The 72,089-nt window shown below is 42.3% G+C and overlaps 1 protein-coding gene and 1 non-coding gene across 3 annotated transcripts; both read right to left on the bottom strand.

Moving 5' to 3' along the window:
• Positions 1–13,402: 13,402 nt before the first annotated feature.
• CYP19A1 (cytochrome P450 family 19 subfamily A member 1) lies at positions 13,403–67,784 on the bottom strand. 2 transcript variants are annotated; one of them, NM_174305.1, is given in 10 exon segments: positions 13,417–17,149; positions 18,316–18,557; positions 20,980–21,142; positions 21,799–21,913; positions 24,692–24,806; positions 27,266–27,442; positions 30,616–30,770; positions 43,966–44,116; positions 47,305–47,487; positions 67,641–67,784. In NM_174305.1, coding segments are annotated over 9 exon segments (1,512 nt in total). In that variant the 5' UTR covers positions 47,450–47,487; positions 67,641–67,784; the 3' UTR covers positions 13,417–16,900.
• Positions 35,881–35,952, bottom strand: TRNAR-ACG (transfer RNA arginine (anticodon ACG)). The gene has a single exon. It is a non-coding gene; the product is annotated as a tRNA-Arg (tRNA).
• Positions 67,785–72,089: the final 4,305 nt, after the last annotated feature.

Here is a 72,089-nt window from a genome sequence, read left to right as displayed (position 1 = left end):
AAAAACTGTTATCGTCTAAGGAGCTACCTGATTGGTGTCAGAAGGAGAAAAATTGATCTTTATGGCTAAGCAGGTATTTCTGCCTTTGAGGGGTGGTTTGGTTAATGTAAATACAGATGCACAGTGCACACTAGACAGGAGAAAAAGGGCCAAAGAGAAAAAGCGCCAAAGAGAAAAAGCTATATGTTTAAATTTTTCTGGTGTTTCCTTAAAAATTGAATTTTTATTTTTATCAGCATCACTCAGTTTACTGTTGAGGTTTTAAAGTGAACTCAGAAAGCAGTTACCAGTGAAACTATCTCCTTTATTCCAAGGAAATTACTTATACAAATCTTGCTTTAATATACCAACTACATGTCCTTACAGGAGAGCCTTAGTCATGTTTCATTCCTTGGAAAATTCTCAATTCTTTTCCTTTCCTTTGCTTGTGAAAAATCTCTTCAACCTCTGATCAGTCATCTCCCCTGACATTTGAGGTAAAAGAGGTCTGTTTCCTAGTGAGTTTGGTTTGAGAAGGGGCTACATGGGGAAAGCAGAACTGCTTCTGTGTTCCCTCTGAAATAAGTCTATAGACATTTGAAAGTCTAGCTGACATCATAAGAAGCAGTGGGGTGTCTGTCCACTGAGACACCCCCAGAAGGTCATTGCCATGGTAAACTGACCATCATCCAAGTTTTAGGCTCTGCTTTATAGGCTTGCAGTATGTCTCCCTCACTGTCTCAGCACCAATAAATCCACCCAGGCTAATGGAGTTTGTGGAGACAGGCTCCAAGCCTGAAAGTCAATGTGCTGATGAAAATAAGAAATTGTAACCGCCAGATGGACTGCACATTCAGGACTCTCTGTCTGCAGGTACACAGAAAGGCAGATGAGAATCAGAGTATCTATTGCTGAGCGTAAGAATGGGGAGAGAGGATTTAATTATAGGATATGGGTTCATTTAATGGCACCAGATCTCAGCAACCCTCTGTCCCCATGAGGGAAGCATCCTTCCAGGTGGAACAGAGCTGGTAAGGCCTTAACGAGGCTCCTTCTCTACAGAGCTTGGGTGAACCTCTCCAGGCTTTCCGTGGCTGACCAACTTCCTTCAGATTGGTACAGTCTTTCTGAAACTATTTTAATACCATCTGGTTTGTTTACATTGGAACCAAGTCACCTAGGGTATCTGTTGTGGATCAGGTTCTCTGGAAAGCAGACTCACAGGCAGAGATGTATGTGCACTGGGGGTACTCTTGGGATGAACACCTATGGTGGTATGAAGACAGCAGGGTGGGGAGAGGGAGTTGAAGTGCTGTGCAGATGTGACAGAGGTCAGCCAATCCCACGGGAGGCCCTGGAGCTGCAATGATCCCTTCAAGTTGTTCTGTATAAAGGTGGGAGGCCCAGGCTTTGTTCCCTGCATCCATCGCTGGATGTGGGTTATCTGTGGGAAGGGGTCATGACTTTGAATGAGGCTGTTCTCTTCAACTGAGAGCAATCCTAGAGGAAAACTCATCTGAGCCATCAGATGGCAGCACTCCTGCAGCTGGTCATCGGTGCCTCAGTCTAGTACACACACCACCTCAGTCCACACTGGGACTTGTGAATATGAGCCTTGATCCCAGGGCCGGATTCTCAGTGACTGCTGAGCCCCATACAAGCCCAGCCATATCAGTGCAGTGGCATGTGAAATGAGTCAGAAGTGGCTGCATGGGATTTCATTCATTTGAAACCTTATTATTAGTTGTTATTGCCTCAGGCACCCTCTGGAATGATAAATCTACCCAGTGGAGGGAACACATGGCCATCACGACCATTCTGAGGTGGTCAGAATCTGGGTCATTACCCAATAACTGTGCACCTCCTCTCCCACCATGGAGAGGGACTGCAGTTACAGACCCTCCGTTTGTTCTGTGTTTCCAGTTGCAGCTCCCTTTGCCTGGGATGCTCTCTGCCTAGCCTTCCCCCACGTCCAGCTGATAACCTTCTCATCTTTCAGGGTCCAGTGTGAATGTCACCTTCTCTTGGAAAACAACGCTCCCTGCCCCCCTCCCCCACCAGTCCAGCTCTATTCCAGTGCCTAGCAGAACTTCTTATGCCCTCTCTGGGCCCCTAGAGCACCTGTTATCCCTGCCTCAGGCAGCTCCATACTTGTGGTTCTGTTGGTCTTTCTCCTTTTGAACTCCTTAAGGCCAGGGACTGGATTTCACCCCATCTGTATCTCTGAGCACAGAGCAAGACAGATTCAGTGGATGAGCTGCCTGGATGAAGGAGGGAACTTGAAAGCTTTGACTCAAGAATGAGAGAGCAGTCAGGCTGAAGAGAAGTTATGGTGGATTGAATTAGAAAGAGTTCGTGTCAAGAGGCCCAGCAGGGAAGCTCCTCATCCTTCTCGACTTGCACAGTTTCACCTGAAATCCTCTGTGAATAAGCCCTCTCCCCGGTCCGCAGGTGGTGCTGCCTCATGTCTCTACCGCCTGCCCAGTGTGTGGCTGAATATACCAGCAGTCAGTGCATGGTCAAAATGTGTTGAATAAATGAGAGAATCCAGAATTCAAGGATAAAGGCCAGGACTGGGATGTTGCAGTAGGAAGGAAGTGTTAATTTAAAAATAGTTTGAATGTAGAAACGATAGCCTTAGATGACAGGCTGTAGCATCTGGAGAACAGGGAGGGTTCGTGCCAGAGGAGAAGGCAGTTTTGAAGGTGGAAGAGTCAAGTAAGTCAGGTTTGAACATTGAGTTATGGTCAGCTCACATGGTCCATCCACTGAATATGAATACTTAAGTCAACAAAGCAGGACTCTGGGTAAGAGGAAATGTGAAAATTATATTGTATAGCAGAAGAGAAGCATGGTACATAGGTCTCAGAGCTCCTGTTCTATTTGTGATGCTTCACTTTAAATACTTTGAGCAGTTTTTCAAGATTTTTCCATTCAGAAATGACAACTATGGATTTTCTGTCTAGACTTCTCTATCCTCTCAGTGGCTGTCAAATGGAACCTTCCTTTGCTATTTCCCATTCAGAAATGTTTCCTAAGTCGCAAGAGAGACTCACTTGCCTCTCGGCAGTTGTTCTTGAGTCCCTCAGTCAGTCTTTGTGACCCTGTGGACTGCAGTACACCAGGCTTCCCTGTTCTTCACCATCTTCTGGAATTTGCTCAGACTCACGTCCACTGAGTCGGCGATGCCATCCAACCACCTCATGCTCTGTCGTCCCCTTTTCCTCCTGCCCTCAATCTTCCCCAGCATCAGGGTCTTTTCCAATGAGTTAGCTCTTCGCATCAGGTGGCCAAAGTATTGGAGCTTCAGCATCAGTCCTTCCAATGAATATTCAGGGTTGATTTCCTTTAGGAGTGATCCTGACCTCCTTGCTGTCCAAAGGATTCCCTGCAGAACACTTGCTTTTTGATAAACTACAGAATTAACCTTATGGTATTTCAGCTCCATAAAAGCAAATTTCTCTTTGTAAAATACCACTCAAATCTTCATTATATACAACAGTTGAAAATTTACCAAAGATGTATTTAAGGATTGTAAAACCATTCAGAATAAACCTACAAACAAATGTAATGACCATTTTTCTCTAACCAGGCATTATCCACTATCCTGCCTGACTTTCCTGAGGAACTCATTCGTATAGGAGTCCTACTGCTACTGCTACTGCTAAGTCGCTTCAGTCGTGTCTGACTCTGTGTGATCCCATAGACAGCAGCCCACCAGGCTCCCCTGTCCCTGGGATTCTCCAGGCAAGAATACTGGAGTGGGTTGCCATTTCCTTCTCCAATGCATGAAGGTGAAAAGTGAAAGTGAAGTCGCTCAGTCCTGTCTGACTCTGAGCGACCCCATGGACTTCAGCCTACCGGGCTCCTCCATCCATGGGATTTTCCAGGCAAGAGTACTGGAGTGGGGTACCATCTGAGTTTTTCCCATCTATCTCAGCTTCTTTTCTAGGATTTTATGAAGTTTATCTCTGCCTCTTCTAAGGCTTGAAATAAACTACTTTTTCTCCTTTTTTTCCTATTTAGGTTTCTATACACAGTAGGGACAAAGCCTTGCAATAGCGGTTACTTGATGAACCAGCTGGAGACAGACAGAGAAAGTTGTTGAAGCTGGCTGAGCAGAAGCATTGACTTTGTAGAGGTCAAGGAAGCCATACAACTGTGCTGATTTTATATTTCTTGAAAAATTAAGAGTTATCATATCTCCCTCCCCGTGAGGTCGTTTGAAGAACGGATAAGAAGAGGACAAAATACTGGTCTTTTGCCTTTGTGTGGAGCCCTAGATTCATTTCCTACTTAGTGTGTTGGTGATTGATGTTGAAAGAAATAACATGCTCTTCCATTAGTGATATAAACTTATGGAATGTATAAACTCTTGAAGTACTTATAAACACTTAACTATATAGAAGCTGCAATTGCTTCTCACTTACAACAGTGAGAAGCAGATAAAATATTCCCCAAATAAATGTTATCGTGAAAGTAATATATTTCTGGATTAAGTTAGGGAGACTTTACATCTTTTCACACAGATGTATCAGTATCAAAGTCTTTTCAAATCCATAGAAGTTCAAACATATCAGACCTTTCCACTGCTCAAGACTTTTTTGGTATCCTCTTTGGTGTGGCTTAACATAGCATTCTAAACATGTTTTTGATGTGTATCTGTTTATATGATTAAACTCACATTTTTATGCATATAACCTGAATCTAAGTTCACATGAAAAAGAAGCATATTCTTAGAAAAATTATAATGAAAAGATACTGGTCAGACCAAATATTAAAATATTATAAATCTATGATAATTAAAACATGACTATATCACTAATATAGACTAAAAAGCAAGGCAAATATATGCTGGAATTTATTACATTATAAAAGTTGTATCAGGTAGGGAAAAGGTAAATTATTCATTTAATGATGTTCAGACAACTATTAAATACATTATTATATGAAAAGAAAAGTTGGATCTCTAACTCACTTTTAACAGCAAATTCCAGATAGACCCCAAAAAATTCATAAAGAATAAAATTATAAATGTAATATGTGAAAATATGAGTGATTTGACTAATAATAGCAGAATGTGAAATAATCTTTTAACAAACCACATACACACAAATTAGTACTCTTGACTGGAAAATCCCATGGACGGAGGAGCCTGGTAGGCTGCAGTCCATGGGGTCGCTAAGAGTCGGACGCGACTGAGCGGCTTCACTTTCACTTTTCACTTTCATGCATTGGAGAAGGAAATGGCAACCCACTCCAGTGTTCTTGCCTGGAGAATCCCAGGGACAGGGGAGCCTGGTGGGCTGCTGTCTATGGGGTCACACAGAGTCGGACACGACTGAAGTGACTTAGCAGCAACTACATAGAAATAACAAAAACAAGTGTGCATGAGAAAGAATTTTCAAGCAAAATTAAAAGAGAAAGGGCAAACACAAAGCTGAGAAAAATACTTGCTACCTGTGTAACTGATAAAGAGCTATTTTATACAATAATTACTTCTGCATATATAAAAGTGAGTGAAAGTCACTCAGTCATGACTGACTCTTTGCAACCCCATGGACTGTATAGTCCATGGAATTCTCCAGGCCAGAATACTGGAGTGGGTAGCCTTTCCCTTCTCCAGGGGATCTTCCCAACCCAGGGATCAAACCCAGGTCTCCTGCATTGCAGGCGGATTCTTTATTAGCTGAGCCACAACAGAAGCCCAAGAATACTAGCGTGGGTAACCTATCCCTTCTCCAGCGGATCTTCCTGATCCAGCTATCAAAGTGGGGTCTCCTGCATTGCAGGTGGATTCTTTACCAACTGAGCTATCAGGGAAGCCCATATATAAAAAGCATCCTGCAAGTAAATGTGAAATGGAAAAATGATATGAACAGTTATCAAAAAGGAAATGTAAATGGTTCAAACATGAAAAGATGCTCAACTTCGGTGTATAAGAATAGAAGTGTAATTAAATGTATAATGAGATATCATTTTTGGTAGCCTATTGGATTAACAAAGATTGTCAAACTAGAAAAACAAGAGGCTTTATCAATGATGAAGTTTTGTGAGCAAGAGGGATTCTATGTCTCTGAGATTTAACCTGTAATCTGTTTGGATTTTGAACTTCTTGAAGAAATGTAGTTGTCTGTGAAGTAAACTGGCATTTAAAAATAGAGTTTGCAACAATAGTACATGAATTGCTGTAGGCAAAAATCATCAGTAGATGCTAAAAGTAGTGAAAAAGTTATGATTGAGATACAGAGTTTTTATTCAGCCTCATACTGTCTCTCTATAAGCTACTTAGTAATAACAAAGTGAGAAGAAGTGACTGTACAGTAGTTAACCCAAGCAGCCACCATCCTGTAAGGAAGCCCAACTGGCCACGTGTATGGGATCTGAGGCTCCCGGGGCAGATGTATGTGATGTATGTGAGTAAAGGAGCCTTCAGAAGATTCTAGCCTTTGGGCTTCAAGCTTTCCAGCTACCTCCAACAACATCATGGAGCAGAGGCAAGCCACTCTTGATGTACCATGTCTAAATTCCTAAACCCCAGAATCCATGAGCATAATAAATGACTGATTAATGGTGGTGAGTTTGGGGATAATTTGCACAATAAAGGACAGAGATGGTATGGACCTACAGAAGTAGAAGAGATTAGGAAGAGGTGGCAAAAATACACAGAACAGCTGTTTAAAAAAAAAGTCTTTATGAGCCAGATTACCACAATAATGTGGTTGCTCACCTGGAGCCAGACATCCTGGAGTGTGAAGTCAAGTGGGCCATATGGAAGCATCACCATGAACAAAGTTAATGAAGGTGATGGAATCCAGCTAACCTATTTAAAATCCTAAAAGATAATGCTGTTAAAGTGCTGTGCTCAATATGCTAGCAAATTCAGAAAACTCATCAGTGGCCACAGGACTGGAAAGGGTCAGTTTTTCATTCCATTCTCAAAGAAAGACATTGCCAAAGTATGTTCAAACTACCGTACAATTGCACTCATTTCACATGGTAACAAGATTATGCTCAAAATCCTTCAAGCTAGGCTTGCACAGTACATGAACTGAGAACTTCCAGATGTACAAAGTGGATTTAGGAAAGTCAGAGGAACCAAACATCAACTTCTGTTTTACTGATTTCACTAAAGTCTTTGACTTTAGTGGATCATAGCAAACTGTGAAAAATTCTTAAAGATATAGAAATAACAGACCAATGTCAAGTCTGTATTTTGTCACCCTGCTTATTTAACTTATATGCAGAGTACATAATGAGAAATGCCAGGCTGAATCACATCCTGATTCCAGGATGAATCACAAACTGGAATCAAGGTTGCCAGGACAAATATCAACAACCTCAGATACGCAGATAATACCACCCTAGTGGCAGAAAGTGAAGAGGAACTAAAGAGCCTCTTCAGGAAGGTGAAAGAGGAGAGTGAAAAAGCTGGCTTAAAACTCAACATTCAGAAAACTAAGATCATGGCATCTGGGTCCCATCATGGCAAATAGATGGGGGAAAAATGGAAACCGTGAGAGACTTTATTTTCTTGGGCTCCAAAATCACTGTGGATGGTGACCACAGCCATGAAATTAAAAAATGCTTGCTCCTTGGAAGAAAAGCTATGACAAACCTAGACAGCATTTAAAAATCAGAGGCATAACTTTGCAACAATGGTCAAAGCTATGATTTTTTCAGTAGTCATGTATGGATGTGAGAGTTGGACCATAAAGAAGGCTGAGCACTGAAGTATTGGTGGTTTTGAACTGTGGTGTTGGAGAAGACTCTTGAGAGTCCCTTGGACTGTAAGGAGATTCAACGAGTCAATCCTAAAGGAAATCAATCCTGAATATTCATTGGAAGGACTGATACTGATGCCGAAGCTCCAATACTTTGGCCACCTGATGCAAAAAGCCAAATCATTGGAAAAGACCCTGATGCTGGGAAAGATTGAGGGCAGGAAGAGAAGGGGACAACAGAAGATGAGATGGTTGGGTGGCATCACTGACTCAATGGACACGAGTTTGAGCAAACTCCAGGAATAGTGAAGATCAGGGAAGCCTGGTGTGCTGCAGTCCATGGGGTTGCAAACAGTCGGATATGACTTAACTGATTGAACAACAACAATGAGTAGTAAACGCATTCACCTATGTTTGTGGAAGGTGGTAAGCTTGCCTGAGGGAAAGTGTTGATGGTCAGGGAAAGCGTTAATTTCCCATGGGAAGGGAGGTACTAGTGAGCCAGTCCAGCTCATGGATGACTTGGTTTGGTTGACAGTGTATTTCGGAACGTTGAACCTGTGTTTGGTGCCTACAGGTGAGACATGCTCCTTTTTTCCCACAGGCTCTACTTACAGATCATAAGTGCCTTGCTCCTCTAGACATTTGGAGTAGGGAACCCTTGTAACCTAGACACCACTGTACAGGTAGGAACAGCCTCATCTTTAGGTAAAGAAAATGCTGTTGTTTTGGGGGTATCTGGAAGGCCGAACCTCCTTTCCTTCCACAAGTCCTGCTTGCTGATGCTTATAATTTTCTTAAGCAATTCTTTGGGAAAATAGCTATGTTTGAAGGGAGGAAAAGATTTTGGATTTATGTATGTTTTATAACTGAGGTAGATAAATTCAGCAGATCAAGAAAAACTGGAGGGGGCAGGTGTTGATAAGAGAACCTGAGACACGGAGCATGTATGCTGAAGTTTGTATGGGGAGGTTTGAGAAACTCTACGAAGCAAGCATCTCAACTGGTAAAGAATCTGCCTGCAGTGCAGAAGACCCCATTTCAATTCCTGGGTCAGGAAGTTCCCCTGGAGAAGAGATAGGCTACTCACTCCAGTATTCTTGGGCTTCCCTGGTGGCTCAGACAGTGAAGAATCTGCCTGCAATGCAGGAGACCTGGGTTCGATCCCTGGTTTGGGAAGATCCCCTGTGGAAAGGCAAGGCAATCCATTCCAATATTCTTGCCTGGATAATCCCCATGGACAGAGGAGCCTGGTGGCGTCCTGTCTATGGCATCACAAAAAGTCAGACACAACTGAGTACCTAAGCACAGTGAACAGTTAGCAAAGCTAGTAGCAAGAATTTAATGGCTGAAAGGGCAGAATTAATCTGTAAAATGGGGGAGATATCTGCTTTGTAGTATTATTGGAAGAATTAAATGAAATAATTTTGTAAAGGGCTGAACACAATAAGAAAGTACCTACAGTTATGATTGCTTTCTTGGTGTGAAAGAATGAACACTTCACAATAAATTGAAATAAGAAAGGCTGAAGAACGAAGTGTTCTCAGCTCCTAATCTATCCAAGCTGAACTAGGCTAGAAGAGGAAACCCCCATGCCTATGTCTGGCTGGATTAAATATCTGGATATTTGGAAATAACCAGATAAGGAACTATTTCATTCATATCTGACATCTTTGCCAAAAGAAGAGTTTGTCTGATATCCATCTCCATCATAATGGGTTTCTTCAGTTCAGTCACTCAGTCGTGTCCAACTCTTTGTGAGTTGAATCATGAATCACATGAATCACAGCACGCCAGGCCTCCCTGTCCATCACCAACTCCCAGAGTTCACTCAGACTCACGTCCATCTAGTCAGTGATGTCATCCAGCCATCTCATTCTCTGTCGTCCCCTTCTCCTCCTACCCCCAATCCCTCCCAACAGGGTCTTTTCCAATGAGTCAACTCTTTGCATGAGGTGGCCAAAGTATTGGAGTTTCAGCCTCAGCATCAGTCCTTCCGATGAAAACCCAGGACTGGTCTCCTTTAGGATGGACTGGTTGGATCTCCTTGCAGTCCAAGGGACTCTCAAGAGTCTTCTCCACCACAGTACAAAAGCACCAATTCTTCGGTGCTCAGCTTTCTTCACAGTCCAACTCTCACATCCATACATGACCACAGGAAAAACCATAGCCTTGACTAGATGGACCTTTGTTGACAAAGTAATATCTCAGCTTTTAAATATGCTATCTAGGTTGGTCATAACTTTCCTTCCAAGGAGTAAGCGTCTTTTAATTTCATGGCTGCAGTCACCATCTGCAGTGATTTTGTAGCCCCAAAAAATAAAGTCTGACACTGTTTCCCCATCTATTTCCCATGAAGTGATGGGACCAGATGCCATGATCTTCGTTTTCTGAATGTTGAGCTTTAAGCCAACTTTTTCACTCTCCTCTTTCACTTTCATCAAGAGGCTTTTTAGTTCCTCTTCACTTTCTGTCATAAGGGTGCTGTCATCTGCATATCTGAGGTTATTGATATTTCTCCTGGCAATCTTGATTCCAGCTTGTGCTTCTTCCAGCCCAGCATTTCTCATGATGTACTCTGCATATAAGTTAAATAAGCAGGGTGACAATATACAGCCTTGACGTACTCCTTTTCCTATTTGGCACCAGTCTGTTGTTCCATGTCCAGTTCTAACTGTTGCTTCCTGACCTGCATATAGGGTTCTCAAGAGGCAAGTGAGGTGGTCTGGTATTCCCATCTCTCAGAATTTTCCACAGTTTATTGTGATCCACATAGTCAAAGGCTTTGGCATAGTCAATAAAGCAGAAATAGATGTTTTTCTGGAACTCTCTTGCTTTTTCGATGATCCAGTGGATGTTGGCAATTTGATCTCTGGTTCCTCTGCCTTTTCTAAAACCAGCTTGAAATGTGGAAGTTCATGGTTCATGTATTGCTGAAGCCTGGCTTGGAGAATTTTGAGCATTACTTTACTAGCGTGTGTCATGAGTGCAATTGTACAGTGGTTTGAGCATTCTTTGGCATTGCCTTTCTTTGGGATTCAAATGAAAGCTGACCTTTTCCAGTCCTGTGGCCACTGCTGAGCTTTCCAAATTTGCTGGCATATTGAGTGCAGCACTTTCACAGCATCATCTTCAGGAGTTGAAATAGCTCCACTGGAATTCCATCACCTCCACTAGCTTTGTTCGTAGTGATGCTTTCTAAGGCCCACTTGACTTCACATGGGTTTCTTTTTTTCTTTTTTTTTTTTTAATTTACCAGAAATTCACATGGGTTTCTTAGCACTTCTCAATTTGGCCAAAATTGAGAGGATTTTATGGCCATCATGAGGTCTGGTTTGCCCTCAAGTTGGTTTTAGAAAAGGCAGAGGAACTGGAGATCAAATTGCCAACATCCACTGGATCATCGAAAAAGCAAGAGAGTTCCAGAAAAACATCTATTTCTGCTTTATTGACTATGCCAAAGCCTTTAACTATGTGGATCACAATAAACTGTGGAAAATTCTGAAAGAGATGGGAATACCAGACCACCTCACCTGCCTCTTGAGAAATCTGTATGCAGGTCAGGATGCAACGGTTAGAACTGGACATGGAACAACAGACTGGTGCCAAATAGGAAAAGGAGTACGTCAAGACTATATTGTCACCCTGCTTATTTAACTTATATGCAGAGTACATCGTGAGAAACGCTGGACTGGAAGAAACACAAGCTGGAATCAAGATTGCCAGGAGAAATATTAATAACCTCAGATATGCAGATGACACCACCCTTATGGCAGAAAGTGAAGAGGAACTAAAAAGCCTCTTGATGAAAGTGAAAGAGGAGAGTGAAAAAGTTGGCTTAAAGCTCAACATTCAGAAAATGAAGATCATGGCATCTGGTCCTATCACTTCATGGGAAATAGATGGGGAAACAGTGGAAACAGTGTCAGATTTTATTTTTTGGGGCTACAAAATCACTGCAGATGGTGACTGCAGCCATGAAATTAAAAGACGCTTACTCCTTGGAAGGAAAGTTATGACCAACCTAGATAGCATATTCAAAAGCAGAGACATTACTTTGCCAACAAAGGTCCGTCTAGTCAAGGCTATGGTTTTTCCTGTGGTCATGTATGGATGTGAGAGTTGGACTGTGAAGAAGGCTGAGTGCCAAAGAATTGATGCTTTTGAACTGTGGTGTTGGAGAAGACTCTTGAGAATCCCTTGGATTGCAAGGAGATCCAACCAGTCCATTCTGAAGGAGATCAGCCCTGGAATTTCTTTGGAAGGGATGATGCCAAAGCTGAAACTCCAGTACTTTGGCCACCTCATGCGAAGAGTTGACTCATTGGAAAAGACTCTGATGCTGGGAGGGATTGGGGGCAGGAGGAGAAGGGGATGACAGAGGATGAGATGGCTGGATGACATCACTGCCTCGATGGACGTGAGTCTGAGTGAACTCTGGGAGTTGGTGATGGACAGGGAGGCCTGGTGTGCTGCGATTCATGGGGTCGCAAAGAGTCGGACACGACTGAGCGACTGAACTGAACTGAATAGTAAATTACTACTTTTTTCCTCCACTCTTTTTTTTCTTGCAGTACCACATGAATTGAGATTATGCAAAACTAAGAATGTTCCTGATGGTTAGGTAATAGCTTAATGGAATCTGATAATTTCCAGTTGAGGCAGCTGGTGCAATCCACATGTTAATACCATCCACTTATACTAAGTGAAGTTTTACAGCACTTTCCCATGAAACACCTATCTTGAGCATGAGCCTCCAAGCACTCATGGGAAGTGGGTAAGGCAGGTAAAATCATCCAAATTTTATGGATGATGAAACCAAGATATTTCCTGACTTATTTTCTTTGGGTAATGAGATGAACATGAGGTGAAGTGAGACTTGAAAAGGGTTTACCCAACATCACATGGGTGAGAGCCCAGAACCTGGGACTAGACTCCTCAGCCTTCCAGCAGTGAGTCCTGCTGCAGAGAGGCAGCATAATGGAGGGGCTGAGGGTTTGGAATGAGAAATGGGCCAAGAATCTAACTCCTTTACTGGCTGAGTCCTTATGGGCAAGTCTCCTTTGTCTTATCATCTATACAGTGTGGGCCTTCCCAGGCAATCATACTAATGTGAGAGTTGTCAGGAAATTTAATGTGAGATCATGAATGCAGAAGCATCTGGCACATCTTCTGCCCCTCCAGAGCATGAAAAGAGGTTTCAGAGTGTCATCATCAGCCTAGTTACTGAGCATCACCATTATCAGGCGCAAGGCTTGCTGAGAGGTTGCCCTATACCAGACACTGTGCCGAGAGCGGCACCTAAATTATCCCTTGTAATTGCCACATCAACCTTCTGAGGAATTTATTATTCCTATTGGATTGATGAGAAAACTGAGATATGAGAAAGTAAATAAACATTTGACCCAAGTATACATTTGTAAAAAGGCTGGGCCCAGAGTCAAGACTTTACTGCCTCCTTATTTGTAGATCTGTAGGTGAAAGAAACATTAAAAACACCTGGACTGCAGGCTTAGCTTCCAGGTCTTGCGACTTACAATATTTATTACAAGAAATGTTTTATCAGTAAGTTAAAATGCTAAAGTCTGTGAAAAATTTGCTTTAGGCTGTAAGTACAGTGCATTTAAGATTATTCTTATAGTAATCATTCATAAGAACTTTAACTTTAATTAACTTTAACATAAAAACTCTCATAAGAATTTTAACTTGTTCTGTAGTCGGTAATATTTCTTTTTATTTTTTTATTCAAGAATAATTGCTTTACAGAATTTTGTTGTTTTCTGTCAAACATCAACATGAATCATTGTCAAAATCAACATAGGTATACATATATCCCCTCCCTTTTGAACCTCCCTCCCATTTCCCTCCCCATCCCACCCCTCTAGGTTGATACAGAGCCCCTGTTTGGGTTTCCTGTAATGCTTTCTTGGTGGAACATAAAAGAGGCATGTATGCCTGATGGGCTGGGTTTGAGGACCAGATTACCTTATCTATATGCATTCCTTTTGTCTTGTTGACCTGGTGGAAATGGCATGGCAGTGACTCCCTAGACATAGGTCAAAACCGGCTAAAAACTTCAGTAAGAGAATGAGTAACATCTTGAGTTGAGCCACGGAGAGTTTGTCTTTGCCCTTAGCGCTTGACTTTGTTTTTGAGCTAAGTTCAACTGAAAGTACCACAAATTCCATTCAACTCCATACTTTGACAAAGTTTAGCCAGTTTTTTGCAAATACAGATGAGAAATTCAGTTCCAGAGACCAACTACTACAGGAGATTGAGGAGGGCCCAGCTAGCACTCTTTCCAGTGGGCCAGTGCCCCACACTTCTGTGGAATATTAGCACCATGAATGGTGAGGGGTGCTGCTTAGAAATAAAAAGTGACAGCTTCCAACTGGCATTTCCCATTATGTGGAGTCTTTCTAAATGAGATGATTTTCCATTTGGGGGAGGGAAGAGTAAGAGGTCGATGAAGGCAGAGGCAGGTGTCTGGAACTTCCAAAGATGGGAGACTACAGTTTTCCTCACAGGTTGAAAATGATAGAGCCCTCATGTGTATGCATTTCCTTAATAATTTATACATTCCAGTTCTTTGAGAGGTGGTGAAGACAGAATACATAGCACATTCAGAGTCACAATTAAGTACTTAACAATAAGGCAAAATTCTGAAGCGAAAACAGGATTTTCAAATATACATTCATCAACCCAATGTAAAGTCAATGACATTCCATATTCCTTAAGCCAAGTCTGTACATACTTATGAGGTTTGTCAATACCGGGAAAAGAGTGACAAGCTGAACAATTACCCAGGTAACTTGTTTCTGGGAGAGTTTGCTTAGACAACGCTAACCTATATTTTCCCTCTCTCCTTGCCCCCACCCCACCCCAGTTTTCCCCGAGCATATTTTTGTATCTGCATTATCTATATACAACTATATTCACCTTCCATTTCACTTTGTATAGGCAGAGTATGACCTTGGCTGCATATATGCATATTAAATACAGTAGATGTTCAGGAGAATTAGATGGATGAAGTACAGGGATCCAAAGTCTGTTTTGCTCTACTATGTAGCTCCAGCCAGACAAGGAAACCATTAATAATCACCAAGTGAATTAATGAGGATCCGTTCAGTCTAAAATCCTTTTCTTTCAAGCTTTTGAAGTGTTTGGATACTCATCTAGACCTGACTGCTTCCCTTGTGGCTCAGCTGGTAAAGAATTAGCCTGCAATGTGGGAGACCTGAGTTCAATCCCTGGGATCCCTGGGAAGATCCCCTGGAGAAGGAAAAGACTACCCACTCCAGTATTCTGGTCTGGAGAATTCCATGGACTGTATAGTCCATGGGTCACAAAGAGTTGGACATGACCGAGTGACTTTCATTTTCTAGACCTGACAACACAGATACATCCAGATACACAGATATATTTCTGCATATGTTTATGTCATATAGATGATCTAGATAATTTCAATTTCAAATACTTGCTGCTTTATTAATGCCCATCCTTTAATTTTTAGGATTCCTGCTTCTCCTTTACTTGATTTCTGGGTCAATTAGAATATCTCTGGGCCAGAGTGTCAATTCAGTATTGATCTTGAAAATAAATATGGGGAGTGAGAATAAGGGACAGGCATGGATTCCAAAAGAAAGAAAAGAGCTTCCACTCTCAGTAGCTTACATTCTCATTTTATACTCAGCTGTTGCCCTACTGCCAAACAGCAGGATGAGAAGAATATTCAGGTTGACTCAATGGCAAACATTTACATATTTGTAAATGAATTTAGTTTTTGAGTTTTTATGTGGCATTCAGCAGATACACTTGTAAGGCCATATCAATAATACACAAGGAAAATACTATTAATACTTGGAAAATTCACTCATCTGTTTGATTTGGCGCTAATTCCAAGATGTGCATTTTTCTATGGTTACATAGAGTGGTGATTCAGTAAATCAGGTTAACTGTTAAATCTCATAGGTAACTGTTAAATTGGAGCTAGGATAAAATGTGATTGTAGGGGTTCTACCCTGGCTGTGTTCTCTACTGATATGCTTGTTGCTCTTGGCTTAGGGTCATGGAAAGAAAGAAGAGGGAAGAAATGGTGAGAGAGAAGGATAATGGTACAAGGAGCACTCCTTAGAGTTTGAACCCACTGGGTTGTAGATTTAGATATACATTCAGAGTCTTACCCTCCCTGAAAATCACAGAAGCTTCAGTAAGAGTTAATAGGTGCCATTATCTAAATTTATCTCTTGGTTACTGCACTCCTGGAGCTAAGCAACTATGCAGATATGAAAAGAGGAATTTTATTTAATTTAAAATGTATTGTGTGAATTTTTTAGTATGGCAGATGAATGGTAGTAATTATATCTTATTCAGGCTATTAATAAGTTACTTTGTATTCATATACCTGAATCTACACCTGTTGTATCAGAGGTAAGAGAGGAATAAATTGAGAAATTGGGAAAGGATAGTCTTCAATTTAACTTTTTCTGCAGACAAGTCACATGTGGATAAACAAGAGTTACTTGAATGTAGTTTGTAGGAAAAGTCAAATGCTGAATTTGTAAGCATTTCTCCAAGGGTATGGATGTTGTAGTCCCCACCCCACCAAAAAGCAAATGAAAACCGTTTTATTCATAGTAGGAGATATGTTTGATCCAAGGTACGCAGATGTTGGCCTGGCCTTTGTAATCAAATTGAGTGCTTCTGCCCCAGATGTTAAAAAGCTCCCAATTCAGTGTAGGACAGTAAGGAGCTGGGGTGAGTTTTGCTGGTGGCTTGTCTTTTCCAACTGAGAAGGCAATGGCAACCCACTCCAGTACTCTTGCCTGGAAAATCCCATGGACGGAGGAGCCTAGTAGGCTGCAAATCCATGAGGTTGCTAAGAGTCGGACACAACTGAACGACTTTACTTTCACTTTTCACTTTCATGCAAAGCATGTTTTGTGGAATTGGGTCTTTAGGGCTGCAGTTTCCTGTACAAACTCTTGGCCTCTATTTTCTCTTGCAGTCTGGTGTCTGGTTTGGATCTGGTCAGATGAACCGTGTCTCCTGCCTAGCTGACAACCCACAGGAGGTAAGCCTATAAAATGGCACAGGCCATGGTTGTTCATGTGAGGAGGACTACCTGGCAAAGATGGGTGGTTCCCATGTGGAGTTCTGTTGAGCAGTGCTCTGGGGCAGGGACTGACCAAACTTCTTTAGCGCTCGAGGCACTTGTCTGAATTTCTTGGGGTGAAAATCATTTCTAGCCGGTCTCTGGTCTCGTCTGGATGCAAGGATAAGTCATTTTTCTTCTGCATCTTCTCAACGCACCGACCTTGCAAAGTCTGCACGTGGAAGCGTCTCAGAAGGGTGACCAGGACGACCTTCATCATCACCATGGCGATGTACTTTCCCGCACAGGCCCGGGGCCCAAAGCCAAATGGCTGAAAGTACCTGTAAGGAACCTGGGAAAGAGATCAGAGAATTAGCCAGAGTAGTAAAGGCTAGAGTCATGCGTCTCCGTTTGATTCACCCTGAAACCACAGTCAGTCAGAATGCTTGGTTTTAGTGATTTGGCCATACTGCTTCTTCACAGACAGGAATGACTATGACTCAGATAAGACTTTCTCCTTCCAGTTTGATTCACCCTTTGTGATACAGACACAGCCTCAACAATCCCCAGTTATGTTTTCATGTGAAGTACTCAGCTAGCTCTGTGGGAAGGCCACATCTTTACTGCTGTTCTGCCAGTCACTGAGGCAAAGACTGTTGTGCCAGGTCATATAACCTGATGCCAAGGACAATTTAGGCAAAAGTGTGCTTTCCTGTCCTATTAATGCCAAGAATCTAAATATTGTTTTGTCATACAAATATTTAAAGGGACACACCTCTCTGTCTTGTCCCCATTTGGATTCTGGCACCTAATAGATGCTTAGTTATTTTAGACCAATTGGCAACATGGCATGGGTTGCTTACATAGAAGCAAAATGAATTAGAGAACTGGTTTAACTTAGATCATATCTCTTCCCAATATGGCAATGGAAAAGGGGGCACAGAGGGAACTGTATGGATAATTCAGATTTTTTAAAAAATTGCCTGGAATTTGACATAACAGAGGCAGAATCTCCAGTACACCTCAATTAAGAACAAGGTGGGAGTTCTTCTAATTACCAAATCCTGTTTAGAATAGAGACTAGTACTTGTGGGGCCATTTGGAGAACCAAAGGCAGACTGCAAAAAACAAATCATTTCTTCTCATTTGATTTCCATCTAATCATCATTGATGATGCTTCAGCTGAATCTACATGATGACAATATGATAAGTTTAAATGGAAAAGTGGGTTGGTTAAATAAACTTCATCTCATTTTAGGCAAATTAAGGGCCTGAATTGTTCACACTTTGATCTCTCATGTGCCCTCCATGAAAACATTTCCAAGAGCTGGAAAGCCAGCCTCCTTGGCTCGAGGACAGAACTGATGGGCATGTTCTAGCCAGGGGAAATGTGTTCTCTCCTGGTGAGACTGGAGGGGATGAGTGAATAGAATGAAATGTACAAACACAAATACAGAGGGGATTTAACAGTTGATGCTTTCAAGGGTGGCACGCTCAGTTTTAAGGAAGGACTCTTACATTCTTGGCAAAGTTTTCAAGAGTAAACTCATTAGGCTTTGGGAAAAACTCGAGTCTATGCATTCTTCCAAGATTCAGGATAATGTTAGTCCCCTTTTTCACCGGGTAGCCATCGATGACATCATCCTCTAAGGCTTTGCGCATGACCAGGTCCACAACGGGCTGGTACCGCATGCTCTCATTAATAAAGTTTTCCACCACTTTTAGCTTTTGCATATCATCAATCCTTATGTCTCTTTCACCTGTAGAATAAGATTAAAAAGACACAGCTCATGTTAGTTTCAATATATGGTCAGTGTTTAAAATCATACATTTTCCACAGAACAGTTTGCTCTTAGTTGAAAAAATGTATATCTATAATTCTAATGTAAACCAATAACTGGAGTAAAATATCCTGTGCTTGTTCCGTAGAATGTCTTATGAAAATTTTGATTTGAATTTTATTATCTGAACATCTAGGGGTTTCATAGTTAAGTCTAAATTTCTAGAAAATAACAAAAATGAAAAACATTGGATCCGCATCCCCACATGGCCGCAGTTGGCTGAGGCTGAGTGTCTGAGGAGCCCTATAGAAAAACTCTCTGCAGCATGATGTAGATCTACTCAGTCTGCTTCAAACATTTATCTGCCACCTCTGTGGTTCTTGAGTTTGGTTCCCTACTCTAAATTCTAGAAGATGTTAATTTCTTCTTTAGTCAAAGTGAGATGGTGAGTTTAATCATGTTCAAGGAAATGTTCTCTTCTGGTATCCTGTGCAGTCTTCTGTCAGAAAATGTCTTTGATTATCCCTCCTCCCCATCTCATCCAGGACAACCTGGTGTGTTAAGGTGCCAAGAACTCCCTCTCCCCACCACACAAAAGGGGGTCCTGAGATAAGCCCTAGGTGAGCTGGGGATTGGTGGACACCTCTACAGTCTCAGTATGGCCCAACACTGGTCAGACAGGCTCAGATAACTCTAAAGCATTCTCAAATGGAGTATCAGTTCTATAGAATGAAATTCAACCCAGAGTCCCAAGGCAGGTCTGTCTCCTGTATAACTATGCTATCCAGGAGAGGTCTTACTTGGTCAGAGAACTCTACTGACCCAGCCCTTCATGTACTGCTCTTTGTGTTTATCTGGGGTGGGGAGGTGGAGGGCAGATGATAGGGAAGGTAATCCAAGTCATTTCCTAGGAATGACCAGGTGTGTGGGCCTAGAGGGAGCACGTGGACATGTACTAGTGTTTGTCCCGGTTTTATGTTTCAAGAGGACTGTTTTGTCAGGGAGACATCATGGAGCACAAGCCCTTTTCACCTCTCAAGGAAATTGTATTAAAGGCTTATGATCTCAAGAGCAATTTCCTCCTTGTTGTCTACAGTCTGTCATTCTATGGCTCTCCTTCTTGCTCCAGTGAGCCTGCTTGTTGCGTTCTCTTTTCCTCATGATACTGAGAGCCCCAGGACTGCAGAGATGGCTCTGGCTCCTTCACCACGGTGCCCCCACACCTGGCATAGAACCCATAACCTAAAATGGGTGCTCGAGAAAACATTCCAGAACCAAAGCCTGGGGGTTATTGTGGTTCCTCGCTATCTACCTTCCCAGGCAGCTTTCCTCCTACAACAGCACATCTGCAGAAACCTTCTTTCACATATTTAATACTTGTATGAAATTTCACCTTATTGTCAACTATTTCAAGCAGCACTCAATTGTTTTAAAGGTAAATAAGATAAAATTTTTTTTAAAATGTATTGCCTTTCATCAAAGAAATAGGTTGTTTCATAGAGACTCTTTAAAGTCAACAAAGAAAAATCTATCATTACAGATATCTCTTCACATGTGTCTGAAATGTACTCCTAAAGAGATTACTTATGTGAAGCATGTTCCAAATAAAGCATTTCATTTTCTCCCAGAAAGCAATTCTGACTTGAATGTGGCAGTATTTTTAGGGGAAAGTGGGGATATCAGAAGCAATGCGAGAATGATGTGAAGCAGAGGCAGAGCAGGAGGAGATGGAGTTGGGAAGAGCTGAGCAAGGACCTGGGGGCTCCCCTGCAGCGGAGGAGAGGGTAGGGGGAAGAAGGGCCTGGCAGTCCAGGACCGTGGGGGAGGGAAACTGATTACTCCTCTGCCTTTGCTATCACCTTCTCTTCCTCCCTCTGCTCCCAACTGGAAGAAAGGACTGCTGGAAACCCGGAAACGCTGCCTTAAATGATAGCGATTTCCCTAAGTGGACCTTCAAAAGCCTTTGGTACTGACAAGGTAGCAAATCCTTGTGGATGATCTCATGTGTTTTAAACACAGACATATAAAACCACATGTATGTGCTTATGTCACCCTTTAAAAAGACCTTGAAGAATACACAAAATAATAACAGTGATTCCCTCTGGGAATTGGGATGAGGCTGAGGAGAAAAGTGGTTGGGTTCAGGTGACATTATTTTCTGTTTATACATCTCTCCATTATTTGGATTTTTTCAGTGAGTATGTGCTATTTTAAAATTAGGAAAACACAGGAGGAACCATCATTTTAACCTGTCTGGCATAATGAAAATACGACCCAATGACTTGCCTTATTGTTCTCTGAGCAGATTTTAACAAAGTTTTTGACATAAAAATTTTAGGACATAGAAGCTAATATCAAGAAATTGTTTTCTGAGCTTATTGTTTGTTTGATAAATTCTTACCAACAACAGTCTGGATTTCCCTTATTATTGCCTCTTCAACCTGGGGATGCTTTGCAATAAGAAACAGCATGAAGAACACAGAAACAGACATGGTGTCTGGCGCTGCGATCAGCATTTCCAATATGCACTGGTTTACATTCTCTCTTGTAAGTTCACCACGTTTCTGAAGAATAGGAAGGGAGAGAAATATTGGGAAAGTGAGTGAGGTTCAGAACAGAAAGGGAGGTGGCACTCAAGGATCAATCACCTCAACAAAATGAAATCGTAGGAATTACAAGTCTCTGGAATTGACAGTGGACATTTTTATGAATAATCTTCAGCTCAAAGCTGAACAGTTTAGACATTTATCTATGTATTTAATGTCTTTGCACTCCCTGGTTTTCATATTTTGTATTGTACAGACACAGAGATGTTTAAATCTTAAGGATCCGTCTAATCAGATTGTCTAATACTGAGCTATTTAGTTTGGGTATTATATAAACACTAAAGCAAACATTTAAAAGCAGAAACATGCAGCAATTGACAAGGGCGAATTTTTAGACACCTATACACAATCATACATGCTTCCCAGGTGGCTCAGCGGTAAGGAACCTGTCTGTAATGCAGGAGACCTGGGTTCAGTCCCTGGGTCAGGAAGATCCTCTGGAGGAGCAAATGGCAAGCCACTCCAGTATCCTTGCCCGGAGAATGGACAGAGGAACCTGGTGGGCTACAGTCCATAGGGTTACAAAGAGTAGGACATGACTGAACAACTGCGTACGCTCGCATACAGTCATACACATATGTTGTGTGGGAATTATGGTCAGTGGAGATCTGTACCTCAGCAAAAATCAACTCAGTGGCGAAATCTATGCTGTCTTCCAGCTTCTCTGCTGTTGAAATCCTGTGTCTTTTTTCTTCTATGAGAATTTCCATGGCATCTTTCAAGTCCTTGCTGCAAATAAAAGTGAAAATATAATCTACCTGTTGTACTCAGTTAAGACACCAAAAAATGGATTTATTTGCCATTTAAATAAAATGAAATGCTGTAGATGAAGCTATTAGTACTCATGAATAATCAAATTTATGCTTAATTATGTGCAAATATCGTTAAATTATGTATACATTACAATTCATATAAAGGAACCAGAGTTAGCCACATATCTAGCTACTGGTAGCAAAATCAAGGCTATGACCTATAGTTAAGTGTTGAGAATTGTTACCAAAAGGCTAAATCCAATGTATTTTTTTAAGTATTGGCATGATAGAGAAAATACATACTGGCTTTCTCACTTGCATGTGGAATCTTTCTCACTTATATGTGGAATCTTTGTATTTTAATTCTAGTTATTCATTTTGGCTGTGCTAGGTCTTCACTGCTGCCTGGGCTTTTCTCAGTTTGCAGTGAGTGGGGGCTACTTTCTAGTTGCGGTGTGGGCTTCTCATTGTGATGGCTTCTCTTGAGGCAGAGCACAGCCTCTGCGGCATGCAGGCTTCCGTAGCTGCAGCACTTGGACTCAGGAGTCCTGGCTCCCAGGCTCTAGAGCACAGGCTCCATGGTTGTGGCCCGCAGGCTTAGTTGCTCTGGCTCATGTGGAATCATTCTGGACCAGAATCGAACCTGTGCTCCTGCACTGGCAGGCAGATTCTTTACCCCTGAGCCACCAGGAGAGCCTCGTGTGAAATCTTTTTAAAAGTGGGATGGCAAAACCAATACGATATTGTAAAGTAAAATAAATAAATTAATTAATTTAAAAATAATAAAAGTGGGAGTTCATAACCACGTAGAGCAGATGGTTGTCTACCAAGGCATGACGCTGAGGGTGGGGCAAACTGGTGGTGGTGATTATCAAAAGATACAAACTTTGGGTTATAATAAGTCACTGAGATGTCATGAACAGTATGTGTTCATATTACTGTGTTGTATATTTGTGAGTGGCTAAGAGGGATCTTTAAAGTTCTCATCACAAGAAAAATTTTGTAACTGTGTATGGTGAAAGATACTAGACTTATTATGATAATTTTACCGAGTATACAAATATTGAATCATTATGTTGTATAACTGAAACATAATTTTATATGTTATTGATATCTTAACAAAAAACAAATATTGGCATATTGCAAGGGCATATGGGGAAGAAGACTAAAAAATTTCTCTAGATCTTTGCTGCTCTCGGTCATAGGAGATGTTACCTAGTTCGCTATCCATTAGCAAATTTTATATATCGAGAGAATGTTGCTGAGCTAATTTTAAAGAAAACAAAGAGGAACAGTCTCATGTGATAAGTTTCTGTGGGCCTGCTGACAATAGTGAAGATAAAATAATGACCAAATGTAGCTGCAGACCAGTATGACTCTTTAAACCACCACAAAATCTGACCAGAGTGAAGAGATGAATAATTGACCTTATTGATTCAAGTCACACTAAGCTCTGGTTGAGACAAAGAGAAGTATTTAAAGGACCACGTGTCCAAATCATCCACCTGATACTCATCGACCAGTTGCAAACATGTAAGAGCAACATGAAGCTGAGTTCCTCCTTGGAGACTAATATTACTGAATTTCAACATGTGCAAATGGATGAAGTTAGCTCTTCAACCAAGTTTAGGAACTTTAAGAGTTGGAGAATTTAAGACAGTCTGGACATCTGAGTAAGATATGAACAGAGGTATGAAGACAGCTAACATGTTTATTGTCGCCTACGTGTCATGCCCTGTGCTGATTGACCTACATAGAGGATCTCATTAACTCATATCCCACCCTGGAAAGTAGGTTATATTTTATTTTAAAGAACTTCCCAAGACCATTTGGTTACTAAGTGGTAGAGATAGGATACAAATCAGGTCTGTCTACCTCTAAATCCCCTGGGTTTTCCATTGGTGGTTAGAGGTGGCATGTTTAGTGGCTGGCAACTTATACACTGAAGCTTCCCTGGTGGCTCAATGGTAAAGAATCTGCCTGCCAAGCAGGAGACACAGGTTTGATCCCTGGGTCAAGAAGATCCCCTGGAGTAGAAAATGGCAACTCATTCCAGTATTCTTGCCTGGGAAATCCCATGGACAGAGGATCCTGGTGGGCTATAATCCATGGGGTTGCAAAAGAGTTTGACATGACTTAGTGACTAAACAACAACAACACTTGCACCTAAAAACCCAATGATTATCCAGCAGGCCATTGGGCATTTGTCCAGTCTTCTGCTAGACTAGTCTGAGACCAAGGCAAAGCCATTTAATGACAATTTTAGGATCTCCCAAGACATAAGATGTATAATTAAACAAACAAAAAAAGCACACCTTATAAAAGTTCATCATGAAAAAATTCTTTTGTGACTACTGTCAATTCTTACAAGTTGCATTAAATTAAATTGTTTCAATGTAATACAATAAATGATTTCATGTTTCCATTTTTCTAGACATGAAAAGAAAATTTTGACAAATAATAATGATAGGTTCAGCCAACCCTTTTGTCTTCAACTCAAAACACACTGCAGTGTCCTAGTTCTAGATTTGGGGTTCTTAGCTTCCTAGATGAAAAGCATCCCTGGGCCAAAGGCTGCCTTTCCGCTGTGGTCTGGCCACATGTGCCCAAAGCGCTGTAAGAAGTGCTTCACCAGCATCTTAATCAACAGCTCCCTGTGGTTCTGGGGACGAGAAAGCTTGCCAAAGAGGCCAGATATATCTGAGACACACACAAATCAGTCTCATCAATAATTATTCCAAAATGTGTTACTTACACAGACTTTTCATACTTTCTGCACAGCCAAGAAATCTTAAAGAAGATGTCTGGTTTGAGAAGGAGAGCTTGCCATGCATCAAAATACCCCTGGATTTTAACCACGATGGCACTTTCTGCAAAAACATCAGAGCAGATGAGCAAAAATATGAGTCCAAGAAGGGTATGCTGATGAAAGAAGATCCCCTGTAGACTCTCCTAGCATCTTGGACTCTAAGCAGGACAAAGTTCTGTCTTCAGTGGGTGTTACAGCCACGTGAATGTCACCAAAGAAATCAACACTAATTCATTCTACTTTAGCACCTAAATGGCCAAGTTAACCAGAGATTTGCCAGTTTTCATGTTTATGGTAGAGATCCAGCTTAGAATCTCACATGATTCTCTTTGGCTGAGCCTCCAACACCTTCTGTTTTCCTGACCATGGGAAATAAAAAGTAATTAATGCTATTATGGCCTCAATTTGGTACCAAAGGCAAAAAGCCTTGCCATTCTTCTGCTTATATTTCAGTTCAGAGTGTAGAATTTATGTTGTAGTCTTCAATGCCTTATCCTAAGTCTCCTGAACAGTCAGTTCTTAATTGATTTTCTTGAATTACATTGAATACTAGAGAAAAGAAAAAACACTGCTTTTCTCAAATTATACACAAGGGAAGGGAAGAGACATGTATTTTCAACTGCTAAACACCAGGCGCAGGGTAAGGTGCTTTACAAAGAAACTTCATTTCATCCTTAAGAGTCTTGCGAAGGGAGTGAGAATGTCCTCATTGTGCAGATGCAGAAGCTGCAATTCATAGAAATGAAGAAGTTTGCCCAACAGCATACAGCCAGTGTGGCTGGCAGCTCTTAGGCTGCAGCCCAGTCCTATCTGACCTCAGGGCCATGTCCTTTCCTCTTTGGTGCACCGTGTCCCCCAAGCCCATTGAGAGTTTAACAAGGACCCATTGAGCAGGTGGAAATACACATAACTCTGTATGGATTATGCAGGCTCTTAGCAACAAAATCTGCATCCATAAGTTAACAGAGAGTTGTACAATGCACTTTTCCTTACCCCTCCTAAGAGTCAAGGCTGTTTGGGAATCAAGGAGAAGGGACTTCTAAAATAGGTAACTGTCAGTCCTTAGGAGTGTGTGGGACAGGCAAATAGGACTTCTACAGTGCCTGTCTGAAAGGAGTTCAGACAAGAGGCTGTGACTAAGGTCCTCAGAGTGAATGAGACACCCATCCTGATGTCAATCAGACTATAATGTCCTCTTGAAAGAAATAATTAAAGAGTGGAGACAGGAGACAAGGAGAGTGGAGAAAAGGAAGGGAGGACTTATCATTTGTTTGCTTGTCCAAATGTGGTCAATCAGGGAGCAGGTGTGATAGCTCAGTTGGTGTGGGCAAGAGTGAAATCATGCCTTGTTCTTATTCCTGTGATGTTCTTCCCTCAGATCTGTAGGGGGTTCAGGGCTAAACTTCATCTGGGGCTTTGTTCAGATGTCCATTCCACATCAGAGGATCAGAGACCTTCCTGATCACCCCTTCTCTCCACTATAGTTTTGGCTTGTCTCCAATTGCCCCCCTTCACTTTCTAGCCCTTTGCCCTACTTTTTTTTTCAAGGCACTTATTATTGCCTAAAATATTACTAGACAGTAACTTGTTTACTCTTCATATGGCCACTGGGATGTACACTCTTTGAAGGCAAGGACTTTATCTAGTTCATTGCTGTAACCCCAGAACCTAAACCTGCCATAAAATAGGCAATTGATAAATATTAGTTGAATGAATGTATGAATCAGTGAACACTGTTAGAAATCAAATCGGGAGAAATTTCTTTAAGCTGACAACAGCAGAATGGAATGAGTCCACGTGATTAATGTTTGGGGTTTTTTTGTTGGTGGTAGAGTTAAATGGATGTGTTTAATGTTTGTTTCTATAATATAATGAGGAAAGCATCTTCTTGAGTGAGAAATCTTGCCAGGATTGTTATAAATGCTAAATCACAAGCTTTATGTGAAGCAATTTTTTATACTACTTGGCACATTGTAGATACTAAATTTATGGTAGTTATCATCATCATTTTAAGCAGCATCAGCTCAAAGTTTTCATACTTAGTGGCTTTGAGGGAGAGGTGTAAGGGTATATTTATGTGTGTGTGTTTGTATATATACATAGAAAGTTAAATAGATTGAATGTGGCTATGGGTTTGTATGTATGTGTGTATGTATGCATATATATCATATACAAAAGAAGGTTGGTAATGGTTGAATACATAGGTTTGGTGGTAGGATGTATTTATGACCAAATGAAATGATCACATCTATTAAGTTTCAGCTGTGGGTGGAATTATCCTATTTCCTAGAGCAATGAGAAGAGATACAAAAGAAATAGAAGATGGCTCTTGCTATGAATATTTAAGAGTTTATAAATAAAGGATGCAGACATACTAGGAAAACACTTTAGGAATACTTGGAAAGATTTAAATAAGAACAGTGTACAAAAAAGTGTATCTTTCCATGAGTTCATTATCCTTCTCATGCCCTGTTTAGTAAAAGGCTGAATGTCAAGTCATGAGAATGAAAATTTCAGTACCATCCAAGGGGATCCCCAGGAAGAGCATGTTAGAGGTGTCCAGCATGATGCGCCGCATGAGGGTCAACACGTCCACATAGCCCAAGTCATTGCAGACCTCCTCCAGCCTGTCCAGATGCTTGGTGATGGAATCAGCACAGATGGTCACCATGCGCACCAGGCCAGGGCCGGACAAAGCTGAAGGGGACAACATCAGAGTGAGCTACCTCCAACTCCAGGGCACACAGCAATCAGGCAATTTTGGCTTTTTATGTTCGGAGCTTAACTGACCACAGATTTTTATTCAATAACTGGGTGGAAATTTTCATATTCTTCTTTATGCTTTCTCTGTATTCTCTTAATTTTCTACAGCAGGTCATCACATTTATGGTTAAAAATGAAAAAAATAAATATTTTAAAAACAGGCTATTCAAAATTATACTTTTCTTCATATGATAACAAATCATTTGTGAGATTGCAATTGAACTATGTAATACTTGTGGTTATAAATCACAAATCTGTGATTTTCCATGTTTATTATATACCCTTCTAAAGAAGATTTGGATTTGGTAATAGGATATTTTATGTTTCATTGGATGGCAGAATATTGCTACAGAACTATTTAAATTGGATCTTACTGTTTTGATCTAAGGTGCTTACTGTTTAGTATAGGTTGGGCTCCCCTAGTGGTTCAGATGGTAAAGTGTCTGTCAGCAATGCAGGAGACCTGGGTTTGATCCCTGGGTTGGGAAGATCCCCTGGAGAAGGAAATGGCAGCCCACTCCAGTATTCTTGCCTGGAAAATCCCATGGACCGTGGAGCCTGGTAGGCTACCGTCCATGGGGTCGCAGCTAATTTTCTAAATTACCAAATGTTTTTGTTGTTGTTTAGTCGCTAGGTATGTCTGACTCCTTGCAACACCATGGACTATTGCCAACCAGGCTCCTCTGTCCCAGGCAAGAATACTGGAGTGGGTTGCCATTTCCTTCTCCAGGGGATCTTCCTGACTGAGGGGTCGAACCTGCATCTCCTGCTTGGCAGGTGGGTTCTTTACCACTGAGTCAGTTGGGAAGCCCTTACCAAATATAACTCTCTTAATCTTAGTTTCTCTTCAAACTGCAATCATTTATTGTACTCAATCAATGTCATAACAACAAAACAAATCCTTGTTTGAGCAGTCTTTCTCACAGAACTGTGCACTCTTTCAGGGCAATGATAACCTATTAGCTTTGTACTTCAAGTCCATTGTACATGGTAGGTCTCCAAATGTATTTGTCAAATAGAGGAATGAATGAAACCTGGTAGAGTTAACTAGCTCTATTCTCTCCCTTTGCTTTGTCCCTGACTGTCTTAGCAGCTAGTGGGTCATGATGGTAGATGGTCTAACTTGAGAGTTTAACTCTTAAAATTATTTCTCTCCTTGTTTTAAGTTTCTTTGAGTTTTCTTTAGGAGTAATTGCTTTTTTATGTCTTTTGTTATTCAGATTTTCTGTCAAATTCATAGTGCTCAAACAAAGCAAATCAGCTGTGCTGCAGAGCCCCTGAAGACACACTTTACAAATAAGAAAGAGACCTGTAAGTGGTTCTAGACTCTAAGCATTTCCACCCATGTATAAAAAGGAAGCTTGGGTTGGCAGCATAATTTCTAACTTAAGGAAGGAGTTGGAGATATGGAAGGTGGGGATGCTGTTTTCTGGGTGACTGTCACATCCACAAGTGGGACAGCTAATTCCTTCATGAATCAATCCTTTGCGTGAAAGGATTGGCCTTGAATATCAGTTCCAGGCTGATGTCTGATTTTCCTTCAAGTTCAAGAGTTTGAAGCCACATTTCAAATGTATAAACAGAATGTAATATCACTGATAGGGCCATGGGCCAAAGAATGTGGGCAGCCTCTAGAAGCTGGAAAGGGCAAAGAAACATTTTCTCCATAGATCCTCCAGAAAGGAATAGTTTTCCCAGTATCTTGACTGGAGAAGGAAATGGCAACCCACTCCAGTATTCTTGCCTGGAGAATCCTATGGATGGAGGAGCCTGGTAGGCTACAGTCCATGGGGTCATTAAGAGTCAGACATGACTGAGCGACTTCATTTTCACTTTTCACTTTCATGCATTGCAGAAGGAAATGGCAACCCACTCCAGTATTCTTGCCTGGAGAATCCTATGGACGGAGGAGCCTGGTAGGCTACAGTCCATGGGGTCATTAAGAGTCGGATGTGACTGAGCGACTTCATTTTCACTTTTCACTTTCATGCATTGCAGAAGGAAATGGCAACCCACTCCAGTATTCTTGCCTGGAGAATCCTAGGGACAGAGGAGCCTGGTGGGCTGCCATCTATGGGGTCGCACAGAGTCGGATACAACTGAAGCGACTTAGCAGCAGCAGCAGCAGTATCTTGATTATTGCCCTGTGAGACCCACATCAGACTTTTGACCCATAAAACTATAAGACTTCAATTCCAGTGGCAGATGGTAAAGAGGGAAAACACTAGATAAAGATGTTTGGAATCTAGCTTTTGCTATTCCATAATCTGGCTATGTTGCCTTGGGGAAAAGTCACAAGCTCTCTAGAAATGTATTTACTTAAGTAAAAAACTCAGAGCCTGGAAGAAATGACATATATAGCCACTCACAGTTTTAAAATTCTCTGTTATTTGCAAATTGTTTTCTGTTAAAACATGTGGGATGTCAACCAATGGTTCAGCAAACATGTTGGCTATGCTAAATATGGCTGGTGGTGGTTTAGTCACTAAGTCGTGTCCGACTCTTGCGGCCCATGGACTGTAGCCCACCAAGCTCCTCTCCTCTGTCCATAGGATTTTCCAGGCAAGAATACTGGAGTGGGTTGCCATTTCCTCCTCCAGAGGATCTTCCCAACCCAGGGATCGAACCCAGGTCTCCTGCATTGCAGGCAGATTCTTTACCGACTGAGCTATGAGGGAAGCCCGAAATATGGCTGACACACTAAATTCTTAATTGAAGTGACATTAAGTGTATAGAGAGCCAATTCTTTTTTAAATCCATGAGATGGATGTAGAAACAGGAAGAACCAGATCAAAGTGGTTAAATATGTAGGCTCTGGGGTTGTCTTCTGTGCTAACATTTACTAATGATGGAAATTGGGCCAGATAGTTAACCTCTTTATGCCTCAGTTTTCTCATTTGCAAAATGTAGGTGGTATTATTATTTACCACCTGGGGTTGCTGTGGAATTAAGAATTAAGTGTTTAAAATAGTGCCTACTATATAATACATGAGTAATAAATGTTAGCTGTAACCATTTTAAAACTATGAAGCAGAAGAAGTTAAAAATGATTTCAAAACAGACATGTTCATAGACAAAGCAGCAGAATGTACCCGGCACCTGAATACCTTTTGTAAAGAAAGGTCGAACAGCTTTCCAGAGTGCTGGATTATTGTTAAATATGATGCCTTTCTCGTGCATGCCGATGAACTGCAACCCAAGTTTACTGCCAAATCGGGATATGTAGTGACTGTGCTTCATTACATGGAACATACTTGAGGACCTGCAGCAAAAGCAAAACTTGGTATTGAATTTTAAGGGTCAAGAACTCAAAATGGTGAGTTTGACTACCTGTTGGCTCTTGTAGCAAATGCATTTGATCTAGACAAAAATGCATAATTTCTAGTGTTAGATTAAATAAGTATTTGTGTTAGCACAAGAACCTCCTCCTCCAGTTAAAACATTTCTACCTACTAGCTCTCTGTTTGGGCATCACTAAAGATCAACAAACAACACACACAACACACACAGAGTTATTTGTTATTTGCCCTTCTTCTCTAACACCAAGTCTCTAAAATATTACCCATTAATGTGGTCAAAGCTGCAAGGCTGTAAGAAACTGCACCCTCCATATCACCATGTTTCCAAGAGCCTCCAGCCCTGAAGCAGCCAGTGGTGCCCTTCTCTCCCCTCCCCGAGAGGTGAATCTCAGGATTGGGAGATGCTGGAATATTTGAAGTCTCATCACTTTAGTCTGGAAGCAGCAGTTCTGCCTTGTACCACCTATTCCCCAGAGTCTCTAATCAGGCCTGGTCCCTCCAGGGGTATCATTCTGGAACTGAAGGATATACCTGGGTACCTCTGCCTTGAGCTTGACTGACTTGGGTGGACCTGGAAGGCTCTCTGTGGTGGTGACAGCAATTCTTTTGGGGCTCTGCATCCATCATGAATCACCAGGGTCTAGAGGGTCACAGAGTTCTCCCAAGATGTAGGATATGTTGAGCCATTAGATAGCCCTTGATGTGGCATCCCTGGGACTTTGCCAATACCCCAGGCTTCCTTCAACTTCCCAGTTCTTCTTCCACTACTCTGCCCTCTACCCTCGCTCCTGGACCAGTTCTTACAGCCTAGGCTCAGCCTTCGGAACAAGTAGGTAGGAAGGAGGCAGCCCCCCTCCCCACAGATCTCCTCCAGGGCTTGCTTCCTACCTCCAATACCAATAGAATTAGGGCATGACAAGACACTGAGTATTATAGAATTTTTAAAAATTCTAGCTGAACGCATCATGGGGCCTCCACATGTGAAGAGAATATTATCTTAGGACAGCAGTACAGAATTCTTCTGCAGAGAGGCTCACTTTGGTGAGAAGCTCTTTTATGAAGGCTGCTTATAAGTTAGGCTATGGCATTGGAAGTATAAATCAATCATTTAAATAATTTAATAATTGAAAGGATAGGGTTTTCTGTGTAATATCATGTTATCTCCAAAAGTGACAGTTTTACTTCTTTTCCAATTTGAATTTCTTTTATTTCCTTTTCTTCTCTGATTGCTGTGGCTAGGATTTCCAAAACTATAGCAAATGAAAATGGCAAGTGTGGGCATCCTTGTCTTTTTCTTGATCTTAGAGAAAAAGCTTTCAGCTTTTCACCATTGAGTATGTTTGCTGTGGGTTTTTTATACATGGCTTTTATTATGTTGACATAGATTCCCTCTATGCCCACTTTCTGGTGAGTTTTTATTACAAATGGCTGTTAATTTTTATCAAAACCTTTTTCTGCGTCTCTTGAGATGATCACATGGTTTTTACTCTTCAGTGTGTTAATGTGGTATACCACACCAATTGATTTGTGGATATTGCAAAAATACACAAACAATGAAAGATCAGAAAGAGAAATTAAGGAAACACTACCATTTACAATAACATCAATGAAAATATGATACCTAGGAATAAACTTACTTAAGGAGGCAAAAGACCTGTACTCTGAAAACTAAAGACACTGGTGAACTAAATTGAAGACCACACAGATGGAAAGATATACCCATGTACTTGGATTGGAAGATTGAATATTGTTAAAATGATTATACTACCCAAGGCAATCTACAGATTCAGTGTAATCCCTATCAAATTACCAATGACATTTTTCACAGAACTAGAAACTAAAAATTTTTTAATTTGGAAACACAAAATACCTTGAGTAATTAAAGCAATCTAGAGAAATAAAAATGGAGCTGGAGGAAGCAGGCTTCCTGACTTCAGAGTATACTACAAAGCTGCTGCTGCTAAGTCACTTCAGTCATGTCTGACTCTGTGTGACCCCATAGACGGCAGCCCACCAGGCTCCCCCGAACCTGGGATTCTCCAGGCAAGAACACTGGAGTGGGTTGCCATGTCCTTCTCCAATGCATGATAGTGAAAAGTGAAAGGGAAGTCGCTTAGTCGTGTCCGACTCTTAGCGACCCCATGGACTGCAGCCTACCAGGCTCCTCCGTCCATGGGATTTTCCAGGGAAGAGTACTGGAGTGGGGTGCCATCGCCTTCTACGTACTACAAAGCTACAGTAGTCAAAATAGTGTGATACTGGAATAAAAGTCATATGGATCAATGGAACAGGAGAGAAAGCCCAGAAATAAACCCATACACCTATGGTCAATTAGCTTATGACAAAGGAAGCAAGAATATACAGTGGAGAAAAGACAGTCTCTTCAATTAAAGTGGTGCTGTATACCTGATACTAACAAAACATTGTAAATCAACTATACTTCAATAAAAAATTTTAGGAGGACAAGATGGCAGAGGAGTAGGTGCACGTGGAGTACATCTCTCTTCACGGATACATCAGGAATACACCTTCAGACACAGAAATGCAGGCAGAACACCAGCTGAGAGCAGACAAGAGTACCTGACCAGCATAAAATAATGTATGCTGCTAAGTCACTTCAGTCGTGTCCGACTCTGTGAGACCACAAAGACAGCAGCCCACCAGGCTCCCTCATCCCTGGGATTCTCCAGGCAAGAACACTGGAGTGGGTTGCCATTTCCTTCTCCAATGCATGAAAGTGAAAAGTGAAAGTGAAGTCGCTCAGTCGTGTCTGACCCTCAGCGACCCCACGGACTGCAGCCTTCCAGGCTCCTCCGTCCATGGGATTTTCCAGGCAAGAGTAATGGAGTGGGGCGCCATTGGCTTCTAGAACCATGCAAAACTCGCATCCTCAGCTGAACAATAGAGAGGCTGGCCCATCAAACACCTGATGTACTGAACTACAGAGTAGGATCCTACCCAGGGTGCCCCTTTAAGTGCTTGACATGCTGATCTACAGAGTAGGAGCCCAGCCATGTCTATGTGTCTGACGTGCGGAACAACAGAGGAGGACCCCAGGCAAGGGAGCCCTCTAAGTGCCTGAATGGGCAGAACTATGGAGAAAGACTGGCCAAAGAGGCCTTCCAATTGCCAGTTACAAGAGGCTCAAAAAAAGACTCTGATAGGGCAAGAACTCCTGGAGTGGAGGCAGTCTGTGTCCCTGCACATTTGGCGCTGCCAGGGTTCCTGCAAGCCAAGCAGCTGCGCCACCTTCACACTCAACCCTTACTGGGGCAAAGCTGCCACAGGCAACAAAAGTCTTGTGTCTAAGCATGCAGGGTTGCTTCGGTCATGTCCAGCTCTTTGCGACCCTGTGGACTGTGGCCTGCCAGACTTCTCTTTCAGGGGGTTTCTACAGGCAAGAATACTGGAGCGTATTGGCCAATACTGGTTGCCATACCCTTCTAGAACTCTATATTTCCTTCTGTCCTAGCTGCCAACTCTCCTGAGCACCTGGTGCCGCCGGAACCCCTGCAATCCAAACAGCTGCTCCACCTCCACACCTGGCCCTCACAGGGACAGACTCAAGTCCTCCAGTGCAGCCTCCAGAGCAAACCCCAATGAATGACTCACATGCAGAGGTGGATATAAAACCACAGTTGAAACCCAGGGGCAGTGTAGCTAAGGAAGAAGACCCAAAACCTTCCCACCAGCTGTACAAGCTGCAGATTAAATCCACATGATCAACTAGGCAGACTCTGTGTCTGTGAAATATATAAAAGGTCATTGAGAGCTCCCACAAAAGAAAACGCACTAGTTCTGATAGCTGTGGACATTGGAGGAAAGAACACACAGGAATAGGACCAGATTAGAATCTGAGCTGCCCCACAGCAGGTCCAGAGATCAGCACAGTGTTGGAGGGCATCCTAGGGAGGTGAGGCGGACTGTGACTCCCAGCGAGGGAAAGGACTCTGACAGCAGTGACTCAAGAAAAACATTTATTATTCTTATGTTTTGATTTGTTCTGTAGATTCTTTGGATTTTTTTTTAATTTTCTTTTTTTTTTTTCCCCTTCCTACCCCCCTCTGTTGTAGTTGTTGATTTTATTGACACTATGAAATCTAATTACGCTTTTGAGCTTTTTTTTCTCAGTCACATTTTTTATTGTTGTTATAAACCTCTGCCTCTCCATTGGGTTTTTGCAGTTCTATGGAGTTTGCCTTTTTTTTTTCTTCTTCCTTTTTTTCCCTCCTTTTATTAATTTTAATTTTTAAACCTATTATTATTTTTTCTACATTATCCCTTTATTTGCTTTTCCTACTGTTCTTTTCCCCTTGCAGTTAATCTTTAATGTATATAAATCTTCTTTATCTACCTCTATTTAACTTTGCATACCTATTCTTTCTTTCTTTTCTTTCTTTCCTTTCCTCTCAATGTATTTGTTAGTTTTGTTTCCATTGTTTTATTCCCCACTTGGCACTGTGCTTTAGTTTTGTTTTCCAACTTGTGCTTTAGTTAGTTTTGTTCTTAACTGGTAGATATAAGTATTTCCTTTGTTCACCAGATCAATCTACTGTACTTTGTTTTTGTTGGACTGTTTTGATTTTGCTTATGGGTGTGTATGTATATGTGTATATTCCATTATCGTAATTATTATTTGCCTGATTTTGTAACTGTCATTTGTCTGGGGTTCATCTTTGGTTTCTCGTTTTGGGGTATTTATTTTAATTTCACTTAATGCCATAACAAACCACTTGTGGAGTCTTCGTTCCTGACCAGAGATCAAGCCCTAAGCCTTTGGAGTGGGAGCACTGACTTCCAAGACCCTAGACTAAAGAGAACTAACCCTAGGGAGTATCAAATAGTGAGAACTCACACAAAGGACACCGCTGGAATACGAGACCTGGCATCACCCAGCCCCCAGTAGCACCCTGTGCAGTACACCTCATCTACATACATGTACGTACATGAAGTCGCTCAGTTGTGTCCGACTCTTTGCAACCCCATGGACTGTAGCCTACCAGGCTCCTCTGTCCATGGGATTTTCCAGGCAATAGTACTGGAGTGGATTGCCATTTCCTTCTCCAAAGGATCTTCCCAACCCAGGGATCAAACCTGGGTCTCCTGCATCGTAGACAGACGCTTTACCATCTGAGCCACCAGGGAAGTACACCTCATCTAAACAACAAACAAAGCAAAAATACAAACCCAGTCATCAGCAGACAGGATTACCACCTCACTCAGCCTTGCCCATCAGAGGGAAAAAAAAAATCTCAGCATAAATCTCACCCTATACAAAGCTTACACAAATCACTGGACCAACCTTAGGTCTCATGTACCACCTTCCACCTCCCTGTGCTAGCACAGCTGTTCCAAGCTTGTTACCCAGACCCCTCTGTAGGGCAGGACAACAGGCTCTTCAGATTACAGGGTTTATGTCACACAGTATTTTTATGTGGACCACATGGCCAAGTGTAAATACATCTTAGTGACACATAAGCATAGCAGAGTGACTTTCCTCCTTATATGTTTCTGAAACTTCAAAAAATTTCCACTTGAGTATCTTCAAATTGACAGCCTTTTTTTCACAGAGATAATCAGAAAAAAAGAAGCAGAGTTTGGAAATTAAAAAGAGGGACAGAGTGGTGAGCAGAGAAGTAGAGGTTTTTTGCAGTGCAGCTGCTGGAGACATGAAGAAAGTCAGTGCAGGGTGAACCAGTATTAGTCTGTGCTTCAGCAGTATTTACAAGACAGAAGCCAGAATGTGTATAAAAGATGCCCACTTTGTGTGCTCTGGTGAGGAGCTGCCAGAGGCAGAGCTAAAATGATATAACCCTTAAATTCGGGGCTCAAGAGCCAATCTGCTCAAGTCTGCTAGGGAAGTTAAAATAGACCTTCTAGAGCTTTCCCACTATTCCATGTGTCCAAGGCCAGAGTGGAATTCAGAAGAGACACAGATCATGACATCAGAAAGGGATCAAACATTTGAGCAGAGGAATAAAGGAAAATATGCACATTATAACAGGAAAGTAAATATATTTTTAAACAAAAATTTTTTTTTGATGTGGACCATTATTAAAGTCTTTATTGAATTTGTTACAATATTGTATCTGTTTTATGTCATGATTCTTTTGGCTGCAAGGCGTGTGGGATCTTAGCTCCCCTGTCAGGGATGGAACCCACACCACAGGCATTGGAAGGTGAAGTCTTAACCACTGGACTGCCAGTAAAATCCCTAGGATATATTTATAAACATCTTTTTGACATTGCAAAAGAGGGAGCATCTGGAATTTTTCTGGTGTGCAGGGGATAGAAGTTGGAAAGAATCACACAGTGCTCAATTGTGCAAATTCTAGACGCATAACTTATTTCTGATGTTAGCTTTACTTTAGATGTTATTTTCTCCCTTATTTTGGTGCTTAATATTGTACAGATTTTCATGTATTCACTACTACTTTGGCTCATCCTTCCTTCTATACTAAAATTCTGTTTCTCAACTGCAAATTCTCCTACTATGGCTGTTTTCTGAACAGACAACACTCAAAGATTGGGAGTGGCTACTATACCCTATGCATTTATTCTTCCAGTGAGCTAGGGTGGTCCTCTCGCTCCAAGTTGCAATTGGCTCCTGAAAGGATGACTTATCTCTAATGAGGTTGTTCAGTGAATGCCTGTGAGAACACATTGCCATAGAAGACCCTGGGCCAAAGGAGCTCAGCTCCAACTGAGTAGATTAGGTGGTGGGCTAAGTACTAGCCAAACCCACACATCTGTGATGGATTTCAAGATCCCATTTAAACTTTAAAAGAAAGCCCCTGAAATAATGGCAGTGCTATGAAATGAAAACAAAATTATCATATGAATGAATTTACTTGATATATATTTTAGGAACAAAATCTTATTTTCAAACCAAAATACTCTCTAAGTCACATATATTCTTGATTTAATCCCAGATAATATTAATCAAATTATCCTAAGTTTTGGGTAAGTTTTTCTCTTCTTAGCAACTATAAAAGCAAAAAACCAAATATCCAGATGCTTCTATTTGTGTTTCAGGGAATTAGTTTAACCAACTAGCCAAATTTTGTCCTGTGTGGAAATGTCATGGTATAAAAGGACTGAAACTCTTATTAATTAAAAGATTTTAGGCCTCTAGCTTTCTCATCTTCCCCCACCTCATTCTATAATTAAAGCAGAAAGCAAGCAATTTATTTCCTCATTATTCACAAACTAGTATACACATTTTAATTAGGAAACAGGCAGAACAGTATTTTTCTACTCTGACTCCTAGAGCTTTGGCATATTTCATAAAAGATATTGGTCTTTCCATATGTTTTGAGGAACTACCTCATCAATTTAAAAAAAGAGAATAAGAAATCCCAAATCAATCCAACTAAATGCTGGTTAATAAAGAGCTACCATTTAAAGGCAATGTGTTCTTTAAGGGGCACCAATATCTTACTTATCCTGAGACAGAGGCTCTGACTTGGCAAAGAATGCTTCCCAGGTAGTGTTAGTGGTAAATAACCCACCTGTCAATGCAGGAGATACAAGCGATCCCTGGGTTGGGAAGATCCCCTCAGGGAGAGCATGGCAACCCACTCCAGTATCCTTGCTTAGAGAATCCCATGGACCAAGGAACATGGCGGGCTACAGTCCATAGGGTCACAAAGAGTCAGACATGACTGAGCAGCTTAGCACGCACATGCAGGCAAGACAGAGGTGATACACACAGCAAGGAAAGTGTGACTAAAGACAAGCAGTTTAAAACAAAATCACTTATCAAAAGTAGGCTGGTCTTATCTAACCAGAGTAAATCAGGAGAGCGAAGAAGGGAAGGTTGGTGAGGCGCTAAGGACCTCAGCCCAGAGCTCTCCTGACATTTAGGAGGACAGAGGAGACCTCCTTCCCATAATTGTACCGGCTGTAACACTAGGTAAGGGGGATGTTACATGGATTGACTGACTGAGAGAGTGAGGGCCTCTCACCACTGAGAAGAGACCAGAGTCCCCAAGCTCAGAAAGGATACTGGGTAGTTTAAGATGCCTGGTCCCTGGAGTTGTTATTCTTCTCAAAACATGACCGAAGTCAAAAGCTATCTCCAAAGAAGGCAAATGTTTTGTCTCTTCAGAATGAAAAGTAGTCAGGAAGTCAGTTTAGGTGGTAAAAAAGAAATTTAGGTGGTTAAAAAAAAAAAAAAAGACCTCCCTTCTGAGTTTAAAGAACTCACAGACCCATGGTGAGGTTCAAGACTGATGAGTACTAGAAATATGGGGAGATAATCAATGGAACAACTGGTACCAAACATTCAAAAACACTTGCTTCCTGTACACCTGTTCTGTGCCTGTCACTCACACTCCATTAGTCTTACCACGTTTTCCCTGTCCTTTGCCCTCTAATAATCTTATGCAGCTCTAATACTGAGGTCACTGCAAGAGAAAATGAATATAACAGAGACCTGACTGCAACGACCCTAAGCTGATCAGATTTAGTATTCATAATATGGGACCACCTTCCCTGGGCTCCCGATTATGATGCAATATGAAGTATCTAGGACTAAACAGGAAAATACTCTTACAAAACAGTTAATCTGAATTGAATTGAGCTTATAAACCTAGTGTTCAGTTTATAGGCAATACCAGGAATAGAAGAGTATGTTCAATGACACCATAATGAGACAATGAAAGGCATATGGAATGTGGGGCATCCTGTAAGACAACTGACATGGTTTCTTCAGAAGGTCAAGGTCAGGGGACAAAAAGTAGGGAGATTGTTCGGAGATTGTTCTTCTAACGTTCTTGTTCATTTGAACTTTTCTTACTAAAAAGTTGGGAAAATATTTCTTGTTTATCATTAAAGTCTCTGCCTGTCATGCATCCTCACCTCCTTGGACCTCTACTTACTTTGTCCTCGTTCCCTGGTAAAATCTCAACCCTGCTAAAGCCAACTCTTAGATTACTCTGCTTGCACCTGGCAGCTGAATGGGGCCAGGGAAAAACCATAGATGCACAAAGACACACACACACACACACACAGAAGGAGTCTCAGTTAAATTCAAATGGGCCCATGGTGCAGTTGCCCAATCTAGTACATTTCCTGAGTCCAATCATGCTCTTGTCTCCTCTATGACTGTTATATCCTGCCTCCTCTCTTCACTGTTCTACTTCCTCACCTTTAATCTCAACTACAGACTTGATTGGGTCAGGAAGATCCCCTGGAGAAGGGAATGGCTGCACATTCCAGTATTCTTGCCTGGAGAATCCCATGGACAAAGGAGCCTGGCAGGCTACAGTCTATAGGGTCACAAAGAGTTGGACACCACTAACACACACATAGAGGCTTGATTTCCTATTTTAATGAGAAAACAGAAGCAAGTCCAACCATCAGGATCAGTGCCATATGTTCAACTTCACTTCTGTTACTGGGGATGAACTTCCATGTCCCTATTCAAGGCCAATTCCACATGTCACCTGAACCTCTTTGTCATCTCACCTGGCACACTCCTCCTTTCTGCTGCATCGATGGTTTTCCTCTGTGACTCATCATTCCCACCAAAGCACACATGTCATAGTATCTTGTATCTTAGCAAACAAAAAGACTTGGACCAAATACCCCTTTCAACCCTTATTCTATTCCTCTGCCTCCTTTAGGACAAAATCCTTGAAGAGTTTGTACCTGGCACCTCCAATTCTTCTCTCCCATTCTCCACAGTGGCCACATTTTGCCCCCAGAATGCCACTGAAACTCCCCTTGTCAAGGTCACCCTTAACCTGCCTGGTGCTAAATGCAATGCTCACATCTCTGTCTAGTCTTGTGGCACTATCTGGATACTTGACAGTTCCATCCTCCCTGCCACGCATTCCTCATCTTGCTTTCAGACCACCACATTCTCCTGGTTTTCCCTTTTCTGTCTGGCTCTCCTCCTCAGCTCCTTTGCTAGTTTATGACTACATTAGAAGGTCTGGATGGTCAGAACTTCCTTCTTAATATCCCATTCAGTGGTACTAGGCAAGTCAAGTCAACATATCTGAAATGGAATCCTGATTTTTCCCCATCCGAAAGATGTTCCACCCACCTCATCTTTTATACAGCACATATTTACCTGATAATAGTGTGGGTTTGCCATCCTGGTTTGCCTGGAACTATCTGAGTTTTACCATAAAAATCCCACAACATGGGGATAAATTTATGCACTATTAAAACAGATATATAAACACTATAACAATAGTATTTAAACTGGTAGCAGATGGGCCAATTTGACCCCAGTTAGCGTATTAAGTGCTACTCGCTTATTGATGCTACCCATGTTCTTCTTTTTGATATTCTTGCAAACACCAATATATACTTAGGGCACGAAGTGTCTGTGGCCCCTCATTATTTACAGCACCCCTGCCTGGGGAACTGTGCACACTTTACCTACAGATGATCAGATGCCCTCCCCCCGCCCCCGCCCCCCCCAGCTGCTCAGGCAGAAGCCCAGCAGCCCTGGTGCCTGACTCTCCCCCACCCAAAGTTCTGCAGCCCCAACCACTTCAGAACTAAGCTGAATTGAAAAGTTGGGCCATAATCTCAGCACAGTTGTAATGATGACAGATATCAAACTTTCTGAAGAGAAAAGACCTGGCATATTATTCAAAGAAAAAGCTTTCTGGGGTCCAGTGGGGTCTCTTCAAGAGGTACAGGAAGTTCTGGAAGGATCTGAAGAGCAGCGAGGGAAGGAGATGGGGACAAACACGTCCTATTCCTGTGGGGAGCTCAGCCCTTAACAACAAAATCGAGCGGCTCAGAGGCAATTATAGAGAACACAGAGACTCCAACCAGAGAAGAGCCTGTGAGGACAGGACCAGGGAAGAACGGGGAGAGCAGAGATGGAGCTGGGCACAGGCAGAAGGCTGTTTGTGTCCTCAGTGTGAAGGAAGCACCTGACAGTTTGGGGGTCAGTAAGGTCACATTCCTGTAAGGTGCAGACTGGTCAGATGGCACGTGCTGTGACAAGGATCCTGTTTCAGGAATTGCCTGTGAGGCTCCTGGGCATTATTCTGGGGATCTGAGTATCTACTGTCTATGAGCTGTTTCTGTCCTGGTCATCTGATCCTTTCTCAGGTGCTTCATTCTTCCCTCCAGGTCTAGTCTTGCACCTCCATCACCTGACCTAGACCTTAGGGGGAGAAAATTAGATGAATCCACTCCAACCTGCTTCAGCATTTCCCCATACTGAAGGGAAAAGCCCTCTGTCCTGGGAGCTTCTTACCTCCTCTCCTCCCTCCAGTCTGCAGCATATTGGAATTACCTGGAGGGCTCTAAACACCATCAATGCCTGGGTCCCCCCATCAAGAGACTATAAAAGTTGGGATGTGACCTGGGCATTGGGATGTTGAACAGCCCCCTGGGCGACTTTGATGTAAAGCCAAGACAAGAAGCACTGCTCTAGACCCCGGGCTGCAGGTGTCATCCTTTTGGATAAATATCCTGTGGATCCCTTCACCGGTATCTGAGGGACAGGCAGATGCTGACTTGAGGAGGGCTGGAAGGCAACTTGCTGCCCTGGGAGATCAAAGAGCAGGAGGTAGTGTCCCAGTCTCCCAAGCTCAATAGTCATCTGTTCCAGGACAATTTTGAGACTGAAAATTGGCTGCAAAAATGAGTGAAGTAATGATTCTGAAAATGAGAACATGTCAAATTCATTTAAATTTGGCTAAGCAGAGCTCAATACACCAAGAGGAGTAAAACCTAAGAGCACCTATATTCTCACCGTTAGAGCAGTGAGTCTCAAACTGGAGTGTGCCTCAGAATGACCTGGAGGCCTCATGGACAAAGATCCCTGGGCCCCGACCCCAGATTTTCTCATTTAGAGTGTCAGGGAGGGACCAAGGATGGAAAGCCAGATGTGTCTACTGCTGGTCAGGGGACCACAGTCTGAGAACCACTGTACTGGGGTGTTTGACTTTAACCCAGTGAAATGACATTTCCACCCAAAATGACATTTCCGCAGAAGCTGTATAAACATGTTTAGTTATATAAACATGGTCTGTCTTAGTTACTATTAAGACTCTTACAACAGCAAACTGAATGAAATGGGAAAACACCCAGGCAACGATTGAGGAATTAGTTTGGTTCAAAATAACATTCTTGGATAGGTAGAAATATTTGAAAGGATAACATCTTTTTCTCCCCTCCTCCCTTCTTTCAAGTATTTGGCTCAAAGTATTCAGGCTTTGTGTTTACCATGGTATTTTCGGAAATGATGTATAATATGGCATGAAAAAAAGCCAATGTAGTTTCCAGAAATGCTTCACTTATTTCTGGGCAATAGTCTATGTATCTGAAGAAACAATTCTAATAAATAAGTAAAATACCCTGGTCAGTCTTAGTTTCTGAGTAAATCTTTGTCAGGGATTATAAATATAAAATCTCATTAATGAGACATTCTGGCAGTTAGCTTTGCTAAATTCTAGCAAAGTAGCTGAACATCTATGATATGTGCTTTATTTTAAATGCTTCATTTTCTATGATCAGTCAGTAAGAAAACTAATATTTCACAAAGCTAGTTCTTTAGTTGATCCATATTTTGTTAACACTGAAGTGAACTCAGTCTACCAGTTATCTGGAAAATGTAATGGAGCAGGAGAATACCATTGCTTTTACCGGCACACTGACAGTCACTTTAGGACAGCAGCATTCTGTAAAGAGAAGAACGCCTTCTTCGTCTGCTGTCTACCCTCCTGTTGGCATTAGAAACACATCAGCAAATTGATGCAATCAGAATTCCGCTCCCCTCAGGTATTTGTTTTTTTATTACTATTTGTTCATTTGTTTTCATGCTTACTTCTACAGTTAAGACCAAAATCTTAGGGAAGTATAAAAGATAACACCTCTCCTTCAAGTGTTTTGTCAAAACCAAATCCTCTGTATTCTAAGTTTCCACATTCCCTGCTCAGAGATATTTTGAATAATTTCCAGTCTTTCCAGAATTCATTATATATGCCTCAGGTCTCAAGCAAAACCCAATTATTCTGTTTGTCTCAAGTGTTAGATTTTTAACCTGGTAATCACTCATCTTTATTTAAGTAGTAAAGACATTGGAAACAAAGATGGCAAAATATCAAAATGAGTTTGCTTTTTAATAGGAAATATCCCAACCTTGATTTTTAAAGTATTTCTCCAATTATTGAGACTTACTTGCTAATAATAAGGGTTTCCTCTCCACATACCCAGACTCTCATGAATTCTCCATACATCTTGTTGTAGTAATTGCAGGCACTGCCGATCCCCATCCAGAGGAACCTGCAGTGGGAAATGAGGGGCCCAATTCCCAGAAAGTAGCTGGGACCTAGGAAAGTCATCAGATCATAATCAGTATTTCAGCACTACTCAAAAGAGCAATTGTTTAAGATACTGTTGTTCTTGTTCCTATAAATCCAAATGTCCTTTTATATCTTCTGATCTATATGGGTGAGTCACACACACAAAATAATTAAAACAACAACACAAGTTAATTAACATGAGGCTCTTCACAGCTCTACGAGTAAAAAGTAGTCCACACCACACCAATTCCTTATGGTCTCAATCATTTCAGTCTGAATGGACGGGTTTAAGAAGAGAATCTTAAGCTAAACCTCATTAGACAAAATAAACCTGTGCACATGAATGTTCATAGCAGCCTTGTTCACAATAGCCCCAAAATGAAGACACCCCAAATGTCTATTAGCAGTAGAATAGGTGACTAAACAGTGAGGTGTTCATGTAACTGCATACTATATGAACTGCAGCTGCATGCCACAACCTGAATGAAACCTACAGGCAAAAATGTAAGGAAAAAACCAAGACAGAAGAATAAGGAATATAGGATTCCTATTGCTAAAACATGCAAGAGCAGGTAATACTGAAGGATATTGTTTAGAATATGAAATTAGGTGAAAAATCTATCAGAAAGCAGGGGAGTGATCATTATAGAATAGAAGGCTATTTACTTCTGGGGGTGACAGAGGGTATAACTGGAAAGGCACAAGAGGAGTTTCTGGGATCCTGCTAGCATCCTCCTTTTTGTTCTGATCTGTGATCACATGTTTATTTGTGCATTTTATGTAGAACAGATTTTTAACAGGCAAAAGGAAACTGTGTCACCATACCTTTTTCCCCAGCGCTCCCATAAAGAATGTGGTGCACAGGGCAGAGACAGGGTCTGGGGGAGAGGGCCCACGTGCAAGGTTAGACATCACCCTGTAACCTTGGGGAAGGGAGAGCTGCCAGGCGCCAGGTAACAGTAGTCTTGTCAGAGATCAGCGAACTGGCGCAGTTTCTCCAAATTGAAGCTTGCACATCACCAAGTAGGAATGATTCCTCTCCAACCCTCACGGCCCTCCCTGGCACTATGTCCTCTGCCTATGTGGGTTACCTCTCACACTCCTGGACCCCCTTCCCCATGCCCTGATAATACGGGGCCTCTCAGTAAATGTGAGTTGAGGAAGCTTCAATTTGAGTCCCAGCTTCGTCGTCTACTAGCCATGGACATCTGGCCTCTTTATGTCTCAGCTTTTTCATCTGCAAAGTAGGGATCAACACACTTACCTCACCAGAGTGCCCAGAGGTTCACAGGAGAAAGTGGGTGTGAAACTGCTTTCAAAATTGTTAAACTGAGGGATTTGGCTCACTGTACCTTCTCAACTCTTTGGCTCCACTGACCCCGAGATTCTCCATATGCATAAAACTCAGAGCCCAGAGAGCTGATGATTGGAGGGATCTGGCCTAGAGGGTTCTAGAACTAGAGAGTTCTAACCAGACCTCACCTTTCCCCAGGGAAAGCATGGAACTATTCAATAGAAGCTCCCTAGTAGCAAAATGAACATCCATCTGGGATTTAGGACTTCCTGGTGGTCCCCCTGCTCCCCCTATTCCCACTTGCCTTCCAGCTAAGATGCTGGCAAGCCCTTTCTCTTCTGGGGCTTTAACCCCTCACCTATGAACAGAAGAGATTGGCTCCACAGTTACTCATACCGCCTGGACCAGGCAGAGGCTGTCTCTGGTGCTCAATTTCCCTTTCTTTCAAATGAAGGGGTTGGGCTCCATTCTGTGGCTCTCAACCCTGAGTGCTCAGGAAAACCACCTGGGAAATGAAAAGTCCATGTGAGGACCCACCTCAGGCAGGGCTGAGAATGACAGCACTGTGTGATTGTGTCACAGACTGTCAGCGTGTGACAGCCTGATATCCCCAGCCCAGAGGTGGTAGACAGAGGAGCTGCCCCTTTCTGGCTCCTGGTCCAGAGCTTCAGGGATGCTCATTCTGTGCTTGCCTCCCCCCACCTCCCCAAAGGTCCAAGGCAGTTCTACCATCACCTGCAACGCAAACCTCTGGGGCGACTTGTTAAAAATAGCCCCTCCCTCCCCTCTACCATTCATGGACCCTGACTTGGGTGCCCACTGGGGGAAGAGAATCCAGTGAGAAAGGGGCAGTGATGGAGAAGGGGTTCATTGAGCTAAAGACCATGGAACAGTCTTCCTTCAGACCCCTATCAGGGAGTAGAGAAGAAAACCAACTAAGCATTCCATTACATTGGGCATTTAAAGTAACCTAAAATACCAGGCTGAATCAAACAGAGAGACAGGCCGTTCTCTCAAAAATGATAAAGAAACCAGACCCAGGGCATTTTGCAGCAGCCCTACACTCCCACTTTCCATCACTGTGCAAAGAGGCCCACACTTGAAAGTGTGTAATGAGTATGCTCTTGAAATAAAGCCTTATCAAGTATCTTATGGGACTGGAGACAGATGCTTGCTGTGAGGAATTTTCCCTGAAAATTAAAAAGCAATCTGATATTTCTGAGAATTCTGAGTTAGTATGACAGTGTAGAGTGATGGTGTTTCTACTGGAATTATCTGGATAACTATATTATGCTCTACTTTTGATTGTCCACAGAGCTTGTTGAAGATGTTTTTAGGTTTTCAAGGCAATGATAGTGGTCCCCCATTTTTCTTCCACTATCCAGGATCCATCCAGCTCTTATGTTGGCATCAACATCACCACCTTATCCAAGAATAAAAGAAAATAAAGAATGGGATAAAGAGAAGGAATAAGTTTGAGAAGGGAGAGGGCAGAGGACATGGCTGAGGCAAAGTGGGAATGAGACAGAAAGGGGGACAGAAGGCATTCCAGAGACATTTTCACCTTCAGAGCAAAATTGGAACGAATTTGAATCAAAAGAAAAATAAGTTCCTGGAATTTTACTTTGCTGTCCCCATCTTAAACTTATTTTAAAGGATACTTGTGCCAAGTCTATTTTACCAAAGTAAAGTGGAGCCTGGAAGAGATTATCTGAGGTATTGTTTTAATGTTGTCATTAAACATGTGCAGATAATTGGCTAAACATTTTTTCACCTGAGTCCTCATTTGCTTACATGCTGTGGACTTCAGCCAGCTCTCCAGGTTTACTCTTTGTCATTTCGTAGAATCTCCTTTACCCTCGTGGATCAAAAGCCCAAGGAAACAATCTCTTTAGATACAGAAATAGACGACTGCCTTACCTGGTATTGAGGATGTGTCCTCATAATTCCAAACCAAGAGAAGAAATCCAGTGAGCAGCAGGATTGCAATGCTGGCAATAGGCACAACTTCGGACACCATGCTGGTGACGTTGTAATGCCTTGGGTTCAGCACTTCCAAAAGCATTTTGTTTTACTTGATCTCAGGGGAAGTAATTTAAAGTCCTGTGGAGATCAGAAGAGTGGAAAAATTAGAAAATCCCCAAAATGTACATTTAGGACTCCTGTTGCTTCAGAGGATGCTGTACCGTAGAGATTGGCGCTTTGTTTTATAATATGATTGGACACTTAGACAAGACAAATTTATAGTCACGAGTCAAAACAAGCAAGCCCAAGAGAGATCTTTTGGCTTGAAGTGCAGCATTTCTGACCTTGGTAGAGTCTCAGGTTCGTTTAGACTCTTGGTCTGATAGAACCTTATCACCTTGCCCTTGAGTGGGTAGAGTGACTGAGTTCTCAATTAAGAGCCAAATTTCATACCAAAATACATGAAAATGCAGCTCATTCCAGAGGTGGAGTCATTCTGTGACTTCATCAGCAGTTTCTGTTTAGGCAATATTTTTCCCCCCGAAGCCAAATACATTTTTTAAAGCACAATCCCCAACTACCTTGCTTGCTTGGGATTACTTCCCCCAGAGGGTAGGCTTCTCCAGTCAGAAGGTATTTCTCAGGCATCACTGAGGCATTCTCAGAGCCTCCCATAAATTGTCTATTGAATTCAACAGGACAATCTTTTCCTATTGGCTTTAATAAAGCTTGAAAACCTCTTGCACCATGTGCTGGTTGAAGCAGTACACATTGGACTATGACAGAGGTGGTAGGAGAGAAGAAGAGGAGAGAAAGAATAAAAAGAGAGGAGGAAAAAGAGAAGTGGGGAAGCAGGAAGAAAGAGATGGCTTGGTTGATACCACCAGCAGTAGGCTCGGATGCCACCCAGCCACCAAGCTCTCCACAGCAGCTAATCTCCTGTACAGGATAATTTTCAGTTTGATTTTCTGGTTCTGATGTGGTTTTCTCTTTCCTTTTTCCTCTTGGAGAGCATTTTTTTTTTCTGCTTTATTGAGTTGTAATTGACATACAGCAGTATATAATTTTAAGGTGTACAATATAATGATTCAACTTACATGCATCCTGGAATGATTATAAAATGAGTTTAGTGCTGATCTATCATCTTATACAGATACAACACTGAAGAAATAGAAAAATAATAGTTTTCCTTGTGATGAGAACACTTTGGATTTAGTCTCTCAATAATTCATATATAAGATGCACAGTGTCGGTTATCTTTATCATATTGTCTTTATCTTTTCTAGTACTTATTTACCTAGTACTTATTACTGGAAAGTGAAAGTCACTCAGTCGTGTTCGACTCGTTGCAACCCCATGGACTATACAGTCCATGGAATTCTCCAGGTCAGAATACCGGAGTGGGTAGCCTTTCCCTTCTCCAGGGGATCTTCCCAACCCAGGGATTGAACCCAGGTCTTCCGCATTGCAGGATTTTTTACCAGCTGAGCCGCAAGGGAAGCACTTGTTTATCTTATTACTGGAAGTTTGTACCTTTTGACCACCTTCATTTAATTCCCTGCCCCCCCACCACCAACCCCCCCCCCCGCCCCCGCCACCAGCTTCCACCCTTTGCCTCTGGCAACCACGTATTTGATTTCCTTTTCTATGAGTTTGTTTTTGAGGTTTAATTGAAGTACACCACCATTTTGGTTCTTGGTACACATGGCATAGTGATTTGGTATTTCTATACATTTCAAAATAATCACCATGATAAGTCTAGTGGTTATCTGTCACCACAGAAAGATATTATGTAATTATTACTGTGTTCCAACACTGTAAAGTTAATACCCATGACTAGCTTATTTTGTGACTAAAAGTTTGTACCTCTTAATCTCCTTCAACTATTTCCCTCCCCCAAACCCCTCCCCTCTGGCAACCCCTATTTGTTCTTTGTATTTATGACTTTGTTCACTTATGGTTGTTCATTTGTTTTGGTTTTTAGGTTCCACATATAAGTGAAATCATATATAGTATTTGCCTTTCTCTGTCAGACTTAGTTCATTTAGCATAATACCCTTTAGGTCCATCTATGTTGATACAAATCGTAATATTTCATTCCTCTTTATGTCTGAGTAATGTTTCATTTTATACACACACCCCACATCATCTTTATCCATTCATCTGTTAACGAGCTCTTAGATTGCTTCCATATCTTGGTTATTGTGAATAATTCAGCAAAAAAATAGGGGTTCCTGTATCTTTTTGAATTAGTGTTTTCATTTTTTCCCATAAACACCCAGTAGTGGAATTGCCGGATCATAGATAGTTCTATTTTTAATTTTTTGAGGAAGCTTTGTACTTTTTTCCAGAGTGGCTACAGCAATCAACATTCCCACCAATAGTGCACAAGTGTTCCCTTTTCCCCACATCCTCACCAAAACTTATTTGTTCTCTCTTTGATAATAGCTATTCTGACTGGTATAAAGTGATATCTCATTGTGATTTTGATTTGCATTTCCCTGGATAATTAGTGATGTTGAACATGTTTTTATGTGACTGTTGGCCATCTGTGTATCTTTGGGAAAATGTCTATTCAAGTCTTCTGCCCATTTTTAAATTGGGTTGTTTTTTTTGATATTGAAAAGAGTTCATTATATATTTTGGACATTAACACTGTTGGACATATCATCCTCTCCCATTTAGTAGATGATCATTTTGTTTTGTTGATAGTTTCCTTAGCTGTACAAAAGATTTTTTCACTGTATTCCCATTTATTTTATTTTGTTTTCCTTGCCTGAGGAGACATATCCCCTAAAATATTGCTAAAACTGGTGTCAAAATCTGTATTTTCTTCTAAAAGTTTCAGGTCTTACATTGACGTCTTTAATCTAGTTTTAATTTTCTTTCGTATATGGTCTGAGTGGTCTAGTTTGATTCTTTTGTGTGTAGCTGTCCAGTTTTCTCAGTACCATTTATTGAAGAGTTGTCTTTTCCTCATTGTTGTAGATTACATGCCCATATCAGAAATGAGTCATTTCTGCATTTTCCACTATGTTCCTTTGATCCATGTGTCTGATTTTGTGCCAGAAGTATACTATTTGGATGATTATAGCTTTGTTTCAAATCATGGAGTGTGATACCTCCTGTTCTTCTTATGATAGTCTTGGCTAATGGGGGTCTTTTTAGTTTCCATACAAATTTTAGAATTACTCGTTTAGTTCTTTCAAGAATGTTATCTTTTGATAGGTATTTTATTGAATCTGTAGATTGCCTTGGGTAGTATGATCATTTAACAATATTAGTTCTTCCAGTCCATGAGAACAGTATATCGTTCCATCTGTTTGTGTCATCTTCAATTTCTTTCATCAGTGTCTTTATAGTTTTCCAAGTATAGGTCTTTTACCTCCTTGATTAGATTTATTCCAAGGTACTTTATTCTTTTTGATGTTATTGTGAATGGGATTATTTTTTAAATTTTCTCTAGTAGTGTGCCTTTTATTGTATAAAAATGCAATATTATTAAATATTAATATTAATAAATATTAATGTATAGAAAGATTTCTGCATGTTAATTTTGTCTCCTGCAACTTCATTGAATTCACTGATGAGTTCTAGTAAATTTTTTGGGTGTGTCTTTAGGATTTTCTATGTGTATTATCAAGTCATTAGCAAACAGTGACAGTCTTACTTCTTCCATTCTAATGTAGATTCCATTTGTAACTTTTCCTTCTCTGTTGGCTGTGGCTAGGACTTCCAAAACTATGTTGAATAAAAGTGGTAAGAGTGGGCATCCTTGCTCCTGAACTTAAAGAATACTTCGGCTTTTCAACATTGAGTATGATGTTAATTGTGGGCTTGTTATATATGGCTTTAGTGTGTTATGTTCCCTCTATTCTCACTTTGTTGAGAGTTTTTTTTTTAATCATAGATGGATATTGTATTTTGTCAAAAGATTTTCTGCATCTATTGAGATGATCTTATGATTTTTATTCTTCAGTTTGGTAATGTGGTGAATCACATGGACTGATTTGCAGATATGAAACCATCTTTGCATCCCTGGTATAAATCCCACTTATTTATGATGTATGATCCTTTTAATGTATTGTCAAGTTTGGCTTTCCAATATTTTGTTGAAGATTTTTGCATCTATGTTCATCAGTGATATTGGTCTGTAATATTCTTTTTGTGTGTTATCTTTATCTGGTTTTGGTATCAGGGTGATGCTGGCCTTGTAGAATTAGTTTGGAAGTATTTCTTCCTCTGAAAAGTTTTGGAATAGTTTGAAAAGACTGTTAGATTATCTTGTGTTTGGTAGGATTCACCTATGAAGCCATCTGGTCCTGGACTTTTGTTGGGAGGTTTTTGTTTTTGTGTTACTGATTCAATTTCATAGCTAGTAATTGGTCTGTTTATATTTTCTGTTTCTTATTGATTCAGTCTTAAGAGGTTGTAGACTTCTAAGAATTTGTCATTTTCCTCTAGATTATCTACCTTATAGGCATATAACTGGTAGTAATCTTTTATGATCCTATGTATTTCTGTGGTGTCAGTTGTAACTTTTTATGATTTTATTGATTTGGGTCCTCTTTTTTTTCCTTGATGTATGGCTAAATGTTTTCCAATCTTATCTTTTCAAAGAACTAGCGCTTAGTTTCACTGATCTTTTCTTTTTAAGTTTCTCTTTCATTTCTGCTCTTACCTTTATGATTTGCTTTCATTTTCATTTGTCTCCAGATATTTAAATTTCCTCTTTGATTTCTGTAGTGATCCATTGGCTGTTTAGTATATTGTTTAGCTTCTATGCATTTTTGTAGTTGGGTTCTAGGCTCATAACTTTGTAGCTGGAAAAGATGCATGATTTTATTTCAATCTTCTTAAATTTACTGAGATTTGTTTTGTAGCATAGGATGTGATCTATCCTGGAGAATGATTTACATGCACATGCATCACTTTTCGATAGACCGTTCTATACATCTATTAATATATTCTGGTGTAATATGTCATTTAAAGCCAATATTTCCTTATCCATTTTCTGTCTAGATGGTCTGTCCTTTGATGTAAGAGGGGTGTTAAAGTCCGCTACGATTTTTGTATTACTGTCAATTTCTCTCTTTATGTCTGTTAATATTTCTCTTTATGTATTTAGGTGAGAAATAGATTTAAGGGTCTAGATCTGATAGATAGAGTGCCTGATGAACTATGGATGGAGGTTCGTGACATTGTACAGGAGACAGGGATCAAGACCGTCCCTGTGGAAAAGACATGCAAAAAAGCAAAATGGCTGTCTGGGGAGGCCTTACAAATAGCTGTGAAAAGAAGAGAAGCAAAAAGCAAAGGAGAAAAGGAAAGATATAAGCATCTGAATGCAGAGTTCCAAAGAATACAAGGAGAGATAAGAAAGCCTTCCTCAGCAATCAATGCAAAGAAATAGAGGAAAACAACAGAATGGGAAAGACCAGAGATCTCTTCAAGAAAATTAGAGATACCAAGGGAACATTTCATGCAAAGATGTGCTCGATAAAGACAGAAATGATCTGGACCTAACAGAAGCAGAAGATATTAAGAAGAGGTGGCAAGAATACACAGAAGAACTGTACAAAAAAGAGCTTCACGACCAAGATAATCACGACATCCTGGAATGTGAAGTCAAATGGGCCTTAGAAAGCATCACTACGAACAAAGCTAGTGGAGGTGATGGAATTTCAGTTGAGCTATTTCAAATCCTCAAAGATGATGCTGTGAAAGTGCTGCACTCAATATGCCAGCAAATTTGGAAAACTCAGCAGTGGCCACAGGACTGGAAAAGGTCAGCTTTCATTCCAATCCCAAAGAAAGGCAATGCCAAAGAATGCTCAAACTACCACACAATTGCACTCATCTCACATGCTAGTAAAGTAATGCTCAAAATTCTCCAAGCCAGGCTTCAGCAATATGTGAACCATGAACTTCCAGATGTTCAAGCTGGTTTTAGAAAAGGCAGAGGAACCAGAGATCAAATTGCCAACATCTGCTGGATCATCGAAAAAGCAAGAGAGTTCCAGAAAAACATCTATTTCTGCTTTACTGACTATGCCAAAGCCTTTGACTGTGTGGATCACAATAAACTGTGGAAAATTCTTCAAGAGATAGGAATACCAGACCACCTGACCTGCCTCTTAAGAAACCTATATGCAGGTCAGGAAGCAACAGTTAGAACTGGACATGAAACAACAGACTGGTGCCAAATAGGAAAAGGAGTACATTAAGGCTGTATATTGTCACCCTGCTTATTTAACTTATATGCAGAGTACATCATGAGAAATGCTGGGCTGAAAGAAGCACAAGCTGGAATCAAGATTGCCGGGAGAAATATCAATAACCTCAGATATGCAGATGACACCACCCTTATGGCAGAAAGTGAAGAGGAACTAAAGAGCCTCTTGATGAAAGTGAAAGAGGAGAGTGAAAAAGTTGGCTTAAAGCTCAACTTTCAGAAAACGAAGATCATGGCATCTGGTCCCAGCACTTCATGGCAAATAGATAGGGAAACAGTGGAAACAGTGTCAGACTTTATTTTTCTGGGCTCCAAAATCACTGCAGATGGTGACTGCAGCCATGAAATTAAAAGACACTTACTCCTTGGAAGGAAAGTTATGAGCAACCTAGATAGCTTATTGAAAACCAAAGACATTACTTTGCCAACAAACATCTGTCTAGTCAAGGCTATGGTTTTTCCAGTGGTCATGTATGGATGTGAGAGTTGGACTGTGAAGAAAGCTGAGCACCGAAGAATTGATCCTTTTGAACTGTGGTGTTGGAGAAGACTCTTGAGAGTCCCTTGGACTGCAAGGAGATCCAACCAGTCTGAAGTCTGATCTCCTTCTGAAGGAGATCAGCCCTGGGATTTCTTTGGAAGGAATGATGGTAAAGCTGAAACTCCAGTACTTTGGCCACCTCATGGGAAGAGTTGACTCTTTGGAAAAGACTCTGATGCTGGGAGGGATTGGGGGCAGGAGGAGAAGGGGACGACAGAGGATGAGATGGCTGGATGGCATCACCAACGTGATGGATGTGAGTTTGAGTGAACTCCAGGAGTTGGTGATGGACAGGGAGGCCTGGCGTGCTGCGATTCATGGGGTCACAAAGAGTCGGACATGACTGAGTGACTGAACTGAACTGATGATGAGTGCATATATGACTATAATTGTTAAACTTCTTGCTGGATTGAGCCCTTGATCTTTATGTAGCTTTTTTTTTTTTTGTCTCTTGTAACAGTATTTAAAGTCTATTCTGTCTGATATAAGCACTGGCGTCCTGGCTTTATTCTTTCCTATTTGCATGGAATATACTTTTCTATCCCCTCACTTTGTATGTCTTTAGATCTGAAATGAGTTTCTTATAGGCAGCATATATATGGGTCTTGTTTTCATATCTATTCATCCATTCTATGTCTTTTGATTGGCGCAGTTACTCCACTTACATTTAAAGTAATTATTTACTCCCTGGTGATCCAGTTGTTGATTCCATGTTTCCAATGCAAGGGCCACAGGTTCAGTCCCTGATCAGGGAACTACATGGGATCAAATCCTGCATATCATGTAGCACAGCCCCCAAAAAACAGATTAAAAAAATAATTCATTGTTATATATTTATTGCTATTTTGTTAATTCTCTTTTGTTTGATGAAGCTTTTTATTCCTTTTTCTCTCTTCCTTTGTAATTTGATGGCTATTTTTAGTGTTATGTGTGGAGTCCTCTTTTTTTCTGTGTATATCTACTATAGATTTTTGATTTCTAGTTACCAAAATGTTTATATATAGTAATATATATATGAGCATATATGTATGTGTGTGTATATGTGTGTGTATATGTGTGTGTGTGTGTGTATATATATATATATATATATATACACACAGTCATTTTGAGTTGATTTTTTAAGTGTGAATGAATTTTAACAACTCTGAATTTTCTCCCTCTCCCCGTTTCTTTCTGACATATTTCATAGTCAAATCCTGACTTGGCTGGCTGAGAGTTGTCCTCCCAGGATGTCCTCCCAGGGTGTCCTCCCAAGGTGTCCTGGATCTGCTGTAGACCTGCTGTTAGCCAGGGCCAGAGCCCAGGGCATTCCTGGGTGGTGCCAATCTCCTGGTGGGTAGGTTGGGTCTTGACATAGCTGCCTCTGGGGCTACTGTGATCCTGGGTTGGTTGTTTTGCCTGCTGGTGGGTGGGCCCTGGGCTGGTGCCCAACCACCAATAAGGGCAGGTGCTGGCACTACTGCCAGTCCACTGATGGGCAGAGTCAGGTCATGGGTTCTCTGGCTGTAGGCCTAGGGGTTCCCATTTCTGGTGCTGGCACACTGGTGAGTTCACTGGATTGTGACACAGCCAGCTGCAGGTCCTTGGTGGTCCCAGAGCTGTGTCCGTCGGCCTGTGGGTAAAACCATGGCCCAGGGGGTCCTAGGGCTGTTGTCCACCCATTGGAGGGTGAAGTCAGGTCTTGAGGTTACTTCCAGGTCAGTGGTGGGAAGATCTGGTCTTCGGGGTCTTTGGCTGTAGGGCTTCAGGGGTCCCAGAGTTGATGCTGGCCTGTAGGTGGGCAGGGCTGGGGCCCAGGAGATCCCAGGGCTGGTTTCTCCCTGATGAGTGAAACTGGGTCCAGGGCTAATGTTGGTTCCCTGGTTGGGGGGCCATGTTCCAGGGTGTCTAGAGGCTCAGGGGTTTGTATATAAACAGGCCTGCTGGTAGGCTGGGATGTGTCCCCATCTAGCCTAGGCACCTGATGTGGGAGTTTCCAGGACTGGTATCAATGGGCTGGTGGGGATAAGCCAGGTCCTGACACTAATAAGCTAGATGGAGGATTCCAAAATGGTGCTTACCAGCAACAATATCCTTGTGGTGGGATCCACACCCCCAAATGGCTGCTGCTAGTGTCATCCTCAAATTGAGGTTCAGTTGCCTACTGATTCTGCAGGAGCATCTCTAAGATCCACCAGTGGGCCTGCTAGCTTTTGAATGACTGCTTCTGCCCTTGACCCTAGAGCACGTGAGGTTTTGTGTACACTTTTTAAGAGTGGAGTCTCTATTTCCCACAATCCTCTGAGGCTTCTGAAAGCAAGCCCTGCTTCTGCTGCTGCTTCAGTCATTTCCAACTCTTTGTGACTCTATGGACTGTAGCCCACCAGGCTCCTCTGTCCACAGGATTCTCCAGGCAAGAATACTGGAGTGGGTTGCCATGTTCTCCTCCAGGGGATCTTCCTAACCAGGGATCAAACCCACATCTCTTAAGTGTCCTGCATTGTCAGGCAGGTTCTTTACCACTAGTACCACCTGGGAAGCCCAAAAGCAAGCCCTACTAGCCTTCAGAGCCAAATGTTCTGGAGGCTCATCTTCCCAGTGTAGAACTCCCAGACTGAGGAGTCCTATGTGAAGCTGGACCCCTCATTTATTGGAGGCCATATCTGCAATTGTAATTATCCTCCTGTTGGTGGGTTCACCTACCTGGAGGTATCGGTCTTGACTTTACTATATATATGCTCCTCCTACCCATATTATAGTTCCTTCTTTAAATCTTGAGCTATAGATCTTTTCTACTAGACTTCAAATCACTTTCATGGATAGTTGCTCTGTAAATAATCAAAATTTTGGACTGCCCACAGAAGGAGGTGAGCACAAGGTCTTCCTACTCTGCCATCTTGGCCACTCCCCTCTGCAGTGTTTTTCAACAATGTAGTGTTGAGTCTTTCTTTTCAATAAGGATTTCTAATACCTATACTCTCAGAAGAGAGTTTCAAGGATTGTAGTTTGTTGAAGAGACTTATATTGAATAGTCTTATGTAATGAAGAATGAGCAACCATTCCATTCAGTTCCTGGTCCCAGGTGACTACTCCAAGGATTATCTTCCCTTGAAAAGTGTTCTGAGTTTCCAAGACTTGCAGTGTTCTTGAAACAGACTTTGGCTGGGTTTTTGTTGTTCAGTTGTTATGTCTGACTCTGTGACCTCATGAACTGCAGCATGCCAGGCTTCCCTGTCCTTCACTATCTCCCAGAGTTTGCTCAGACTCATGTCCATTGAGTCAATGACGCCATCCAACCATCTCATCCTCTGTTGTCCCCTGCTCCTCCTGCCTTCAATCTTTCCCAACATCAGGGTCTTTTCCAATGAGTCAGCTCTTCGCAACAGGTGGCCAAAGTACTGGAGCTTCAGCTTCAGCATCAGTCCTTCTAATGAGTATTCAGGATTGATTTCCTTTAGGATTGATTGGTTTGATCTTCTTGCTGTCCAAGAGACTCTCAAGAGTCTTCTCCAGCACCACAGTTCAAAAATGTCAGTTCTTTGGCGCTCAGCCTTCTTTATGATCCAACTGGCTGAGTTTTACCTAGCGATAAAGTTCTAGATTCTTAATGAAGTTTTTAAGTGGATATCAGGGGTTATGCAAACTCCTTGAAATACTGAATAAAATGTTATATCTGCTCTTTTATGGGGGAAAGAAGCCATAATTTTCATCAGATTCCGAAGTATATATAATTACTTTTCTCCCCTTATCTATATGAGATCTTAGATATGCAATCAAGGACACATTTCTGGCAAGAACAGAAATTTCATGACATAGTTGAATTCATTCAGTTGCCTGATTCACGCTATTGATTCATCCTATTATTCTACTATTTAAGTAATCATTAACAGCTAAGTGCAAGGCACTAAAACTTCTTGCACATATGTTGGGTAGTTTTTTTCCTTTTTAAAAAATATATGTAAATTGAGACTGAAAAGTCAGCCTTGTGTCTATTATCATTTGGTTCCTTTGTTAGTGAGCAGTTCCTTTGAACAGATTGAGTTTTTAGGTATTCAGTTTCCAGACTGAAATTTTACTGAGTAAGTAAAGCTCATTCTGAGTAAGCTCCTTGTGACTTCCTGACAGTCAAGACCCTCAGGGTTTCTGTCTACATTGATGAAACCTGAAACCAGTGTTAAAAGCATAAGTGAAGAAAGTGAAGGAGAATGATGTTGCAGAGGAAGTGCTGAGAGCAAAAATTTCTCATTTAAGAAACTCTCAGAGAGATATTACAATATTGGGAGCACAAAGTATAAGATATTGGAAGCTGATGCAAATTTATAAAGGAGGAATATTACAGCTTTTTTTCAGCAAGGCATAGAAAAAAATGTTCCAGTTCTACAAAAAGAAGACAGCAGGGACTGCTGACATACTCTTGCTAAATATTTTTTACAAAGAAAAAAACACTTTAAGAATTGCAATGTTTGAATGTTTATATTACAATGTATTAAAATACTGGTTTTTTTTTTTTTACACTTCCATATACACTTAACAACTATAGTAATAGAGTTTTTCATGTTTCAAGAAAATTTTTATAGATCACAGTACAATTTTTAGAGTGCCTGATGAACTATGGAATGAGGTTCGTGACATTGTACAGGAGACAGGGATCAAGATCATCCCCATGGAAAAGAAATGCAAAAAAGCAAAATGGCTGTCTGGGGAGGCCTTACAAATAGCTGTGAAAAGAAGAGAAGTGAAAAGCAAAGGAGAAAAGGAAAGGTATAAGCATCTGAATGCAGAGTTCCAAAGAATACAAGGAGAGATAAGAAAGCCTTCCTCGGTGATCAATGCAAAGAAATAGAGGAAAACAACAGAATGGGAAAGACTGGGAAAGACTAGAGATCTCTTCAAGAAAATTAGAAATACCAAGGGAAAATTTCATGCAAAGATGGGCTTGATAAAGGACAGAAATGATATGGACCTAAAAGAAGCAGAAGATATTAAGAAGAGGTGACAAGAATATACAGAAGAACTGTGCCAAAAAGATCTTCATGACCCAGATATTCACGATGGTGTGATCACTGACCTAGAGCCAGACATCCTGGAATGTGAAGTCAAGTGGGCCTTAGAAAGCATCACTATGAACAAAGCTAGTGGAAGTGATGGAATTCCAGTTGAGCTATTTCAAATCCTCAAAGATGATGCTGTGAAAGTGCTGCCCTCAATATGCCAACAAATTTGGAAAACTCAGCAGTGGCCACAGGACTGGAAAAGGTCAGCTTTCATTCCAATCCCAAAGAAAGGCAATGCCAAAGAATGCTCAAACTACCACACAATTGCACTCAACTCACACGCTAGTAAAGTAATGCTCAAAATTCTCCAAGCCAGGCTTCAGCAATACGTGAACCGTGAACTTCCAGATGTTCAAGCTGGTTTTAGAAAAGGCAGAGGAACCAGAGATCAAATTACCAACATCCGCTAGATCATCGAAAAAGCAAGAGAGTTCCAGAAAAACATCTATTTCTGCTTTATTGACTATGCCAAAGCCTTTGACTGTGTGGATCACAATAAACTGTGGGAAATTCTGAAAGAGATGGGAATACCAGACCACCTGACCTGCCTCTTGAGAAACCTATATGCAGGTCAGGAAGCAACAGTTAGGACTGGACATGGAACAACAGACTGGTTCCAAATAGGAAAAGGAGTACGTCAAGGCTGTATGTTGTCACCCTGCTTATTTAACTTCTATGCAGAGTACATCATGAGAAACGCTGGACTGGAAGAAACACAAATCAAGATTGCCAGGAGAAATATCAATAACCTCAGATATGCAGATGACACCACCATTATGGCAGAAAGTGAAGAGGAACTAAAAAGCCTCTTGATGAAAGTGAAAGAGGAGAGTGAAAAAGTTGGCTTAAAGCTCAACATTCAGAAAACGAAGATCCTGGCATCTGGTCCCATTACTTCATGGGAAATAGAGGGGGAAACAGTGGAAACAGTGTTAGACTATTTTTTTGGGCTCCAAAATCACTGCAAATGGTGATTGCAGCCATGAAATTAAAAGACGCTTACTCCTTGGAAGGAAAGTTATGTCCAACCTAGATAGCATATTGAAAAGCAGAGACATTACTTTGCCAAGAAAGGTCCGTCTAGTCAAGGCTATGGTTTTTCCTGTGGTCATGTATGGATGTGAGAGTTGGACTGTGAAGAAGGCTGAGTGCCAAAGAATTGATGCTTTTGAACTGTGGTGTTGGAGAAGACTCTTGAGAGTCCCTTGGACTGCAAGGAGATCCAACCAGTCCATTCTGAAGGAGATCAGCCCTGGGATTTCTTTGGAAGGAATGATGCTAAAGCTGAAACTCCAGTACTTTGGGCACCTCATGCGAAGAGTTGACTCATTGGAAAAGACTCTGATGCTGGGAGGGATTGGGGGCAAGAGGAGAAGGGGACGACAGATAAGATGGCTGGATGGCATCACTGACTCGATGGACGTGAGTCTGAGTGAACTCCGGGAGGTGGTGATGGACGGGAGGCCTGGTGTGCTGCGATTCATGGGGTCGCAAAGAGTTGGACACGACTGAGCAACTGAACTGAACTGAACAATTTTTAGGATTATCTTGCATGGTTTCAGCTTGCATGGTCATTTTACTGTCCTGCACTACTGTACAATGTTAGCACTGCCTGTATGTCTAAATGTTTGCAGGGGCAAAGAAGCCTGATTCCTCATCTTCCTCAAAAATATGTCATAAAGATGCCTCAAAGGGCACTAAAGACCCAACGGATGAGAATTTTTTTAATGCTTACAAAGCATTTGCTGTGTGTCAACACAATGTTCCCAGCACTTTACAAATAGTAAGTCATTCATCCTCACAATAAGTAGGCTAAGTATGATGGTACCCATTTTGTAAATGAGAAAACTGAAGTGTGGATAAGTGTTTTGCCCTTGGGCACCCAGCTAGTTATTGTAGAGGTGGGATTGGAACCTGTGGAGTCTGTTTCCAGAGCCCATGCTCTGAATCATGGCATTAGCTCCCTGTTATGGGATTCATTTGGTCTCTACATTCACGGACCTTTCAGTTATGTATATTCATTCCCAGCCTATTCAGAACAACTCCCTTTTAAAAAGTTAGCGTTTCTGACCTCTGAATGGAAAGGTCCTTAAAGATTCTCCCTGCCTTGCATATTGGTTTTCCTGTCCAATAGAACATTCCAGTGGGCCACACAGGTTGAACATAGGCCTTTGAGCTATGGTACAGGAATGGAGTAAGGTCCTAGAACTTCAGAGAGATTACTTATACGTCCCTGTGCCAGGAAGAGTTTCCCCTCACCCACAAACATACATATACACACATGTGGCTACGTACCTTCAAAAGCCATCTCACATACCTGGCTCTCCAGGCATTTGTTTGCAGAGTGGTCTCCTTCACTGAAGCATCCCACATCGTACCAAGCAGAGACTTTGGCCTCCTGTTGAACTAGGCCCGTGCTCCCATGCTGCGTGGAGCACAGGTATCCTACCACCTTAATGCCCTACAACCTCGAGATAAAGAAATACCAGTACAGAGTCCCCAGTGTGAGCAAGGGTAAAGTCAGCTGGGGGCACAGCAGAGGCTGGGTGTACCAGTGTCTTGGGGTCAGAATATACTCTGGGCCCCACAGTGCTGGAAGGGCCTCCCAGATCCCCTGATACAGCCCTGACCCTCTGCAAGGTATGAAGGCAGGCTCTTACCTTGCAAAAGTGCTGTCCAACTTGGCCAGACCCTATCAAATCCTACCTTGCAGCATGGCAGTGACCTGCCCAGCAGGGAGAAGACACAGCCACCTAGGGTCTGAGCGCTGGGTGCCAAGCCTGCCCTCCTCATTCTCTCTAGTACACCTGGCCCATCTCTCTTTCATGCCCCCACAACCCAGTCACCTTGGTTTTCCCTAACACACCTTCTGATCTCAGTCTCCATAGATAGAAGCCTGACTACTGGGGCTCTTGCAAGGAGGAAGACAGATGTGACCTCAGCCCCCAGGGACTGACAGAGTCTTGGAGAAGTTACAGATGTTTATTGAATGGTTCCCCCAAGTGAGTGAGAACATCCAGTTGAGGACAGGAAGACCTATGGCTGCAGAGGGTCCTATCTCAAGGAGGGGCTCTGGAATGAGACTGGCGACCTGGGACCAATGGGAGCAGAGCGAGGGTGAGCATGATGTAAAGCAGAAAGAAGGGTCAGCAAGGCACAGGAAGAAGGCTGGGGACCTGGGGCCCGGAGAGCAGGAGGAGTGTGGGGTGCACTGGGGCTGAGCTGAAGTGATAACATACACCTGTGCAAAGTTTTGTAGGAATATTAAAAAGGTTAGAATTTGTCTTAAGAGAAATGAGGAGCCACCGAAGGGCTTTAAGCAAGGAATCAACAAAGTCATACCTGCATTTTAAAAATACAAATCTCTGACTTCAGTGGGAAGAACACAGTGCGAGGAGGGGTGTTGGAGAGGGTGGAGGAGACTCCTATAGTTTTTCAGGCAATAGAAGGCAGTATCGTGGTCTTGGGAAACAGACGAGTGGACAGGTTTGTGAGATATTTGGTGGTTAAATTGGCATGGTGGTCATGATATAAACACAATGATTTGAGGAAAAAGGAAAATGTTAAGTATGCCTTCTAAGTCTCCACACTTTGTATCTAGAGGGGTGGTGTGCCATTTTCTGAGCCTGGACCAGTTTTGAGGTTTGGAATATCCAAGAGGCAATATACAATTTATAATTCAGGAAAGAGGTCTAAGCTGACTTATGGGCTATGGAAAGTGTATAGACTGAGAAGGGTGTCTTAAGGGACACCAAAATTTGATGACAGAATATAGAGGATAAACTTATAAAAAGAAGGTGGGGGAGGACTGGCCCAAATCTAACAAGAAACCAGGAGAGGCTGCTCATGGCTAAGTGCTAGCATTTTTGATGAGCAAGGAGGCGTGGCTAGGATGCTATGATAATTGAGAGAGAGGAAGATGGAAGCTGGAGAATGTTCAAAAGGCATGAATCTCCAAAAACTAATTTTTTCTATTTTTAGAAAAAGTTATAACAGCTGTTATTGCTGTTTTACAAGAGAAACAAACAACCTGGATGTGGGTGTCAAGAGTCCCTTGAAGAGTGTGGACAAGACCAGATATCTGTAGCATCAGTTTCACTCTCACCCGGAATGTTTCACCAAGTGCTCTACATGTATTAGGGCTCAGTCACCACAACAACTTTCTAGAATGAGTTCATTATACCTCCATTTTACAGATGAGGAAACTGGGCCTCAGCATGTCAAAGCAGGTGGTAAAGTGGGAGGTGAGCACCAATCTGGGAGAGCTGAAAGCCCATACTCTTAACCCAAACACACTTTCCGTGTCCTCTCACTACACGCCTGGTTCTTTCCTGGCTGCCTCTCCTTGTTTTCCTTTTACATCTCTGGCCTCCTATCTTCTTTGCAGGCTAACTTCTTTTTCTTCCAAATAACCCATGTTACCATTTCCCTTAAATCCATTTCCTCATAACTTCCGGCTTCTGCTTTACCTACACTCCCATCAGTCCCCAGAGATTTTAATGCCCTTCCTACCTCCTAGACTGTACCTTTTCCCCTTCCATCTTTGTTCATCTGATTTCACTCCAATGGCTTTGGACCCATTTGGCTATCTCTTCTTGTATCTGTTTGCCCATGGCTGTTTTGATAGGCTTTTCCTTTTCTCCCACTGCTCCTCTGTAATAAGAAATTCCTCTGTACCTGTTCCTAGCTCCCTGAGCATTTCCCAGCCTAAGAGCTTAGCCCTTGGCTTCATACTCCTTTTGAGAACTCATTTATTTTCCTGACTTTAGCTCTTTCTGTTGTGTGCGTACCCACCCTCAGTTCCCTTCTTGGCCCTGTCCTCTTTCTTTACCCCCATATCTGAAATATCAAGTGCCTAGTGAACATCAGCACTTAGATGTCTCACCATCACTCCACATTTATGGCTAAAACCAAATCCACTAACTTCCTTCTAAACTTCTCCTCCCACCCCAACTTTCTCATATATCATTTCCCCAGTCATTCTCAAAATCTTTCTTTACTTACCCCTTACCCTTACTTTCCTACCCTCTAGGAATATTTGCTCCATATCCCAGTCTAAACACATTATCACAAGGTTCTAAAGATATTCCCTAAAAATGTCTTGTCTCTAACACAAGATTTCCCTTTACCTTTGAACCCATATCTTAATTTTTGAGATGGACCTTAACCCTATCCTCTGCTCCATTAATGATCAAAACGTATTCTCAGTGGTCAGTTGAATGCAAATTAATGTCTTCCTTGTAGACTTTTGCAAAACATTACCTTAAAATCTAATATCCAGTGGTTTTCAAAAGCCTCTGTTGGGAAAAATCTCCCCAAATTGAAGTTTTCTGGTGGACCCTTCATTCCACTCTTGGCATTCCCAAGATCTGATGACTTCAAGGACTACACGGATGACACAGTTGTGGAGATGGGTAGATGTTATAGAGCCCAGGACTCCTCTCAGATTTTCAGATGTGATGCCAAACATAACATCTCTCCATGGGTCCAATCCAGACTCCAGCCCATTTGCAGCCTTTGCTGAGTGTCAAGCACCACAGCCTTTCAGGCATTGCACACTTGGACCTGGTGTGCAAATCCCTTCTGCAGCTGCCTTTGCCTAGTCGTGCTGTGGCGCCAGGCCTTCAACTACGAGTGACTTATAAGGTCTGCTGCTGCTGCTAAGTCGCTTCAGTCGTGTCCGACTCTGTGCGACCCCATTGACAGAAGCCCACCAGGCTCCCCCGTCCCTGGGATTCTCCAGGCAAGAACACTGGAGTGGGTTGCCATTTCCTTTTCCAATGCATGAACGTGAAAAGTGAAAGGGAAGTCGCTCAGTCGTGTCCTACTCTTAGTGACCCCATGGACTACAGCCTATCAGGCTCCTCCATCCATGGGATTTTCCAGACAAGAGTACTGGAGTGGGGTGCCATTGCCTTCTCCGTTTATAAGGTCAGTCACACACAAATCATTGTTTCATCTAAAGGGATGTTAAGGAAAACAGTTAAATTTATATTTATCCTTCTGAATTGGATGTGTATGTTTCCTCAAATCCTTTGCTGAATAAAATGAAGTCTTCATTCTTAAGGGTTGTCTCCCTTCTGTTTGGCTCCTGGAAGATGAAGTCCCCCAAGGCTGGGGGTCTGCATCTACATCCTTTACAACTATGTCCCACAGGGGAAACAGTGTCCAGGGCTATGCATGTGCTCACTACAAATCTGTCCCCTGTGTTTGAACCATTTCCATCTCTATGCAGGTTTTTATTCTCCATTGTCACCTGACATCCTGCTCTTCAGACCATCCCTTTCAGTTCATCCTGCACGCTGCTGCCAGATTGTTTTCCAACTCAGTTTTCATTACATCGATCCCATTAAAAACTTTTTTTGCTTCCACATAACTACAAGGCTTCCAGAATTATCCTTAGTCAGCCTTATTTCTTGGCTCTCTCTACCCACACTCTGACGCCTCACTGAACCACAGATAACCTACCTCATGTCTCCCCCATGTCACCCGAGTTCAACTGGTTCTGCCCTGCGAGCCTCCCAGGAGCGGTCTGTGTCTTCCTCTTATTCCTTGAGCCTTTTCTCACCTAGTAGAAACATCCCTCCTCCTTTCCCTTTGATGTGGGTCATGAGAGACTCTTGCTTTTGACTGCCAAGTCATTAGAGTTGTGGAGGCTCTCGTTAAACATTTAGGGCCCTGTCTGAACAAGGCACTACATTCAGATACAGGAGGTATGTGGAAAATTTTCTGAGGAAGGTGCTGTAAACCAGGACATCATGTGAGGACCACAAGTCTGTAAGATGGGAGGCAAAACTGCCCATGAACTTCTACATCGAGGAAACACAGAGTATCAGATCTGGGATGGCAGGCGGGGTTGTGGTGGGGGGAGCAAAACTCCAAGACCTTACAATAGCACAGTTCTCTCCTTTGAAAACTGAACCAACCACATGAGATCCAGAGAAGCCAGATCACTTGTCAATGGTCACTTAAAAGTGGGAAAAGTTTTCCGTGTGCACATTCTGTGATCTGATTTCCATGTCCTGGCGTTGGGGTCATGACACTGGTGAGTAAGTCATTTTTCCTAGCAGGCATTCAGGTGAGCCCCTGGGAATTTCTTATTCTGGAGGAGAGATAATAGAAACCAACAAGGGAGATCTGGTGGGATAAAGATTGTGTGGTTGGCCTGGACTCTCCTTTAGGGCACCATAGGGAGACCTCAGCCACAAGCTTTCCTTACACATAGGAAAGACAGTTGATGGAGCCTGAAAGGCAAGTTTCCCTCTCTAGTAAATACCAAAATCCACGTTTCACATGAACACACAGACCCAAAGCTCTTGGGTGTCGGGCAGGCCTGGGGCTTTCCTACTCATCTTTGAGGTCCCATGACTCCAATGCATGCTTGTGAAACTGCTCCTTTCTCCACAGCTGCTTACTGACTGCCCTTTTACTTCAGCTTTCACCTTCACCCGTCCGAGGCTGCCCTCTTGTCCTTCAGACACCCAATCCATTGTCTTCCCAGTAGGCTGCATCTGATATCCTTCCCCAGGTGAGTTTGTCTTAAAGTATCAACATTGACCCCCTGAAGAGCCTTCTAGATGATGGCCTTTTCAGGCCATGAGACAAGTTGGGTTGGGGGTGGGGGGGGGTGGGATTTGATGTCGAGAGACTGGAGACCCATGGCATCCTCAGAGCCTTTTGTAAGGAGCCACTTGACATCCAAACCATACTTTTTTCTCACCAGCAGGCTGAGCCTGTCTCATGGAGAGGCAGAACAGGCCAGGCTGGGCATCATTCCCATAGCAGCAGTTCAAGAGGTTTCCCACCACTTCACTTTTCAACTCAATTTTAAAAGATCTAACATGTTATCTTGAGAAGGAAATGGCAACCCACTCTGGGATTCTTGCCTGAAGAATCCCATGGAGGGAGGAACCTTGTAGGCTACAGTCCATAGGGTCTCAAAGAGTCAGACGTGACTGAGTGGCTTCACAACATGTTATCTGGCCTCAAAGGGTTATTAGTAGTGGGATTTTTCAGCCCAATTTTGACTTTTTACCTGAGGTGAGGAAATGCAGAAGTGACAGCATCACAGTAGTGGGATTTGGAGTCATGAACCCAAGTTCCAGTCTAGGCTCTGTGGTTAACTAGCCCTGTGACCTTGTGCACTCCCCAAGCCTCCCTGGGGCCCCAGTCAAGGATGTGGATCCTCTCTGCCTCAGGATTCACTGAGCCCAGGGTCAAACTGAAACCTCTGGGACTGGGCACCAGCAGTTTCGGCTGTTGCTCCTCAAGCTTCAGAGTCTCCCTGGCACACAGAGCTGTGTGACTCCGCAACTCCAAAACCAACCTGAAAGGTTCCTAAACAGGGGTGGGCAGCCCCGGGGCCACCAGCCAGAGGCCACTGAACCTCTTTCTTGTGGCAAGATTCATAGCCACGTCTGAGCCTTGGTGTCCAAGATTTACCACATCGAGGTCCCCAGAGGCCTTGCGTTGGCTCACCTACCTGGTTGTGATAAGTCCTTTGAAGGGCAGTAACAAAGCTGCCTCTGCAGTGGGATGTCCTTCGTCATCACCACAGCGCAAGTTCCTCCAAGGCAAATCCTCACTATTCACTCCTCTCTGGAGCCTCTGATGAAGACACCGTGGGTGCCTGTACCTAGTATGTGCTCAGTAAATGTTGGTGAAGGGAATGAATGAACAGTTGACAAGCTACGCTTCTTAATGGGGTCATGATGCATTCACATGTGCCCAGAGGGATGTTTTCCTTACCCTATCTCTGATTCCAAATGCCAAATTCCAGCAATGAATTGGCCCGAAGCCACCACCCAAATAGTCAGATAAATGCAGCAATACCGGCCTTTACTTGTGAGCTTATCTGTTGTTTAATGAACAAACTGTGAGGCCATAGAAATGGCCTAGAGCAGGGCCAATCTCTGGTGAGGGAGCCACTGACTGACCTCAAACAGTGGGGTTACCTAACCTCTCTGGACCTCCTTCCCTTATCTATAAAACAAGGGGATTGGGCCACATGACCTCTTTGAGCTGTGGATCTGATGCCCAGGGTTCTTACCCTTTCTCTCAGCTTCCCTTCACAGATTTCCCCAGTGCGTTCTCCCTCTTCACCTTCCTTGGCTCTTTTGCACGATTACCCTCAGGCCAGCCAGTGTCACCTACAGGCTCATGTACCTGGCACTGACCTCGGATGTCAGGGAATGTGAGGTGCAAGTGGCCAGGTTTGGCCATCTCCGCTGGCTCTTCTCATTCTCTTTAGAGCCCCAGACGCATCATTCTAAGAATCTAATGAAAGCTGTGGAGAAACACTCAGTAATCAATATACTTTGAATACAATGCTGGGTTCTGGACTCCCTGCAGGATTTACAACTCCTAAGATCCTTTATCCACCTACTACTTCAGGTTTCCAATGTCCCAGAGGCTCTTTCCAGATCAGAACCACCTTTGTTGACCAGTAGAGTGTGATTTCCAGGTTGTTAAGTGAATGAAATCTCCTTGAACTTTGATGTCATTTAACTTTTCACCGGGCGCCAACATCTTTCAGATGAGGAAGGCTTGATACAGTGGTAAATTATGCAGCCAGCGGAGCCAGTGAGAAATATTTAGAGGGAGAATGAGGGACACGTCCGGGACCCACTTCATACTGACACTGTCCACAGTTGCCCTAAGCCTCAGTGGGCATCCAGACTGATGGGATCTCTGGGTTTCTGCCATGGGGGAGCCTGTCTCATCGAGAGCAAGTGCCCATGCAGACTACTGTATTCACTCCAAAAATTTAATATCTACAATTACCAGCCAGTGTTCTAGTCCCTGGGAATAATGCAATGAACCATATGAGGCCCTTGCCCTCAAGAAGTTAATTTGGACAAGACAGAGTCATTCATATTACCGTTAAGTGTTAGCGTTAGTCGCTCAGTCGTGCCCGACTCTTTGCGACCCCATGGACTGCAGCCCACCAGGCTCCTCTGTCCATGAGATTTTCCAGGCACTGGAGTGGGTTGCCATTTCCTGCTCCAGGGGATCTTCCCAACCCAGGGATTGAACCCAGGTATCCTGCACTGCAGGCAGATTCTTTACTGACTGAGCTACAAGGGAAGCCCTATTACTGTTAATATAAGCTCAAATTACAATTGTTCAACCAGAAGCATGATCAATGATAGGGTAGAGGAGAGATTATCCTGGGAAGTCTGGGTATGGCCTAATGAGCAGGACTTGAAGGAGGAGTATTGTTTTCAAGACATCAAGTTGAGGGAAAGGCATTGCAGGTTCAGAGAATGAGAAAACAATTGACGGGGGGAACTCAAAGTTCCTCCTGCACCCCTGCCAGCGCCATCTGATTTCCAGGGTTCAGATGGACTCCCTATCACTGTGCGAGTACATTTACTGCTACAGCTCTGCTTCAGTTTCCTTATCAGAAAAACTGGGGAAATAATAGTGTTTCTTGATATGGTAACTGTGAAGAGGAAAAGAGATAAAGCATGTTGAAGCCTTACCAGAGTATCTATATGAAACACATGGAGTTCAATAAACGCTGTTACTGCCGTTAGTCTTCAGTCTCCCACGAGAGTATGGGTAATAAGGGATAGTATGGGTACAGTTGGTAAGAGCAGAGTCTCTGGACTGGAGTTGTGTCCTTGCAGGCAGGTAACCGCACCTTCTTGGATGCTCTGAGGGGCCTGGGAATGAGATGATCTCTAAGCTTCCTTGGTGGTCCATGTGTCAGCAGTTGTGACCCCGGTGCCGTGGAGTAATTTGGTGGTCGTGGGACACTGATGTGGCATGAGTACAACTCTAGAGCCACTCTCCACCACATTTCCTTGGCTGTACTCTCTCTCTTCATTTCCTATCCACTCGCTTCCTTCTCCCTGACCAGTCAGAGGAAATCATCTCACCAAAACAATTAGTCTCCAGGGGCTAATCCTTCAGCTTATTGTCTCTCCTGAGGGTATTCTCATTTTAACAGGCACCTGAAGCAGTTTGGTGGAACTGTTCACGTGTGGCACTCTTTCCACTCTGTGGGAGCCTGCAGGCTAGGAGGAGGAAATACTAATAAGCATGATGTCGTCACAAGCATAAAGAGATACTAGCACAGAAGGCGGCCCAAGAAGCCTTTATGTGAAAGGTGGGACTTGTGCCGAGCCTTGGAACGTGGCTAGGATTTTGATGGTGAGCAGAAAAGAGGGCTTTGGCAATGCTTGGAGGTAGGACCGAGCAGTGTAGTTGGGATGATGAGACCAAAGGAGCTGGAGTCACATTGGGAAGCATTAATAATTTCCACTGGTGGAACCAGAAGTAGGGGTGAGGATGCTGAGGGAGGATGCAGGAGAGGCATTGCTCTCTTACTTGACTCCTTGGCTTCTAATTTGTGTAGATACTCTTATGCTAGGAAGCTAGCATATGTATACTCCTATACAAGGAAACTAGAGGAAGTTTTAAGAAAACAGGAAATCCTACTAGCTAAACTGTATGTGTGGGTGCTAACAGTCGAGGCAGCAAGCATCTTCAGAACTAATTTATGAGTCTTGCAAAAATGTCTTAAATTTCCGTCTAATTTAGCTTATATCTCATTGTCAATAAGAATGGAGTTTGATGATCTCTTCCACTACATTGGGCTTAAAATGGCTTTCTGCTGCTTCCCAAATCAAGTCTGTCTACAGTGGATGAAAACCTTGCCCCACTGAGATACCTGTGACTTATTTATAGTGCTGAGTATTTAGGAGGTCCTCTTCAATTCTGGGATATCTTTAGCTCATATTTCTTTGAATATTTCCTAGATTGCCAGTTAGACAAATACTGGGTCTGACAGATTCATCCTTCTTGTTTCTTACCTGCTCTTTTGTATTTCTCATCTCTTTTATCTCTGTGTGCCACATTCTAAGGTACTTCCTTGACTGAATTTCCCAGCCATCACTTCAACTGTTATGTATTTGGCTTTTCAGTCCATTCATTCAGATTTATATCTCAAAAGCCAAAGTACTAATGTCCATTATCTGTTCATCCTTTGATGGATGCAATGCCTGCTGGTGTCTTTGAGGCTGTTGATGCAACACATTCTAGAGCCCTGTTTCGTCGATTATAAACTCTTCTGTTTACAGTTCGTGAAATAAACTCCCTTCCACGGTATTGGCAGTCACCAAATATTTGGTGAGTCTTAACTATATGCTCATTTTTGTGGCTGAATTTCTTTGTTAGCTGGGCTGTTTCTGTTCTCCCACCTTTTGGGGAAGGACTGGAAGAAGCCAGATATTCTGCTGCAGATTGTACTCTCTTTTCAGGAAGAGTGGGGAAGGCATGCTACTAGTCAGAATACCTTAGCGCCGAGGCTGCAGGGCTTGGGTATATTCTGTGTCTCCAGCCCCACTCCTCCCTATCCATAGCTTCTTTGGGCAGAGTCCCACTTCAGCTGCCACTTGGTAGGAGGAGAGAAGATGCATAAGAGCTCCTGAGGCCAGCTCTTCAATCTGCTGGTTGCCCCTGGTTCTCTCCAGCTTCCTTTATCCATGGCCTTCAGTGTGGAGCCCTACTGGGTTTTGTCCTGCTTATGGAGGGATACTCTTCTCTCCCATATGTATTTTGATTTGTTTCCTTCATTGGGTTGATCCCAACATTTTTTACACTACCAGAATTTCTGGCCCAAGGAGGGCTACACTTCTTGTCTTATAATTCAGTTATGAAGGTAAAAACTATCTTTTCTATCACTTTCAGAGACTGGGGGTGACAAGGAAAGGCTGTAGCATGTGCTTCACCCATCATCTTGAACCAGAAGCTTACTGAGGATATTAAAAATAAGGTGCCATTGATTTCTGAAAGCAGTTCCAACAAAGGTGGTCCGTGGTGTTTGTGATATTAGACTGAGCAGTTAGGCTCACAGGAGAATCGCCTGTTTGGGCGTGAATTGACTGACATAGTAGTTAACTTAGCAGTCATGTGGCTCTGAGGC

The sequence above is a fragment of the Bos taurus genome, chromosome 10, assembly GCF_002263795.3.
Source record: "Bos taurus isolate L1 Dominette 01449 registration number 42190680 breed Hereford chromosome 10, ARS-UCD2.0, whole genome shotgun sequence".
In the NCBI taxonomy this organism is placed as follows: domain Eukaryota; kingdom Metazoa; phylum Chordata; class Mammalia; order Artiodactyla; family Bovidae; genus Bos; species Bos taurus.
This window is presented reverse-complemented; position numbering and strand designations above follow the sequence as displayed.

Excerpts from the sequence above, each read along its gene's own strand:
- CYP19A1 (XM_059890221.1), bottom strand. The coding sequence starts at position 47,449 with ATGCTTTTGGAAGTGCTGAACCCAAGGCATTACAACGTCACCAGCATG. Across the intron at positions 27,443-30,615 it reads TCGACCTTTCTTTACAAAAG|CTTTGTCCGGCCCTGGCCTG; the intron begins GTATTCAGGTGC and ends TGTCCCCTTCAG. Across the intron at positions 17,150-18,315 it reads TTGAAAACTTTGCCAAGAAT|GTTCCTTACAGGTACTTTCA; the intron begins GTAAGAGTCCTT and ends TCTCTTTCCCAG.